The sequence below is a fragment of the Pinus tabuliformis genome, chromosome 5_1 (genome assembly GCF_031772625.1).
Source record: "Pinus tabuliformis cultivar Carrire ecotype Pingquan chromosome 5_1, CPIR1, whole genome shotgun sequence".
Taxonomy (NCBI): Eukaryota; Viridiplantae; Streptophyta; class Pinopsida; order Pinales; family Pinaceae; genus Pinus; species Pinus tabuliformis.
In genome coordinates, this window is record NC_142305.1 from 718,796,351 (window position 1) to 718,868,439 (window position 72,089).

Here is a 72,089-nt window from a genome sequence, read left to right on the forward strand (position 1 = left end):
CTTAAGCCAGGACTAGCTGGAGAAAAAGCAGAGTCAAATATATTCAATAATTCATTCAAATGCCAAAGGAACCACTTAAAAATGGCACCAAATAGGCATCAAATGTGTCCGTTGTTAGTAAATGAACCTTAGTCTACACTGGAGATGTTGTAGTTTGTAACTTTTTGGTTTAGCTAATTCTCGTCTACTACTCAGAAATAAGAAATTTTTGGAAAACATGAAACTCTGAGTGCTTGTAAGTTAAAGGGTCTGTCGTTTCTATTGAGTGCATGGATTTGGGTACCTGAAATCAAATAATATTATTAAACACACACAAAGTTGGACTCAAGAAGTTGCAGGTTGGCACCATGGATTTCTAAAATGGCTTGTTGTAGACCTTGTTAGGCCCAAAGAAATATGTTATGCATGTCACTAGCCATGGTAATTTATTTTTATTACTTGAATATGTTAAATATTGTTCAAGTTTCTCCTATTGACTCTCTAGCTAAAACCTTATCACAGGGATAGTATAATCTAATATATTCTCCACAAGGATGTAATTATCTCGTAGTATATCCTAATCATTATAAGGCCTCAATAGACATTAGTGGCTAAAAATTTCGGACGGGTCTGCACATAAAACTCTAAGTGACAAGCTTGTAGATACTTTAGGAATCCAGTAATTGTCCTAGCTTCAAGGTTTCTTTCGATATATCTTATCCATACTACGAGATTCTTTTCATATTCAAATACAAGTATAAAATAAAGCATTCATCATTACCATGCTCAAGATTCATGGACCTTTCTAATCTGAAACTATCAACCTACTTGGGATACGAAAGTCCTTTTCAAAAAATAGTGTACAGCTTAACAATGTTGATCTCGTGTTTCCTCTAGATTCTAGCAGCATTTAAGACACTAAATGGACCCCTACTCAATATATTTCTAACTGAGGATTGTTTCATCTGAAACAATATATACTGCAAATGTTATTATTGTGTTTCTTGTCGAAGTAGTAGTTATGGAGTACAACCATTTTGCATTTTCCTATCAAACTATCCTGAGGAAGTGGCTGCATCATAAATGGTTGGTTATCCTTCCCTTTTGAAACAAGAGCATCAAAATTAAATCTTCTAATCTTAGACATTCTTCACTCTTTTGCTATGGGTGAAGTATTCCATGTCATCCAAGGGTTTTGTGTACTCTCCTTCCATTTCATATAGAACATCAAACATGTCATATGCATCTTAAGGTATGACTGCAACCGAAGTTATGTTGTACTGTTTTTTAATAGTAAAGTGTGGTTCATTTTGTACTTTTTGCAGTGTACAGTTATAATGAGCATTGTTCAAAATGTTTGTACACTATTATCTTTGTGCTTTCCCAAGGATGGATTCTCATAGTGACAATTGTTTGAGGCATTTCAAGCGAAAACGGTTGGAGAAGGCCATTTTGTTAAGGAGGGTGGATGGTAATATTCAGGGGTGAATCGTATTTTTGAGGGCTTGAAAATAGATTATTTCTCTTAATTCTTTTTGGTCAATTGTGGGGATTGGTGAAGACTAATCATCTTGTTTTGCATTGGTGCTTTATATTTTTGTTGTTATGAATTTATAAATAGTTCATGATATTTGTATACTTTTTGTTTTTGTGTTTTTGTTGTTTTTAATTTTTTCTTGAATTTGTTAACTTTGTAATATCTAGAAACATTTCTTTACTATTTGTTGTCATGATTTTTGGTGACATCATTTTTCCTATCACTCCAACTTGCTTGGAAGTGAGACAAATGAAGTTATTATGTGACCTTATTGTGCACTTCGATTTCCAATTCGATGAGTTTTGGTAAATATTTCAATCTTTATTATCTAATGCATGAAGATATGGATGGAACAAATGTGAATTAACCTGATTGGTTACAACAAAATGTTTATAGTTGTTTATTGCAAGTTTCTGAAGAGATAGCAAATATAAAACCTTGATTACTTAAATTCAACTTTGTGCAAGAATGCAGAAATCTGATATGAGTATCTTAGAAAAAATTGGAGTTTGTTTCCCATAATTATGTTTTAAAATGTATGTTACAATGTTTACTACTCAAAATTGACAAGGATTTATGATTCCTTGAATAATATCATCATTCGTTTTTTGTTATGCCCAAAAAATAAACAAATATGACTAATATGACTCTGGATTTAAAAAATATGCAAGTCTTTGATAACATAGTGATCTTTTGGGTTTCTTCAACAAGCTTAATGACATGTTTTTAAAGCCTCTATCTCTAGTATTGAACTCCTGCTGATTAATTCACATTGCAATCACATTGCTTTGTTTGGATGAATCATGGTTAACTCTAAATGTTGCTTATGGGTAATCCTATAGCGTATTTGATTTAGTGGGTGCAGTGATTTTGCTAGTCTCATCATCCTGCAGAGTAGTATCACTAGTTGAGGTAACATGGCAGTATTGTTCAACCTTTTTTTTGCAGCCTTCTAGCTTTTGCAACTTTTCTATATTTTACATCTTGAAATGTTCGACTATAAAATATGTAAAGAGTAAGATGTTTTTCTACCCATATTTCTAGTAAATACCCAAAAATAAGATAATTGAAAACATCTAGGAAAATCAGGACACTTGACTTTTGTTTTTCCCATAGTTACCCTGAATCTGCTAATTTCAACAAATTTACGTAATTATTCCTTTCTTCCAAATTCTAAAAATGCCTTATTTTGGTAAAAATATTATTGGGCAAATTTATTGACCATATACTAACTCATTGGATAACTAGCCCCAAGCCACCGGCATGGCACTAATTATATTTATGGTTGGAGCCATTGGGGTGTAGCTAAGAAAGTTGCACCAAATAACCAAAAAAGAGGATGATGTGCCCAAAAGAAGAAATGATTCCATGCCTATTAGACAACAATCCAACTAGAATATGAAAAGTAGCAGGAATAACCTCCCCAAATTTAATAGCCATGTATAAAATATGGGCCATGTATGCCAAATCCTATGAACAATAAAGTCTCTTGCCTGTAAAATAGTTGCAATGAATGTCGTTAATACAAGATTTTGTTGTCGGATCCATCCTGAGGCTTGTCTAAACAGAGTAGATGCACATGAAAATTTACTCATTCCCATTCCCTTCTAGCTATTGGAAAATCACATGTATCCCATTCTCCATGATTTCTTGCATCTTAGAGTACTGAGTATTGGTGGCTCAATTAGGGAAATGTGTGTCTTTGTTGTAGCTTTCAACATTCATCAACCTTTCCTCATACTTCCTTGCCTCACTGACATTAGTTCCATATCCATCTCCAACAGTTATTTTCCCTCCATTTTCTTTGGATGTAATTACTTCTTTTTACTTAGAAGAATTTAGATTTGTACTCAATTGTTTTCTGGATCAGGAAGTCCTACCCTTAGAAATGTTGGGTTCTATAGGTGCTGCACCCTATTTACCATCTCATAAACCTATGGGCCTCTGTGATTTGGTCTTATAAACATTACTCTGATTGTCTGGTCAATTAATATTCTAAGCATTCTCACCATTGTTTCTAGATCCCTTATGTATGACTAAAGTTGCAAACCTTGAACCAATTTTTATTGAGGGCATACCAGTTGACTCTAAAGAGGCAACAATGTCAACTAATCCATTATTTTCAAACCCCTTACCATGAAAGTTACCCTTTCTATCCATGAAACCAAAAGCTACAGGCCTTCTGATCAGTACCGTGCTAACTCCAATATGAATGATTCACTAACATAGGTTTCCACAAAGGCAAGAACTACATATTTATGTTTAATATTTTCTTTGGTGCAATGGAACTAGAGTCTCAACATGGGGAGAGTTAAATGGATTTCAAACCTTGTTGGAAATTTTTTTTCCACTACTTGCTTTTGTCAGGACCAACTGGAGAAAACGCAGAGTCTTCAATAAGTCATTCAATAGCCAAAGGAACCACTTAAAAATGGCACCAAATAGGCATCAAATATGTCCATCGCCAGTTAGTAAATGAACGTTAGTACACACTGGAGATGTTTCAGTTTGTGACTTTTTTGTTTAGCTAATGCTCGTCTAGTACTCAGAAATAAGAAATTTTTGGAAAGCATGAAACTTTGAGTGCTTGTAAGCTGAAGGTTCTGTCGTTTCTATTGAGTACCTGAATTTTGGTACCTCTAATCGAATAATATCATTAAACACACACAAAGGTGGACTTGAGATACTGCATTACAACACCATGGATTTTTAAAAATGATGGTTGTATACCTTGTTAGGCCCAAAGAAATATGTTATGCATGTCACCGGCCATGGTAATTTTTATTTGTTACTTGAATATGATAAATATTGTTCGATATTATGCTATTGAATCTCTAGCTGAAACCTTATCACAGGCATAGTATAATCTAATATATTCTCCACAAGGATGTAATTATCCCACAGTCTACCCTAATCATTATAAGACCTCAACATATGCTAGTGGCTAAAATTGTTATTGGGTCTACACATAAAACTATAAGGGACAAACATGTAGATACTTGTGGAATCCAATCATTGTCCTAGCTTCAAGGTTTCTTTCGATATACCTTATCCATACCGCTAGATTATTTTCATCTAAAAATGAAAGTATAAAATAAATCATTCATCATTACCATGCTCAATATTCATTAACATTTCTAATTTGAAACAATCATCCTACTTGGGCTAAGAGAGTCATTTTCCATAAATAGTGTGCAACTTAACAATGTTGATCTCATATTTCCTCTGGATTCTAGCAGCATTTAAGACACTAAACTAACCCCTACTCAACATATTTCTAAACGAGTACTGCTTCATCTGAAACACTTCTATACTACAAATGTTATTATTGTGTTTCTTGTCAAAGTAGTAGTTAAGTACAGGAATTCTACATCTGCCTATCAAATTGTCCTGAGGAAGTGGTTGCATCATAAATGGTTGGTTATCCTTCCCTTGTTAAACAAGAGCATCAACATTGAATCTTCTAATCTTAGACATTCTTCACTCTTTTTGTTTTGGGTAACGTATTCCAAATCATCAAAGGGTTTTGTGTACTCTCCTTCCAATGCATATAGAACATCAAACAGGTCATATGCATCATAAGGTATGATTGCACCTGAAGTTACCTTGTACTGGTTTTTAATGGTAAAGCATGGTTCATTTATATTTTTTGTAGTGTAAAATTATAATGAGAACTATTCAGAATGTTTGTATACTATTATCTCTGTGCCTACCTAATGATGGATTCTCATAGTGACAATTATTTGTGGAATTTCAAGCCAAAAGGGTTGGAGGAGGCCATTTTTTTAAGGATGGTGTATGGTATTATTCAAGGGTGAACGGTATTTTTGAGGGCTTGCAAATAGATGACTTCTCTTAATATTTGTTGGTTTGTAGTGGGGATTGGTGAAGGCTAACCTTCTTGATTTGCATTGGTGATTTATGTTTTTGTTGTTATGAATTTACAAATAGTTCATGATATTTGTATACTTTTTGTTTTTGTGAATTTGTTGTTTTTAATTTTTTCTTCAATTTGTTAACTTTGTAATATCTAGAAACCTTTCCTTACTATTTTTTGTCATGATATTTGGTGACACCTTTTTTCTATCACTCCAACTTGCTAGAAGTGAGACATGTGCTTATTATGTGACCTTATTGTGCACTTCGATTTCCAAATCTATGATATTTGTTAAATCTTTCAATCTTTATTACCTAATGCATCAAGATATGGATGGAACAAATGTGAATTAACTTGCCTGGTCACAAAAAAATGTGTGTAGTTGTTTATTGCAAGTTTCTGAAGAGACAACAAATATAAAATCTTGATTCTTTAAATGAAACTTTGTGCAAGAATGCAGAAATGTGATATGAGTAAATTAGAAAAAAATGGAGTTTGTTTCCCATCATTATGCTTTCTAATGTATTTTACAATGTCTATTACTCAAAATTGACAAGGATTTATGATTTCTTGGATATTATAATCATTCATTTTTTGTTATGCCAAAAAAATGAATAAATCTGAATAATATGACTCTGGATTTAAAAAAATATGTAGGTCTTTGATAACATAGTGATCTTTTTGGTTCCTTCAACAGGCTCATTGACATGTTTTTCAACCCTCTATCTCTGGTAATGAACTCCTACTGGTTAATTCACATTGCAATCACATTGCTTTGTTTGGATGACTCATGGTTAAATCTAAATCTTTCTTATGGGTAATAATATAGCATATTTGATTTAGTGGGTGCAGTGATTCTACTGGTTTCATCATCTAGCATAGCAGTACCACTAGTTGAGGTAACATGTCAATATTGTTCAAATTTTGTTTTTACAGCCTTCTATCTTTTGCAACTTTGCTATATTTTACATCCTGAAATGTTCGACTATAAAATATGTAAAGTGTAAAATTTGTAGTAAAATACTAAAAAATCATATAATTGAAAACATTTAGGAAAATCAAGACACTTGATTTTTCTTTTTCCCACACTTACCCTGAATCTGCTAATTTCAACAAATTTGAGTAATTAATCCTTTTTCCCAAATTCTAAAAATGCCTTATTTTGGTAAAAATATTATTGGGAATATTTATTAACATATACTAACTCATTGGATAACCAGCCTCAAGCCACATGCATTCCACTCATTAACTTTTATGGTTGGAACCATTGCGGTGAAGCTCAGAAAGTTGCACGAAATAACCACAAAAGAGGATGATGTGCGCATACGAAGAATTCAGTCCATGCCTATGAGACAGCGGTCCAACCAGAATATGAAAAGTATCAAGAATAACCTCCCCAAATTCAATAGCCATGTGAAAAATATGGGCTATGTATGCCAAATCCTATAAGCAATAAATTCTCTTTCCTGTAAAATAGTTACAATGAATGTTGTTAATATAGGATTCTACTATTGGATCCATTCTGAGGCTTGTCCAAACAGAGTAGATGCACGTGAAAATTTACTCATTCCCATTCCCTTCTGGTTGTTTGAAAATGACATGCATCCCATTCTCCATTCTTTCTTGCATCTTAGAGTACTGAGTATCGGTGGCTCGATTAGGGAAACGTGTGTCTTTGTTGTAGCTTTCAGCATTCATCAACCTTTCCTCATGCTCCCTTGCATTACCGACATTAGTTCCATCACCATCTCGAGTAGTTATTTTCCCTCCATTTTCTTTGGATGCACTTACTTATTTTTACTTAGAATAATTTAGTTTTGTACTCAATTGTTTTCCGGATAGGGAAGTCCTACCCATAGCAATGTTGGGTTTTGTAGATGCTTCACCCTATTTACCATCTCCTAAACCTATGTACTATGATATTTGGTCCTATAAACATTGCTCTGATTGTCTGGGCAATCAATATTCTTAGCATTCTCACTATTCTTTCTAGATCCCTTGTGTATGACGTAAGTTGCAAGCCTTGAACCCATTTTTCTTGAGGGCATACAAGTTGACTATGAAGAGGAAAAATTGTGCACTAATCCATTCTTTTAAAACTTGTTACCATGAAAGTTACCCTTTCTGTCCATGAAACCAAAAGATATAGGCCTTCTAATCAGTCTCATGCTAACTCCAATATGAATGATTCTCCATAGGTTTCCACAAAGGCAAGAACTACGTATTTATGTTTAATATTTTCTTTGTTACAATGGAACTAGAGTCTCAACATAGGAAGAGTTAAATGGGTTTTAAACCTCGTTGGAATTTTTATTTCCACTACCTGCTTCTTCCAGGACTAGTTGGAGAAAAAGCAGAGTCAAATGTATTTAATAAGTCATTTGATAACCAAAGGAACCACTTAAAAATGGCACCAACTAGGCATCGAATATGTCCATGATCAGTTAGTAAATGATCGTTAGTCTACACTGGAGATGTTGTAGCTTATGAATTTTTGGTTTAGCTAATTCTCGTCTACTACTCAGAAATAAGAACTTTTTGGAAAACATGAAACTCTAAGTGCCTGTAAGGTGATGGGTCTGTTGTTTCTAGTGAGTACATGAATTTGGGTACCTGAAATAGAATAATATCATTAAACACACACAAAGGTGGACTTAAGATACTGCATGCCAGTTGCCATGGATTTCTAAAAAGGATGATTGTAGACGTTGTAAGGCCCAAAGATATATGATATGCATGTCACCAACCATGGTAATTTCTTTTTGTTGCTTGAAGATGTTAAATATTGTTCGAGATTCTGTTTTTGAATCTCTAGCTTAAACCTTATCACAAGGATAGTATATTCTAATATATTATCCACAACGATGTAATTATCCCACAGTATACCCCTAGTGGCTAAAACTTTCCAACAAGTCTTCACATAAAACTCTAAGTGACAAGCTTGTAGATACTTTGGGAATTCAATAACTGTCCTAGATTCAAGGTTTCTATGGATATACCTTATCCATACCACGATATTCTTTTCATCTTCAAATGCAAGTATAAAGTAAAGCATTCATCATTACCATGCTCAAGATTCATGGACATTTCTGATATGAAACTATACTTGGGCTAAGAGAGTCCTTTTCCAGAAATAGTGTGCAACTTAACAATGTTGATCTCGTGTTTCCTCTGGATTCTAGCATCATTTAAGACACTTACTGATCCCTACTCAATATATTTCTAAGCAAGGAATGCCTCATTTGAAACACTTCTATACTGCAAATTTTATTACTATGTTTCTTGTCAAAGTAATAGTTATGGAGTACAAGCATTCTATATCTGCTTATCAAACTGTCCTTAGGAGGTGGTTGCATCATAAATGGTCGGTTATCCTTCCATTTTGAAACAAGAGCATCAACATTGAATGTTTTAATCTTGTACATTTTTCTCTTTTTTGTTGTGGGTGACGTATTCCAACTCATCCAAGGGTTTTTTATACTCTCCTTCTAGTGCATGTAGAACATTAAATGGGTCTATCAATTCTAAAATTAGACCAATAATAATAAAAATTTAGGAGGGTGTGTTACAGGTACAATACAAGATATTCAATAATGGTTGTTGTTGTTATCTTTTGATATCTTTGTGATAGAGCTATGATAATATTCACAAACCATTTTTAAATAGTTGTGTACTCTACAATTATGATATACCCTTTCATATGTGGCATGGTCTAGGATTTATCATGTTGACCTCTTTAATGTAGGTTTTTCCTATTGTGTTGTTGGTGACCTACATTTCCATGGACATATTTTCTTAAATATCCTACAACTTCTCTAGGTGAGATTGTTGTATTGTGTAATCTAGATTCTCTAGGCTGACATTGTTTTATCATGTAATATATTGTATGGTGTAAGCTAGTTGAGATCGATGATAAATTGAATTAGTTACCAATTTATTGTAGAAGTTGAGTTTGGTTGTTTTCCTTTCAAATTATGAATGGTATTATTGTTTTCATCTTGACTCTTAACCTAGTAATGGTATCCTTAAGCATGATGGTGAATTCTTGTTGTGAATCTATTGTGCAGAATGTTCACAATTTGTGAATAAGAAGATTATGCACTTCCGAATTACAATGGTAATTTGAATTAAAGATTATAGTAAATTATAATTTACCAATGGTGCATGAACATCATAAGAAACATTCACAATAGAATATGAAGAACAATTGGGTACCTACTTCATATGCATTAAAAAAAAATTCTTCTACTTAATGTGAATTACAAGCATAATCTTAGCTGGATCTCCAATATATATTAAACCAAATTTTCATTTTATCTTTTAGTACAATTATATGTTATTGTATCGTACCTCATTTTATGGTTATCATTGTAACCAAAATATGCATTGTGCTATGGAATTAATACTAGCATGTGATATTGATTTTTTTCCAAGAATGCTTTAGGTAATGACCCCAGAGATGATGATCCAGACTATGCTAAACATACATTAAATATAGGAGACAATGATGATGAGAATGGTAATAGTGTTGGTGATAATGATGATGGTTATAAAATTGGTAATGATGATGTGGATGACACTGATCATGATGGTCAGGATGTTGATCACGTTAATGACAATGAGGATGATCTTGGTGGTGCTAGCTACTGATATCTTTATGATCTTGGAAATTCCTATTTTTAGATGGATGCTATGAACCTACCTTAGAATAATGGTATATATTAAACATTTTTATTCGGTTATCATACATTGAATTTTAGTTGATTTGATTAAAGATGTTGATGCTATTATCATTATCTTTTTACTTTATGTATTTATTGAAAATTATCAACATTATTTTGATGGAGAATTATTATGTATGATGATATTACTATCTTTGGATGGATGTTGTGAATTTACCTTGGAATAATGATATTTGTGATAGGTATTGATTTGGTAGTCATATATGTGTATTGCAAATTGTTAATGAATTATTTATGTAGAATTATTATATATGATGATATTGTTATTTTTTGGATGGATGTTATCAGTTTCACTTAAATTTATTTACAAACACTATGTTATCAATTTGAATTGTCATATTTTCTTTAATGATATTTAGAAACTATAATATATTTCACTATGTAATTGAAATTACTAAAATGAACCTGTAAGGGGTGTCATAAATAGAAATAAAAGTACACTCTAAACAAGAAGCCAAATGTGGATGTAAATGTGGTGTAACCATGTATGCAAAATTGGATGTTAAACTAGGTGTCAAAACAAGATGAAAACAAGGAAAAAAACAATTTTAAACTAGAAGTAAAAAAGGGTGTAACACTAGACATAAAGAAAGGAACCAAACATGGCATACAAAAGGATACCAAATTGGGCACAAAAAGGGACACAAAAATGGACACCAAACTATATACAAAAGAGGACAAACAACTAGACGTAGAATTGGATGAAAAAGAGGATGCCAAGTTGGGTGCTAAAAATAAGCCAAAAAGGATGCAAATTTAGATGCCAAATGAGTATGCAATGAATGGTGTAAAATTTGGATGAAAATTTGGGCACAAAAATGGATGTAAGAAAAGACACAAAAAAAAGATGCAAAATGGGGATAAAAAAATGGTGAAACCAATGATGCCATATAGGATGCCAAAACTAATGCATAACTATTTGTAAATTTAGACTCAAACCTAGCCACAAAATGAGATGCTAATGTGGACACAAAATGAGGCAAAAAAAAAAAGGATGCAAATTTGGATGTCAAAAAGGATGCAAAATTAGACAACAAAATTTATGAAAAATTGATGTAAAAAATGGTGCAAAATTGGACACATAAGTAGACACAGAAAATGGTGAAAAAATGAGCATAAAATGGCTCAAAATTGGATGCAAATTGAGATGCAATGTTGCATGCAAAATGAGGCGCAAAAAACGATGGAAATCTTGGTACAAAAACAAATGCAAAAGTAGATGTAAACAATGGCTCAAAATTGAACGTAACATTAGACAGAAAATGGGATGCAAAGATGGATGCTACACATGGCTCAACATACGATGCAAATCTAGATGAAAATTTGGATGCTCAAAAGGATGCAAAATTGGATGTGAGAAATGGTGTTAAAAACGATGCAAAAATGGGTGCAAAAAATGATGAAAAATATGGTGCAAAAAAGGGAGACAAATCAAATGCAAAAGTGGATGTAAAAAGTGGTGCAAAACAAGATGCGAAAATGGGCACAAAAATGGATGCAAAATTTGGTGCTAAATCATATTCAATATGTGGTGCAAAATTGGATGCAAAAAATGGTAAAAACTTAGAAGAAAAAATTGGTGTAAGACTAGATGCAAAAAATGGTGCTAAATCGAATGCAAAAGATGGTGTAAAACCAAATGCAAATGATTGCACAAAACTAGAAGCAAAGAATGGCACAAAATTGGAAGCAAAAAATGACGCAAAAACATATGCAAAAATTGGCACAAAACTAGAAGCAAAACTTGTCATAAAACTAGATGTAAATCCTAGTGCAAAATTGGAAGCAAAAGTTGTCGTAAAACAAGGTGCAAAACTAGATGTAGAAAGTGGTGCAAAATTAGACACAAAATCTGATGCAAAAAAGGATGAAAAATTTGATGTAAAAAATGATGCAAAATATGGCACAAAAAAAGACACTTTAAAATTTTTACAATAGAGTCAGATTTAGCACCAGGATGCTCATCCCAATTGGAAAAGAAATGCACTAAAATCTGGTGCAAATTTCCTATTTTGTTGTAGTGTATGGTTCTGGCATTTGTTGGTTACATTTTTTTGATGCTCAAATACTACTTAGAAGTAGTATTGTCTTATGATGATTTATGAGTTGCTGCAATATGATATTGTTTCTTTAGTTATTTTTATGGATTTACTGATTGATGGAGATGGATATGATTAGATCTGGTAGTGAATAGATGGCACAGGTCCAGGGGGAGAATTTACTATGCTTCTAATGGTGCATTGTTGGCATTATGATTTCTTGAGAATTCCTTGTTGCATGATGATGTGTAGATGTTGTTGAAGTCACATATGTTGCTATTATGTAATTAATGATGATGAAGTCTTGGATGTTGGTTATAGTTGCATGAAGAGGATATGCATACTATGGTCCTTATTGACATTAGTTGATGATGATGAGTTTCACTCACTACTTATATGTTGTTGTCATTATGTATTCAATGATGCATAAATTTCATATGGTGCAGTTATGGATGATTCCTATAGTGTTTTTTTGGTTCTCACATATGTTACATGGTGATGATACATGTATATGTTATGCTACATATGGTATGTTGATTGAGGATTGTGGCTCTTCGTATGTAGAGAATGTTGATCTTGATGATATGAGATCAAGGAGATGGGTTACTAACAAAGCTTGATTGCACAGTCTTATGTCTGGTTGATGATGATGAGTTCATATTGTTATCTCTATGTCATAGGTTATCAATGATGGATGGTTACTTGAGTTTCATATTGGTGAATTTGTTTATGGTGTGATAATTCTTCTTGCATGAAGATAATGGGCCAAGAGAATGATATTGCTTCCTATGAATTATAACTCTTCATACATGAGGAAAAAGCAAGGTACATGAAGATAAGAGGATGGTTATTAATATACTGTTGATATAACTAAAGATTGATGCTACGTTGTCCTGTCTTACTTTATGATGATATTCTTGGTTCTCACATATGTTGTTGATGCATGAAGAGATATGTGGTTGTGCTGCAAAATATCTATATATTTGATGTACGTGGATTGTGACTCTTAGGGAAAGAGAAAGTTGACCTTGATGAGGTCAAGGGGATGAGTTGATAACAGATCTCTACGGAACAATCTTATGTTGCTACAATTTGGTAATGTTTCATACTTGGTCACAAGATGATGATATTGAAGCTACATTGTCTTATCTTGCATATTGATAATGAGGATGTGCATGTTGTTGTTCATGTTGTTGCTATGGTCTTGCTACCTCATGGTTGAGGTCCTTATATTTGGTTATAAATGTAATAAATGTGTCTTAATGTAAATTTCATGACCCATGATGTAATCCTTCTAAAACTTAGTCATGTTTGGACTATTGGGATCAAGTCAATTATGTATGTAATCCCATTATTTTGGGCATTTGATGTAATGTTGAGTCAAATATGTAACCCCACTATGTTGGGTGATTAATGTAAGTATGAATCCTTAGTGATAGGAATAGGAATATTTAGTTGATTCATAGAGTCATGTACTTTGTTGAAAACCTTTCATAAGATTTAGCATATGCTCAGAGGGAGAATGGTACATAATCAACATATCAGCCCTATAGTGATCCTCTATATAAAGGGAACAAGAAGTCTTTATTCAGTATTGATGAGCCCTTTTCCCTTGATGTCAAAGGGGTATAGTAGCTTGTTGTTTGGAGAATAATTCTTGGAGAGAAGATTGGTATGCTTACAAATGTTTTTGTAGGTATTTACAGGTGATGGTGACCAAACACCAAAGTGTTTTCCATCAAGTCCAAATGGGGATATTGTTGGCATTATGACTAATGTGTTTCCCTTGATAGAAACCTACTTGATAAATATGTCAACATGATGGTTATGTAGTGTGTCAAAGAGAATGGACAAAGGTTGTCCTTGATAGAAACCTACTTGATAAATATGTCAACATGACAATAACACAATGACTATACATTCCAGTGCATATAGGACAAATAGGTTGGACAAAGGAATATCAATTCAGAGACAGAGGAATGATAAAGGAAAATCATAAGGAAATATGTGCGGGTCATGTGAACAAAAAGCGCGTACATATGTGGGTATGGTGAAGAAAAGTCACGTACAATTTCCTCACCATGGTATTCTCAATACCAAGGGTTTTTACCATGGCATCACTACAATAAAACATGCAATTTGCATCAGATTTAACACCAAATTTTAGTGCATTTTTTTTACAATTGGGATGAGCAACCTGGCGTTAAATCTGGTTCTATTGTACATTTTTTAAAGGTCATTTTTTGCAATTGATTTTGCATCCTTTTCCATGCTAGATTTTTCATCATTTTTTGTGTCAAATTTTGCACCAAGATTTGCATCTGATTTTATGATAGTTTTACTTCCAGTTTTGTGCCATTTGTTGCATCTATTTTTCATCATTTTTTCTTCCTGTTTTGTGCCATTCTTTGCTTACATTTTTGTGCCATCATTTGCATCAAGTTCACACTGCCTTTTGCATCCAATTTAGCACCTTTTCTTGCATCCATTCTATGTCGATTTTTGTGTCTAGTCTTACATCAGGGTTTGCATATTGTCTTACACTAGTTTTTGCTTCTAATTTTGTACCTATTTTTTCATCTAGTTTTGCACCTACATTGGTGCCTATATTTGCACCATATGTTGAATTTGATTTAGCACCAAAATTTGCATCCATTTTTGAGACCATTTTTTCATCTTTTTTTGGACCATTTTTTATGTTCTCTTTTACGTTTGATTTTCCTTTGTTTTTCACATCCCATATTGCACCATATTTTGCATCGTTTTTAACACAATTTTTTGCATCCAATTTTATACCCTTTTGAGCATCCAAATTTGCATCTATATTTTCATCCTATGTTAAGTCATGTGTTGTGTCCACCTTTGCATCCCATTTTGTGTTTAATGTTACATTCAATTTTGAGCCATTTTTTACATTGTTTTTGCACCAAGTTTTGCATCACCTTTTGCATCCAACATTTCATCTCATTTTTCATCCAATTTTGAGCTATTTTTATGCCCATTTTTGCACCATTTTTTTTGTTCCTACTTGTGTGTCCAGTGTTGCACCATTATTTACATCCACTTGTTCATCCTTTTTGGTGTCTAATTTTACATCATTTTCGCCATCCAAATTTGCATCCTTTTTCTACCTCATTTTGTGTCCACATTTGCCTCTCATTTTGTGTCCAAGTTTGAGTCTAAATTTTCATCTGATTATGTATCATTTTTGGCATCCAATATGACATCCTTGGTTTCACCCCTTTTTTAGCCTCATTGTGCATCTTGTTTTATGTCTTTTCTTACATCCATTTTTTTTCCTTTTTTTCACCCAAGTTTGCATCCCAAATTTACACCATTCTTTGCATCATCATTTGTCATCTTAATTCACATCTTTTTTCCTTCTTTTTATCACCCAACTTGACATCCCCTTTTACATCCTATTTTACATCTAGTTGTCTGTCCATTTTTGCATCTAGTTTGGTGTCCATTTTTGAATCCTTGTTATAATTAATTAATAATGTTATAATTAATTTATCACTTCTTATTTCTAACAACATAAATAAAAGAACATATAAAATAATTAAACAAATACATTAATATAAATAATTCTAAAAACAAGATTGTATAAATAACAAGTTTAAATAATAAAATATTACAATTTCACTACACGTCAGTTTTTTGTATCACATCAAACATTTCTTTCTTTTGGTATTAAGGTTATGCCATCCATGTATAACTCTTTAGGATCCTTCTGAGCTATGGTTGCAAGTCAATTATTTTTGCAACAACAATATCTTCTTGTTAGTCATTGGTACACATGGTTGCATGCCAACCTTTTTTATTTCCAGAAAGAAAAAATTGTATCTTTCTATTTCAAAAAGAAATCAAATGTTACATACATATACATCACTGAATAGGTCCAAAAATTAGTTCAAAACTTCACACAGGTCTCATGCCAACCTTATATAATGAGGAAGTGAATATCAAGAAACCAATATTTTCATAATTTTTCAAAGTCATTTCAATTGTAATTTGTCTATTGGTCTTCCATCCTAATATTTAATCACTTCAATCAAGGATATAGATAACATGATGGCATTAGCAGTACTTCATTGGCACATGCGTGGAGCACCATAATATCATATCTCAATAATTGTGGCATGTTGTATAACATATTAGAGATGTTATATTATAATGTAAGTATCATGACATATTAGACATTTTATAATATAGTGTAAGTTGTTATTTTGATTTGCAGTAATGTTTAACATATTTTTTAATTAATGAAGAGATTTTTTAAAAAGAGAAATGGGTTGATAATTGGAGGAAGTGATAAATTAATTATTTTAAATATGATATATTTTAATAACATGGAATATATGTTTACCACTAAATTCAAGATCCATATTTCTCTAATGTGCCATCCAATAGATAAAGACCCATGTGATGCCAAAAGAGTGTAACAATATTGTTTGTTTTCTAATTGGCCAACCATAGAAAATATAATAATGAAAAACATCCACTATGACTTAGAGAGAAAAATTGGCATCAGAAAAAAAATATATGAGTGACATCATTGAGTAGAAGTTGTTGTTTTGCTATTCTAGTTATCTATATAAATAATAAAATATTCTAGATGACATTTTGATTCTCCACAGGGATATTTCCATTCAAAACGTTAAAAGAGAGCTCTAAGAATGCCATACTTAAGCAACAACTGAGTTGATATGGTATCTCTCCTTTTAATTTATTGTCGAACAAACTGAGCTTCATAAAATGAAAGAGATGTCCCAATTGAACTGGGATATGATGGTGGAATGCATTGATAGAAAGATCAAGTGAGTGGAGAAATGAAAAATTGACGAGGGAAGGAGAAATAGAGCCTTCCATATACCTGGAACTGAGGTCAAGAGTGACCACTCTCTGAGCATGGCAATGGTTGCAGGTGATACTAGTCTAGTACTCCAGCGCTCCAATAGGCCATGGAATTATGAGGATCCTCGGTGACGAGATTCTCAAATTCCAAGAGGGACTCGTGATCATGAGTGAAAAGAAAAGTGTGGCCCAAAATTTTGATACAACATTTTCAAAATAATCTAATGTCACTCAATTTTTTTCACAAAAATGGAAAAAATCAGCTAAAAACTTTTGATTGCTGCATTTTCAAAATATTCTAATGTCAACCAACTTCTCTTCAACAATTTAGTCATGGATATGAAAAAGAAAAACCCATTAAAACACAGAGAAATTGTGGCCAAGGAAGGCTTTACCATTGGTTGTGGCCATTATGGCACTGCTTCTCAACATGTGTTGTAAACAAAGGATCTTCGATTGTGGCACTATTGCTCAGTGCTTGTTGTAAACAAAGGATATTTGATTGTGGCACTATTGCTAAGGGATTACTACAAACAAATGATCTTCTCAATTAAATGAAGTAGCCCCTCACTTGTATTTTTCTTCCCAAAAAAATAAAAAGAGGGAAATGAAGAAAGTATTTTGAAAAATATATTTCTTAAAATGAAAAAGTAGCAAATATTTAAAAAAATTATTTATTCACATTTAAAAATAAAAACAAAAATATTTAAAAAATATAAATTTCTAAAACATAAAAAGAAAAAATATCAAAATAAATTTGAAATGGGAGTTTTAAAGTAATATTTAAAAATATTACTAACTTTGGTATCTTGTTTCTAAATATTTGTGCATAGAAATTTTTTCTTAAATGTTAAAAAAATAATATTTAAAAATTTAAAAATATTACTAATTTTTGGTATTTTGTTTCTAAATATTCGTGCACACAAACACATGTTATTAATATTATATGGGTTCAAATTTTTTAGTTTCATTTTCTAATTAATGCTTAACCCATGATTTATGCTTCATTAAAACCACACTCAACCCATGATTTACCATTCATTAAAAATATTCTCGATATTCTAATTTATATAGATTAAGATATTAATTTTATTTTTAATATTTAATATAGTTTTAGGTCACTTGGGTACCATTCACGCATAAGGTAGGTAAATCATATTATTAAAAAAAACACTTATACCCAAATTAAATAAAAAAAAAAAATTCCATGGCATTTTAGGTGCATGGTCATTAAATTTTAAAGGATTTCAATTCGCTTACACATTATAACATGGAAATTCAATATTAACCTTTTAAAATATTTTTTTCTCTAATTGGCAAGAAATCCCTTTTACACAACCTTATGTCAAGAAATTTGTTTTACACAACCTCGTGTCAATTACAAAAGCTATGACATAGTAAATCCATAATTATTATATCCAAGGTATACACAATCACTCGAATACAACAGTTTCATTGTTCCTTACTTACCCTATGGTTAGTATTATATAATATGAAAAAATGGAGATAGTACTTCTCCATATATGCATTGTAACTATAATGCAGAGTAATGTAACAAGGTATGAGCTCATTTAAGCTTTCTCAGTAATGAATACTCAACAACTTAAATAAGTAGAGTTATTATGGATATTATCTTAGTTCTTAGAGCTTATATGACTTATATTAGTACAAGGAAAAGCAAGGATGTATAACGCATCTTGTAGTAAGCTCTTCCTTATCTATCATATATGCTATCACTAGTGATTATCCTAAGATAGCATGTAAATCCAACATATCACGTCATGGAAACTCAGCTACGAACATTAGCTCCCCTCACATTACTAGTTTTTCCCCTTCTTATCTTTTTTACTTAGGTTGTGCAATGAGTGTTTCCACTATCTTCGAGATAATTGGTGGAACATTTATCAATTGCAAATGTATAAACACTAAGTGAGGAGTATGGACCAAGGTCCAAAGGTGAGGTGCGAGTAGGAGGATCCAAATTTACACTTTCACTTGAGGAAATACAAGTAGATCTGTAGTCATATTACCAGATGTTTCTCTTGGATGTATGAGGAAGCCACCTTGAGGAGCCTTGTGTTATCAGCTCAATTGTGATCACAATGATCATTTGTCCAATTTTATTCACCCAATGTTTGATCGATAGACCTTTCAATCTAGAACAAGATTCACCCTATAAATCATTGGAATTGGTACCTATAATCGGAGACTCACTCTATAACCTTAGAACTTATAACTAATTCCCAAAAAATACTCGTACTAGATATTGAATAAGTAGGATATAAGAAACTCAGAATACTCCTTTGACTCCTTAGGAGGTAATAATGACTTCATATAGTACTAGTGATCTAGGTCTTAAGAATAGGAAGCATGAGATAGATTTATTACTCCATTTCTTTGTTTTGACACCCATTTGGCTAACGTTTGACACATTTATATGAGGGATAGATCCTAGTAAGACTCTTTTAACACACCTTTATCTCTATAATTCCCATTTTTGACACACCATGTAGAGGATCAATTCCCTATTGTGGAAATTTACCATTTGATATATATAGTAGCTCCTTAGTTTTTAGCACTAGATATATAAGCATTGAAAAGAATGCAGGGTGTAGTAAAGTAATGTTAGACTATTGTATTAGCGAATTTCGTAGAATTGTAGATTGAAGAAATTTGAGCCAAAATTATTGACATATGTCTTAAAAAGAGTCGAAAGGACACAACCAAGAAAACCGAATGAAAACCCTATTGTTGTGGATCGTTGATTTCCTGAGGAGAAATGAGAGTCGTTCATATAAAAATGCCTCATAAACACCACAAATAATGTCATCATGTGAAGCTCACATGTATCTAGCACACATGGAGGAATGTAAGTTCTCCATGTAAACTTAGCACTTACTTCCATTCATAACATATAGCTGGAATATCATTTCACATGAGGTATTTAATTATCGGTGACATAATAGTTGTTGGAACATCAATTGAAAGGACAAATATTTTAACATAGTAAACTCAATTAAGAACCAACAAAGGTGATAAATCGACCATGAATGTGGATTGTTGATTTCCTACGAAGAAATCAAAATCATTCATGTAAAAATGCCTCGTAAAGACCACAAATTGTGTCATCAAGTGAAGCTCACATGTATCTAGCACACATGGAGGAATGTAAGTGCTCCACGTAAACTTAGCACTTACTTCTATTCATAACATATAGTTGGAATATCATTTCATATGAGGTATTTAATTATCAGTGACATAATAATTGTTGAGGCATCAATTAAAAGGAAAAATCTTTTAACATAGTAAATTCAATTAAGAACCAACAAAGGTGATAAATCTACCATCATAAGTAGCACGAAGGATTAATTAAAAAAAAAGGCAACATATCAAGAATATGGTTTGGAGGTGCAAATAGGATGATAAACTTGATTAGAGACCATAACTGACATTAAGACCAATGTTAAAGTAAGTAAAATATAAGGTATTATAAATGAATGATTTGATTTAGTAGAATAAAATGTTAAGTTATAAACCTGCATATAAGAGTTATATGTTTCACACATATTATATAAATTAAAAATACAAAGAGCGTAGATTAATTTAAAATCTAAGTACTAGACTTTTAAAATAAGTCAAGTCTACTTAAAAATGTAAATTTTGGTGACTTCGAATTTATGAACCTTTCAAGACTACAATTATGGTTCGATGCCAATTTTAGGAAGTCCAATAATCTTGAATGCACTATAAAAGAAGAAAAATTCACATTGATGATAGAGTTCCATAAGACTAAATTAAGAATAATCTTCAATTAGGAATTATTTTTTTGAAGTGTGAAATGGGAGGTATTACACATTAGTAGTAATTTCAACAAGCAATTCACATTCCCCTCAACATGCACAACCCAAGGTTAATAAGGCCTAAAGACCATAAGGGATAGGAAGGATTGCTTGCCCATGAAATCAATCTTTATAGATGCAGTGTTCATTCCTTTTCAATATTGCAATGATTTTAGTTTTTATTCTAATAAACATGAAAAAGATTAGTTAGGATAATTCTACTTCAATTGTTATTTGGGTGGGAATTTTTTGTTTTAAGCATAGTGGGAAAATCAAGAAGGATTTCTACTAGATGAAATCAATATTTAGAGATGTGTAATTCTGTTAGAATTATGAGTGTAGTCTTCATGCATCAACACACTTATATGTATCACTAATGTATTTTTCATCATCTCTAAGACCATCATTTGATCATTTATTATCATTTGTTGTGATAGTAGGGAGAGGATAAGGCCAACCTAGTAAAATTTGTACATGTAGGCTCATTAACCCCTAGGCAAAGCCCTTCTTGTGTTTACAAACACCACAACTCTCATTTTTATTCCATCATCTTGTGATATCCTTTATCTCCCTTATAAAGTGTTTTATGCCTAAGGGCACATATCTTTTTGCATCTCTTGTGTAGCACACTTGTGCTTGGGCCTCTCTAGCACACTATGGTTATCTCTCTCTAGCACACTTGTCCAAGTTCATCAAAATTTGTAAATACTTGAGGACATGGCTAGAAGTTATGGCCAAATTCTTTCCACACACTCTTACTAGGTTAGCCTTTGAATGGTTTGAAAACCTTCCCAAGAACTCTATAGAGACTTTTGATCAAATATGTGATAAGTTTTTGGGAATGTATTCTCTTAAACCAATTGATGTATTTGAAGTGGTTAGTCTTATATAATTAAAGCAAGGAAAGTGGGAAGTTATGACCTATTTCATCCATAGATTATAATTTTCGTTAGCTAGATGTGAGACCAAGTTCTCTCTAGATGAGCTTAGGAAAATCTTGGTAGAAGGTATAAGAGAATATTTGAAATTAGAATGTACTAATAATAAATAGATAACCTATTATGATTTTATAAATAAGATGTTAGACTTATAAACTATAAACATTAGATATCATGTAAGAACTTATTATCCTCCTATTATTCTAGTGAAGTAGCTTATCTTAGGTGACCCACAATCAAGAGTGACTAAGCCAAAAGGAAACAAAAAGGATAGAAATGTTGTAGGTCGATGGTCTTACCGATTTATTGCATGAATTTGTTGCTACCATTTATTCCACTCATGTTAATCCACCCATAAAGGGACTTTTGAAAAATAAGGATCAACCATCTTATTCAAAGCCTCTACCTCTACAACCATCCACGCAACCTCCACCACCTCTAATTGATCCATCTCCACCATAACTAGTGGAACAACATTATGAAAAGCTTATAATTAGTCCATTTATTATTTTTCCTTTCATCCTAGCAAGTATTACAATTATCATAAGAGACCAAGGCATTCTATGGAAGAGTGTGTTACATACCAAAGAGTGAAGCACTTAAAAGAATAATAGACACTTCAAATGAGTCTTATCCCCCCTGTTACACTAAAATTTGTCACCATGACTATTTGCAGTTAGTATGGCTCCATCAACTGTCATACTATCCTCCTTGGCAAGTCTTATACCTCTGCTCTTCGAGGGGTCACATTTCGATCGAGACTCACACAAAGCGTATGAAAGCTCAGTATGATCGAAATGTGACCCCAAGAAAGAGAAAAAGTCTTTAAAAATCTATATATCTATGGGTACGCAGTTTCTCTTAGCCTTACCTGCGTGTACGCACCTCAAGTTCACAATACCTGCGTACTTGTACGCTCTGTCTGTAAAAGGGTGGGTGCGTACTCCTGTAAAGGTCAAAAGGCACAAGTTTCACTTCAAAAAAGTTACTTGTGGTCATTTCTAGAGCATTCTAGAAGCTTGTTTGACGTGTATTGAGCGCCTCCAGATGGTTCATGTATCCCTATGAAAGAGGAACTTATCCCATCAAGAGGGGAGCTATCCCATTCAAAGGGGGGCTTATCCCATTGATGGTGGACCTGTTTAACTTCCTCTAGAGCACTATAAATACAGGCATTGGGCCAAAAGGAGGGGGGTTGAAAGCTGAATATTCCTAAGGGTAGATGTTGCTGGAATTAGGACTCCCTTATAAAGCTTGAGAGGAGAGATTCCCATCCTTTCCTAGCCTTATTTGCAAGTGGGTGAGCTGATCAAAGTAAAGGAAAACTCTTGCTGGACCCTAGGAGGGACCTGCACAACACCAAGGCTCAGGTTGTAATGGTTTCTTTTGTTTCCACTTAATGCAAATAAGCTCATTTTTCTCAACAGATTGTTATTCATGATTTGTTTCATATACTCCTTGGTCTGTATGATGAATATGTGTTATTTTATAAGTTTATCAGGTGCTATGTAATCTTTTGGCTTGTTAGTGAATGCAGGTTTCGAAGAGAAGGAGGAGCTCATCCGGATCAGCGAGGCTGGACTACTACAAAGCGTTGGACTAAAGGTATGTTATAATCACCTGATTACTTGTATTCTAAATGCATGTTTAGAGAAAGGTAGTGTTTATTTGTCTTGTTTGTCACTAGAAAGCCTTAGCTTCTAGGGAGGTCGGTTTTGTCCGCAAACTCGACTCTTTCCGCATGACAAAATGGTGACCATACTGGGGAACTCCATTGATGTGAATGATTTTTCCTTTGTGTGAAACTTTGATTTGAGATAAGTCGTTTTCTTTCTGGTTTTTGGCTGTCTGACTATGTATTTGGGTGGCTTAGCTTAGGGTTAAATTAGATTTTAGTTTTTCTTGGTTTTGCTAGTAGTACGCACCCTCTGAGTTGAGCACAGTGCATACCTGTACGCACTGCAGCTTTGTGCACAGAGCGTACACGCACCTGTGCAAACAGGTTGCCTGCGTACCCTGTCAAAATTGAGAAAATTTCAATTTTCTTCTTTTTTGCCTCTTAGTTTTTGTTTTTAATTTGTTTTCACTGCCCAGATCCACTGGTTACCTGTCATAAATCTTCACCTAAGCTTGTTTCATCAGTGTCGAGAGTTTTAGTGAAATTCATAGAGATTTTGTCCTAGGGTTTGATTTTTGCATTGGTCCTGTAGTGACTTTGGCTTTCGAAGTTGTAAAACCTTCGATCTCCCTGGTTTTGTTCAGTCTTCTTAGGAGTCGGGCCTTTCATAGAATCCACCCTTGTGAGAAACCTACCTTTGTGTTGTCTCTTTGCCGAATCTCGAAAAAGCTTCTTGATTGAACTTTGAATTTTATTCTTGAGAAAAAGAACAAAAGATTTTGATTTTTGTTTTTGACTGGTTTTTTATTCTGCATTAACTAGTCCTTAGTTAAATTTTGACTGAGTAAAACATCCTGGAATCATACTTGCTAGGCTTTTGCCTCATTAGATTTACTTTTAGATAATTTTCTCTTAGATTTGCTTTTGAGTGAAATTGAGTTGATTTGATTGCCATAGATTTTTTAACTTTGATTTCTGTTAAAGTAAGTTTTACATGCTTTATTAATATAGGGAAAAATACAAAAAAAACTCTTTTGAAGAAAAGTTTGCTTTAGTAGCATTTGAGTTTTTGAAAAGAAAAGGAATTTTCGTGAAGTAATTAGTGGTCATGTGTTGTATGCTTTGGAAAAGATAAAGAGTTTGTTTCTTTGATTTTCATTGCCAAGAAAGTTGTCTTTATATCAATTTTGCATTCTCCAACTCTCTTAGCTAGGGAATTCATTGAAAAAGAAAATTAGTATAAATCATCCTAAGTGCATCTTTTTAGTGGATTTCGGTCGAGTCTACATACCATCAGTTTCATCTCCACTACCTTTTTGTCCTAAAGAAAAGCCATAAAAATTAACGCTTAAAGTAAAATCAACTTAGTAACTTTTATTTACTAGGGCTCTGAAACACCAATATAGATCAGGCTAGTGTCTTGGAGTAGGAGAGTAATTAACTCTCCAAGATAGTAAAACCAAACAAGTAGCTCATCTTGTGGTAGGATAAATCCAACTGTTTCATTTGTACTCTGGGAAAGCTCCTCTTAAAGGAGAAGCACGAGACCGTGTCCGAACCAGTGAGGGGATCAATCCTCCTTCATTGGGAAAGACGCCAGATACGCACGTACTACAAACGGTAAACCTCGGATTATTGTCGAGGAGCCTGGGGTCACTTGTCGGTAAACCTTGGATTATTGTCAAGGAGCCGGCAAGGGGATTGAGCTTGTTACTCTGCCCTTACGTGCTATCGGGTCGTAGACTATTCCCCAGGTATATTTTTTGCTGTTGGTAACCTTAGTGACCATTATCTTTAGGATTCTACCGAGGTGACGGTGGAGGGAAGATCCCACTGTACCTGGAGCAAACGTCGGCTAGACTCACTTGGATTTTCCGAGGGGTTCACTTCACTCGAGACGGTTAAAGTGGAGGAACTTGTGCCGGTCTATTCATTAAGCAGGTTGCCGGGGTAATTGTTCCACCCACCACTTCTGTACTGAATTCGGCGATGTTGGGTTTCATCTCCAACTAGTGTTTTCGGTCCGGAAGGCTACTGTTTGTGTATGGTTTGACGCCCTAGATTCTTTAGGCGTGTGATTCAAATTTGTTTGGTTCTTTAGAGACTTTAGGCGGTTTGCTTTGAGATTTTACTTTGTTTGCGTGTGCAGTAGTTAAAAGTTTCTAGCTGTGGCTGAATTACCGAGACAGTCCCGTAGACTTCGGGGCAAGTCTCCTGAGATTGTTACCGTGGCCGATCTGTTGAGGAAGTCCTGTAGACTTCGGGGCGAACCTCCTGAAGACGTCCCGGGCCATTACGAAGGTTTGAAAGTCCTTGTAACTCCTAGTGGCAGTAAAGTAGGTTCACCTGAAGAAGGAGAGTCGTCGTTGGTAGTCCATCCAGATTACCAAGGTCTAGAAACAGGTTATAATCCTGAAGCTGTTGCAGTTTCCGAGCTTGCTGGTAGTTTTTCATCTACTAGTGATATAGGCGAAGAACCTGAAATATCTGAACCTGTTACTCCAACTTCTAGTGTTCCTGATTCACCTAGGGTAGAAAGAGTCATCACCGAAAATCTTCCTTCTGGTTTGATAGCTATTGAAGAACTTGCTCCAGAAGAAGAAATAGGCGTCCCTATCCCTGAAGATCAACCTACTATTGATTTAAGGGAGCGTGAATCTATCTTTTACAGTCCTCCTAGAAGTACTACTTGGTATCTTTCGTTAACTAATTATTTGGACAACTCAGGGTCAAGTTTTTCTCCACCTCGTACTCCTTATCCACCCGGAGGTATTTATACTCCTGTAAATATGTCTGGTCAGTCGTCCGTGTTCACTCAATCTCCTGAATCTTTCTTCTACGGTGGTCCTTCTGTTCCTGCCAGTTATCAGTCACTTTCTGGTACTTTTGCGGGAGCATCTCCTCAACCCATTGAACAAGGGTTATTAACTGGAAACAATGGTAATAAACCGTTGGGTGTAGGAGACATTTACATGATGTCAGGTTCAATTCCCGGTTCTCAACCTCAAGGTGGCCAATTACCGCCTGGGGGGTAGCCTCAATTAACGCCTGGGGGGCAACCTCAAGGTACACAAATTGCGTCTGGGGGGAAACCTCAAGGACAGTATGTACCCATGGTACAGTACATTCCTCAAGGTCAACCCCAGCCTCAATATGTACCCCAAGGTCAACCTCAGTATCAATTTATGCCTCAAGGTCAACCCCAGTATCAGTACTTACCTCAAGGGTATCTACCCCAAGGTCAGTACTCGAGTCAAGGTTATCAACCACCTCAAGGTCAATCTTATGTTCAAGGTACGGGAAATGTACCTTTCAATTATCAATCCTACCCTCATTCCGGTTATGGATCTAAATATCCTCAACCTGTCATGGGTCAATACCCCGGAATGAAAATAGTGTGGGATCCATCGCAAGTTCAACAAGTGTTGCAGCCAAGCGTACAGTTGTCATCCCAAACTGGACAACCTTTAGTTTCTGGTCCACCCCAGCAACCCGTCCAGTCTAATGTTCAAACTTCTGTACCTTCGGTAGTTACTCAGTCGCCCATTGCACCTAGTACTCCATCTCAAACGACTGTTGCAACTACTTCTGGAGTATCGACAGCTTCGGTTTCTACTGTCTCTGCAACTACTCCTCAGACATCTTTACCATTGTCTGGATCTACGATTCAAACTACGGTTCAGATGCCTGTAGGACAGCCTGGTTCAAGTACGGTTGTCACTAGTCAACCACAATTCACTTATCAACCGTACCAGGGACAGTACCAATACGGGCCTGCTGTCCAACAACCAGTTTACCAGTATCAACCGTATCCTGGGTACACTTATCAACAACCTCAGCAACCCCAGTACGGTCCGGTTAATCCTGGTTTTCCGGGAGGATACAATATCCCGAATGCGATTCCTATTCCAAGTTATCCTGGATATCCTCCTCCTGGGACTGGTCTTGTGACCCAGAGTTTTAGGGATCCTAATCGGCAATTACCGTTTATCGCAACTTTGGATTTACCAGACTTGACGCGCCTAACGAATGATCCAATAAATTATCTTCCGTTATGGCCGCCAATGCCAAATAAGTTGCCCAGTGACATTCCCAAGTTCGAGGGTAAGTCTGGAGAGGATCCGTCAAATCATGTGATGACTTACCACCTCTGGTGTGCTTCAAATTCCATCTCGGATGATTTGATCCGCTTACGTCTTTTCCAGCGTACGCTCATTGGTCTCGCGGCCAAGTGGTACATTGAGTTGCCACGGGCCTCTTTTTACAATTTTAGTCAGTTAGCTACCTCGTTCCTAACTCATTTTCAGTTGCCGGTCAGATATGATAATGGCACGGAGCTACTAACTTCATTAAAACAGTCAACGTCCACTTATATTTCCGATCATATACATGAATGGAGACATCGAAGGCAATTAGTGAAAGTTTTTATCCCGGACCAAATCTTAGCTGAATGGTTTGTTAAATCATTATTACCGAAGATTACTGAAGACATAGCTAAGGTCGGCGTAGTTACTGAGGAGCAAGTGATTGCTCAAGCGCAGTACCTTGACTTAGTTTACACTCAGTTAGGTACGTTACACGAAAAGATCCCAGATCTTCCAAAGTCAAATCAAATCGCTGCTGCTCCTTCGGGATCTCATGCTGCTGATGGCATGATTGGTACGGTGAATACTAAAAGCAAGAAGAAGTCTTCAAAGAATTCTTCTCCTATTATAACCCTACCAGACTCCCCGACAGGAGAATCTTCTGCTGAAGTTTCCGCTGACATTCACGCTGTAGAGTCATCTACGGCTAAATCAAAAAACGGTGGGAAGAAGAAAGGAAAGAAGAAGAATAAAGCAGACAAGACTCCAAAGGAGAAAACAGAAAAGTCGGAAACCAATGATGAAAAGTGCAAACCTCGATATCCTTGTCTTATTTGTGAAGAGGATCATTTTACAAGAGATTTCCCTCATCAGGCCGAGGTTGTGAAAATCGTCAAGGGTTCCCCAACTCCTGCTGTTTTGAAAGATCCATTTCCAAAGCAGGAGAGTAAGATGATAGGTTCTTCCTCGAGTGCCAGTGAAGAACCCATATTGATGATGTCTCATGTAAGGATTGCGACTCGATCGCAAGATTATGGTAGTAAAAGTCCTGTTGATGGATCGAAAGAAGCGGAATCTTCTCATTCAACTCATCAACCTCAACTCCCGGTTCCGATCCACTACAGATCGAGAAACCTAACCCTGACTTAGTAATCAAACCGCCCGCCAAGGGTGTACTTCGAAGGTCTGCTTTCAATCCAAATGCGAGAGCGGCCCAGAATTACAACATTGTTGAGGATTTAGCTGTTTCACCCTCAGCAATGTCGGCTTTGGAAGTGCTGCAATCGTGCCCAGCACAGCGAAAATTACTTTTGTCGGCTATAGGAGCTGTTGATGTTCAGGACCCGAACCTGATAATCTTCGATCTAGAAAATAGTACACCGCGTTTACCTCATCAGATGGCTTTCCAGATCCCAGTGATAGTCAAAAACAGGCCTATTCATCGGACTGTAATTGATGAGGGAGCTTCCACGTGTATTATGTTGATACAGTGCTGGAGATCGCTTGGTTCTCCTTCACTAAATCAATCCCCGACAATTCTTAAGGCCTTTGATGGCCGTGGGTTTCATCCGTTTGGCATTCTACAGGATTTTCCTATAGGGGTTGAAGGAAAAACCGTTAGTCTGGATGTGGAGGTGGTTGATGCCCCTTTAGACTACAACCTTCTCTTGGGTCGAAGTTGGTCTTACACTATGACAGCAGTCATTTCATCGGTCTTCAGAGTAATAAAGTTTCCACATAATGGCAAGATCGTAACAATAGACCAGCTGGCCTACTTTTCGTCCGACCCAGCCTCTTCAGAGAGTATCCAGCATGTCGATAAAACGACTATCCCTTATAAGGATGTTGGCGTAGGATTAGTTAAAGATTCCGGTTTACTGGGAACTTTTCCTTTTCCTCCAATCAACGCAGTGTCTTCATTTGCATCCATTCATATGATTACATCAGACACCATTGTTTATGATGATCCTTGGATCGTCCCTTCTGAATCTGAAATAGACTCATTTGGTAATGCTATGCCTTTGAGTCCATATGAAATTGCCTATGAAGCCGTGCAGTCTTTTACCGACCCGCTTTCAACCAAAATCGACCAAATGAATGTGGTCCGTGAGGAATCACTTTTCACGTCAACCTCGGAGTTAATAGCGTTTCCCAAAGTTGTGTCATCTGACGAACAACTTTGTGAAGTCTTGTGCGTAGACGATTTACCATGGGAAGATCTCCATCATAGATCTTCGTTTTTACCTGAGGATGATCGTTTTGAAAATGATTTCTCATCAATCTTTACAGCTGAATATGTCAAAGAAGCTCAGAGTCCAATGAAACATCTTGATTCAGAGCTGGATTTGGGATACATTTCTCGCACTATTCCCATTGACATTTCAGTCAAGTCCGGAATTGTTGAGAACATTCATATAGGTGCCTCGTGTACAGATGACGAAATTCAGACATACAAGACACTATTTCAAGAATTCCGCGACGTGTTTGCCTGGTCTTACGAGGAAATGCCAGGAATTGATCCCTCTATTGTTGTCCATGAGATCAAGACTTACCCGGACGCTAAACCCGTTCGGCAACGTCTGCGTCAGATTCACCCTCGAAAAGCGGCTGCAATTAAAGCAAAAGTTGAGAAGCTGTTGAAAGCAGGTTTCATTTATCCGATCCCGTTAACGGATTGGGTATCGAATATTGTTCCGGTTAACAAAAAACAGGGGACAATAAGAATATGCATCGACTATAGGGATATCAATCGTGCTTGTCCCAAGGACAACTATCCAACACCTTATATCGATCAAATAATTGATGATTGTGCCGGCAGTGAAATATTTTCCTTTATGGACGGTTTTTCCGGTTACAACCAAATCAATATTCTACCTGCCGATCAACCAAAAACAGCTTTCATTTGTCCATGGGGGACATTTGCTTATTGCAAATTACCTTTTGGACTGAAGAATGCCAGAGCCACTTTTCAAAGGGCGATGTCTTATGCATTTCATGACATCAAACACATTGTGCAACCGTATCTCGATGATTTGCCCGCTCACTCCTTACATCGAGCTAATCACCTTGTCCATTTATGAGCAATTTTCATGAGGTGTAGGCATTATCGGATTCGGTTGAACCCACACAAATGTGTCTTCTGTATAGAAGTGGGACGATTGCTGGGATTTGTAGTTTCAAAAGCCGGCATCCGCGTCGATCCCTCGAAGGTAGAAGCTATCATCAAGTTGCCTCCTCCTTCGAGTCTTCGCCAACTCCAAAGTTTGCAGGGGAAAGCAAACTTTTTACGCCGATTCATTCCTAACTACACCGAGATTACAAAGGGTTTTACCCGGTTGTTGAAACAGAACGCTCAATTCTCTTGGGATGAGATAGCCCAGAAATCTTTTGATGCGCTCAAGCACGCGTTGACCCATGCACTGTTGCTGCATCCTCCCAACTACAACCAGGATTACTTTTTGTACCTCGCCGCTGCTCATTCCACCATTAGAATGGTCTTAGTACAGGAAGACGAATTCGGAACGGAACATGTGATATATTATCTTAGTCGGACGTTAAATCCCACTGAGCTCAAATATTCACATGTGGAGAAATTGGCCTTGGCAGCCGTTCAAGCTGTCCAATGTTTTCGTCACTACATTCTTCTCCGTAAAACTACAGTCATTTCAGATTGCAACCCTATGATCTACATTTTGACTAAACAATTGCTAGGGGGCAAGCACTCCAAATGGATTGTTATCCTATAGGAGTTCGACTTAGAATTTGAAAAATCTAAGTCTAAGAAATCTTTAGTTTTTACAGAGTTGATGTGTGATTTCCCGCGTGCTGACACGGAAACTGTGGCAGAGGAACCCATTGCGGACGAATCTTTGTTTCTCATCAGCACTTTAGATCCGTGGTATGGGGATATTATTGTCTATCTCCAAACCCAATCCTTTCGGCCTGAAGTTTCAAAGTTGGAACGTCGGAAAATTCGATTCCAGTCCCAACAGTACAAAATTATTGGAGATACTCTTTATCGCCGTGGGGCAGACTTGGTTTTCTGACGTTGCTTAACTCACGAAGAGGCAGAAAGGGTTCTGAATGACTGTCACTCTGGAGCGTGTGGCGGTCATATGTCTGGGTATGCCACAGCTCAGAAGGTGTTGCGTGCTTGCTACTTCTGGCCGTCCATGTTTAAAGATTGTATCATTGCGGTCCGAAAATGCCACAACTATCAAGTATTTGATCGCAAGATGCGCGCACCACCTGCTCCTCTCCACCCTATAATTTTCGTCGGTCCTTTCGCCAAATGGGGTATCGATTTTATTACATGTAACCCTCACTCGGCCGGGGGGCATGCGTATATCATCCTTGCAGTTGATTATTTTACTAAGTGGGCCGAGGCGATGCCTACATTCGAGGCAGACGGCAAGACAGCTGCAATTTTCGTATTCAATCACATTATTGCTAGGTTTGGTGTCCCACAAGCGATAATCACTGACCATGGGCGCCATTTTCGAAACATTATGATGACAGAACTTACAGGCCAGCTTGGTTTGCGTCATGATAGCTCAACTCCTTATTATCCACAAGCCAACGGTCTGGTTGAGTCCATCAACAAAGTTTTAGTTATCATGATCCGACGAATCATTGGTATTCATCGGTTGAATTGGCACAACATGTTATTTTCCGCGCTTTGGGCGTACCGAACCTCAGTGAAAACATCAACAGGGTTCACTCCTTTCCAACTAGTTTATGGTTTGGAAGCTGTGCTGCCCATTGAATGCGAAATCCCGTCACTTCAAATGGCCATCGAATTACTTCCAGCTACTTCCGAAGAGGAGAAGCGTTTATTATACTTAGCTAAATTAGATGAGACTCGACGTGATGCTGCATTGGCGATCGAGACTCACGCAAAGCGTATGAAAGCTCAGTATGATCAAAATGTGACCCCTCGAAATTTTTCGGAAGGAGACCTAGTGTTATTATATGATCAAGCTAACGATAAATTAGGTGTTGGAAAATTCGTTCCTATGTGGCATGGGCCCTACATTGTCAAGCGAAAGCTAGCAAAAGGGGCCTATGAGCTGGTAGATTTTGACGGGGACTCTTTGGGTAAACCCAGAAATGGACTTTACCTAAAGAGGTATTATGCTTAAGTGATGGGTATGGAGATTTTAGTTAGGTTAGGTTTTTCTTTCTAGCTGGTGTGTTTGTTAGTATAGACGGTGTGCTTAGCTTAGAAAATGTGTTTTTCGTCGTTATTCTGGCTTATCTTGGTTTTACTCTTGATATTGCAGATGTCGACGCCTCTCCAAACATACATTGGATTCGCTGATGGTGCTTGTCGTAGTACATGGAATATCTCTTCTGCAGCTTGGGTTATCTATTCGCCCTCTGACGAGTTAGTTTCTATGCATGGGGTGAGCCTCGGTCAAACAACAAACAACATTGCAGAATACAGTGTAGTGATTGAGTTACTATCTGAATCTATTTCATTTGGGATTCGGAGTTTGATAGTGAGGTTAGATTCTGAACTCGTTGTATTACAGCTTAATAGAGTATATGCCATTAGAAATCCAGTGTTATTAAGGTTATTTTTGAGAGTCCGTCTCTTGGAACGTGAATTTGATTACATTGAATATCAGCATATTCCAAGGTCTTTAAATACATTAGCAGATGCAATTGCTTCTCGAATATTAGACAGACATTTGCAATAATCATACATGTAAATTTAAAAACATTTCATCACACATGTTTAACAAGATAAGCCGGTAATAATGATATATATAGATAAGAGTGTGTCAAAAAATACATCGTCCTCGATCATAGGTCGAAAAACACCTTATGATCGGCAAAAATGATAAGTACAAAAAACCAAAATGTCACATGTGTCTACAAAAGTGACCATCCAATCACTGGTGGTGCTCCCTATATGACACCACTGCACGGGCTACCCTACACAAGAACCTCCTAAAAGGTCCTGGGACTGTGACTACATAGCGCTGAAGCCTGATAGGAATATCGTCTATAGTAGTCTCTGGTATGTCCACCGTAAGACGCTCTAGGTCTTGTTCCAACTTAGCTAAGGTCTCTGCAGCCGCGTCCTGTGGGACCGATGCCGGTGCAACTGGTTGTCTCCTCTCGAAAGGCCGGAGATTGGCTGGACGTCGTGGACCTACATCTGCATTTTGAAAATTTTTACTGTCAGTTTTGAGACGATATATAAAAACTAAAAAAAATAGATAATTTAAAAAACTTGTGAAAAATGAAGTACCTGTGTCGTCCCATTGTTCTCCCTGTGGAAGAACCATGTCCGGATCTCCACGAAAATCCACTCTGGCATAAGGAAAATCCTGGATCGCAAAGACCTGGTCCTCTAACCAGTGAAAGTAACCCGTAGGAAATCAGACAACCCCCGCTCCCTCATCAGGATGACGGGCCATCACCGCAACCCATCGCATCAACTTAGGCTCCCGAGGAGGCCCAACCTCAACAGTGAGATGTTGCGGGATCAGCATCGGAACTCTCTCTAGAGCAAAACTGACAACTAAAGGTCCATAACCAAAAGTCTTTAGTTGCCCATTTTTCGCCCTAGTCAGTTGGCCCTTTAAATTGGCCAACACAGCATCGCACCAGTTGAAAATTGTGCCTCGGTAGCAATCAATCGCCATCCGCATCTGGGATCCAGTGGCAATGTGCAAAGCGGTAGCCCCGCAAAGTCTGGTAACTGTAAAGGCAATTACCATAAGTTCAGGTCGGGATATATACTTGATTTCTATCCCCTTCTCCTGGTTCTGATTATTGCACCACTCTAGACGGAGACTAGCGAGGGACTGGCCACCCGGCCTAGTCCCGTACAGAGACAGTTGTTCGCCCCTTTTGGGCAAACCAGTGAGAAAATATATGTCTGAGGGCTCTATCTCGAGCTGGTGCCCTCCGATGTAAAAGCATTGATCCTGAACGTTCCACCTTTCAACCAGCCACTCTAAGAATCGCACCTGGGCCCTCATGCCAGGTATGGCCCAGTATTTGTAAAGACCGCATGCCTTCAAAGCATCAATGGAAAGTTGATGATTAATCACGGCCAAATCGACATCTTCGTGTTCTCTTTCGCGCCAATCAAGCATGGTGGGCAATCTACACACCAGAAAACATCTATTAGAATTTACTAAATCAAAAATTGATGGTCCAATTTGGAGACTTGGGGGTTTGAATTTGATTTGCGCGGAGTACGCACCCCGCCTTCAGAGACAGAGCGTATGTACGCAGGTTCTCTGAAGGCAGGTTGCGTACACCTGCCATTTTCCCAATTGAGAAAATGTCGGGGTACGCAGGTCACCCTTGGATCACCTGCGTACCCCGAAAGGCGGACCTTGAAACCCCAAAGCCCCCAAAAAATCAAACTAGGGTCTAAAATGAAATTCTAAACGGATGAAAACAAAGAGGAGGATGTTGTGAAATACCTGAAAGAGATGGCGCTCGATTCCGACGGTCGGATTCTCCGCAAAGTCCACGGGAAGTTTCTTTCTAAAAGCCCTTTTCTCTCCCTCAACAGTAAAATGGTAAAAATGACATGATGAAAGTTCTTTTTATTGGTTTTTTGGGTAAATGAATGCTAAGTTTGTTTATTTTTCACCGTGAAAGGATATTTTTCAATGTATTTTTTCCTATCTTAAACAGGTATGAGTAATGTGTTGTTTTTGTGCAGGACAAAAGGATTTTCAGGGAAAATTGTCATTTTTCACGAACCAAAACATCAGAGTCATCTTTAAGCCCTTTTCTGACTCCTAAAACATGAAAAGATTTCCGAGCGTTTCTTTTACACTCGTTAAAACGGAATTAAAAGACGGTCCTCTTACAGCCCTTTTCTGACCGTAAAAACACGAAAAGATTGCCGGATTTTTGTCGTTTCAAATTCGATACTGGAAATAAAACGACGTGCCCTTGATCGCTTTTTACTTTTCAGGTCAGAGGCACTAATTATGAAAGTACTCCTTGGTTGCAAGATCAAGCGGTTCTCTCAAGTATTATTTTATACTTTTTCGGGCTTGGGAGACACAAATTTACGAAAAAGTTCAACCCTGGAGTCTTCTTTAGTTTTTTCAGACTCTCTAAAATTGAAAAACGCCGAGTTTCTCCTATACTGGACTCGTTAAAATTTCACAGTAAAGGACCTGTTCGATTACAAACAGGAATGGACCACTCCTTCTTAGGGTCCGAATCAAAACTAAGTTGGACTCATCCGAAGGATGAGCTTATAATCAAGCATATGTTATCCTCCTCAAGCTTGTAAAAAAATAAAGAGGTACTTGCCAGAAATGGTGGGGGAAAAGAGAGAAAAATGAGCCTATTTGTTATCCTTTGTCTCAAAAGAAGCCTTATCACCACTCTTGAACACGACACTTTCCATTCACCTGGGTTGGGAAATCTTTTGCCTCACAGTTGATCAAACCACATTGAAAGTCTTCAGCCGGGTATTAACTTTAGGTCAAATGTCACCAAGCCATCTGTTGTGTCGTTATGTGTTCAAGAGGTCACTGCAAATAAATCATTCATCTTCAAAATACCTGTCATCCATCTCGACCATCCCTGAGTCAGTCCTTACAGCTACATTTCTTCAACTTGATCTATGATTTCGTGTTGTGGGCTTGCCTGCAACGAGTCGCTTTCTATCGACATCAGCACATTATCTAGAAAGATGACCTAGAAATCATCAGTACCTTGAAATATGCATGCATCAATGGCAGGTTTCTCGCCTTTGACGACGGTTTACATCATTGACTTTCGATCGAAGGATTCCGTGAAATGTTCAACATCAACTCATTCATTCACATTTCATGGATTGTACTGGGTACTTTGAGAACCATTGACATCACTGGTGGTCTCTCTCACACTTGTTAACAGTTTACATCATTGACTGGTAATCAAGTGGTTTCTACCATGCTCGACATCAACTCATTTATTCGCATGGATAGAATCGTACTATTTCGGGAAGTAGAAATGAAGACCCTGGATCTAGTTTCCACCATCCAGGCTGCGAGGAGTTTTGTATTCATTGTATAGTAGACCAACTATAAACAGATGGCTGCATCCATACTGTGTCTACACAAGTCTATGATTATGATGTACTGCAAAATCATTCCTTTATCAGAGCAGTAGTTAGTTTGCTAGTTAAAGTTTTTGATCTGAGTATGGGAATTCCTACCTCAGCGATGATATGATCTTATATATGTATTTTGTGTTGAATACTTGCAGGTTCCGACTGGGCTCTCCACAAGATAATCCTTGAAATGATAAAGTACTTCACCCTTCCTAGATGATATGAAACCCTAATCTACTACAGGCTTCGCACTTTAGGGGGCAATCTGTTACACTAAAATTTGTCACCATGACTATTTGTAGTTAGTATGGCTCCATCAACTGTCATACTATCCTCCTTGGCAAGTCTTATACCTCTGCTCTTCATGTCAAACTCCAAGAAAGAGAGAAAGTCTTTAAAAATCTATATATCTCTGGGTACGCAGTTTCTCTTAGCCTTACCTGCGTGTACGCACCTCAAGTTCACAATACCTGCGTACTTGTACGCTCTGTCTGTAAAAGGGTGGGTGCGTACTCCTATAAAGGTCAAAAGGCGCAAGTTTCACTTCAAAAAAGTTACTTGTGGTCATTTCTAGAGCATTCTAGAAGCTTGTTTGACGTGTATTGAGCGCCTCCAGATGGTTCATGTATCCCTATGAAAGAGGAACTTATCCCATCAAGAGGGGAGCTATCCCATTCAAAGAGGGGCTTATCCCATTGATGGTGGACCTGATTAACTTCCTCTAGAGCACTATAAATACAGGCATTGGGCCAGAAGGAGGGGAGGTTGAAAGCTGAATATTCCTAAGGGTAGATGCTGCTGGAATTAGGACTCCCTTATAAAGCTTGAGAGGAGAGATTCCCATCATTTCCTAGCCTTATTTGGAAGTGGGTGAGCTGATCAAAGTAAAGGAAAACTCTTGTTGGACCCTCGGAGGGACCTGTACAACACCAAGGCTCAGGTTGTAATGGTTTCTTTTGTTTCCACTTAATGCAAATAAGCTCATTTTTCTCAACAGATTGTTATTCATGATTTGTTTCATATACTCCTTGGTCTGTATGATGAATATGTGTTATTTTATAAGTTTATCAGGTGCTATGTAATCTTTTGGCTTGTTAGTGAATGCAAGTTTCGAAGAGAAGGAGGAGCTCATCCGGATCAGCGAGGCTGGACTACTACAAAGCGTTGGACTAAAGGTATGTTATAATCACCTGATTACTTGTATTCTAAATGCATGTTTAGAGAAAGGTAGTGTTTATTTGTCTTGTTTGTCACTAGAAAGCCTTAGCTTCTAGGGAGGTCGGTTTTGTCTGCAAACTCGACTCTTTCTGCATGACACCCCCTTCAAATTCCCCATTGGAAATCTTATGTAATTGATTCCAGCAACATCCATCTCCATCTAGTCAGCCTTCACAACCATCCACTTCTTCCCAAGAGACTTTTTATAGTCATCCACCTACTTCTCCCACTCATTCTAATCAGAAATTTAAGAGTTTTCTTCATTGTTTAATTTATACAAAAGGTAGTATACTTTGATGTCAATGTTACCACAAGAGCTCGAGAATATGATGGAGTTACACACTCTCAATCAAGCTAAGGATACAGTGACCCAATATGATCCCACTTGTATACCAAAAGGAAACAAAGACCACTATCCCTCTAGCTCTTGATAAGAAACTTATTAGATGCCTATGGGAAGACCTCCCATACAAGGTTATTTCCCATATTCTTTTTGTAGCAGCAAATTTTTCTAGCTAACATCTCTACTATGAAGTTGTTGTGAATTTGTCCCACCTTACGTGACTCTTTAGTAGGGGAAATTTACCTAGCCCTAGGATTTTATACACCCATATTCAATACAATTGAGTCCTCTTAGGTCAACCATGTTGTTACTACCCCTTAACCTCCTTTCTAGGCCGAGAAGCTTCGCCCCTCTCCCTGAGAAACCATAGCCATAACCTGTATATTCATTGTCTTATGATCATTTCTTATTTGACCCTCTCAAGGAACCAACTGATGAGGAAATGATCATAGTGGAAGACCATACTTTGTACATAGAGTGTACTATAGAGCCTTGCTATGTTAAGTGTTACTTTGTAAACTGGAATTGTAACCTGAATATGGTGTCATATGATGAGTTATACTAATGTGGACATGAAATTTTTTTCATTGGCATAATGGAGATCATCCTCATTTACATAGTCATCATCATTCATGCTGTTATTGTTGTTGATTATTACCTAGATGGAAATGATGATATTGATGAGAAGATTATGATAACTTGGATGATGATGCAAAAGATAAAGATTTTGATTATGACAGTGACAAAAATTAAGAATTGGTAAGATTTTCCAAGGTCATTAGCATCACCATCATCATAATCATTGTCATCATCATCATCATTTTCATTGTAACCACTATTGTCTTTATCATCATTGCCATTATCATCATAATCACAATTCATGCCATCATCATCATCTTCATTATCGTTATTGACATTGTGGATGCAAAATCATATGCAATAGTCAATGCAAACTTGGATGCAAAATAGGATGCAAACGTGGATGAAAAAATGGAAGCGAACATGGGTTCAATAGAAGGTGTAAAACTTGGCACAAATTGTGGTGAAACAAATGTGGATGCAACAATAGACATAAAAATGGAATTAGATTTGGATGAAAAAAGGAGATAAAGTTGGGTGCAAAATAAGATGCAAAAATGGATGTAAACATGGACACAAACCTGGGTGCAATAGTGGACACAAAATTAGTTGCAAATGTGGATGCAACAGAAGTGGATGCAAAAGTATATTCAAAATGAGATGCAAAACTTGATGTAAAAGTGGATGCAATAGGGGATGCAAAAAAATACACAATATTCGATGCAAACTTGGACATAAAAGAGGATGCAAATATGGATTCAAAAAGTGGAAGAAAATGTGGGTTGCAACGATAGGTGAAATATATGGCACAAATTATGGCACAACAAAAGTGGATATAACAACAGACACAAAAAAATATGCAAACTTGGATGCAAAAGGGGATGTAAAAGTGGTTGCAAACATGGGTGAAACAAGTGAAACAAAATAGGATGAAAAAAATGGATGAAATGGAATTAGATGCCAAAGTAGATACAAAACGAGATACAAAACCCAATACACAAACCTGACACAAAAGTGGATGCAAAAATATATGCAATATTTGATGCAAATATTGGGTGCGAAAGAGAATGTAAACATGGATGCAAAATTGGAAGAAAACATGGGTACAACAATAAGTGCAAAACATGGCACAAAATGTGGCACAACAAAAGTGGATGTAATGATAGATGCAAAAGAAGAAGCAAACTTTGATTCAATTGAAGATGCAAAAAGGGATGCAAAAGTGGACATAATCCTGGGTGCAAAAGTGGATGCAAAATTGGATACAGAAGTGGATGCAACAAAAGTTGATGCAAAAGTAGATGCAAAATGAAACACAAAACCTGATGCAAATATTGACGTAAAAATGGATACAAAAATGGATGCAAAAATATATGTGAAATTCGATGAAAACCTAGATGCAAATGAGGATGAAAACGTGGATGCAAAATTAGAAGAAAAAGTGGGTGCAAAGGGAGGTGCCAAACTAGGCGCAAATTGTGGCACAACAAAATTGGATGTAATAGTGGACACAATAATATATGTAAAAGAGGATGAAATATGGATGCAAAACAAGATGCAAAAGTGGATGTGATAAAAGTACATGCAAAACTAGATACAAACCTTGATGCAAAACTTGGCACAAAGGGGATGCAAAAATGGATGCAAAAACTGATTTAGAAAAGGTTGCAAAAGGGGATGCAAAAGATGATGCATAATTTAAAGGATGGAACAAAACTTGGCATAAAACCTGGTGAAAATGATGGCACAAAACTTGGCATAAAACTTGGTGCAAAATCTATTACAATACCTGGTGCTAAACTTGGTGCCAAACTCAGTGCAAATTTTGCATCAAGTTTTGCACCATATTTGATAAATGGATGAAAATAGCACCTGAAATGGGCTCTAGACATAAAGAGGAAGCAAAAATGGGTGTTAATCATAGGGTTTTATTGAAGTGTTTGGGGGAGTGTTTGCAGGAAGATCAATGTACTAAACTGGGATCCCCAAGGTAATGTTAGGTAAAATCAACATAGCCATGCCACGTGTAAAATAAATTCCAGGGGGTGGAAATAAGAATAGTATCTAACCAGAAGGGTAATGACCTAGGGGAATTTCTCCGAGATGGTTAAGACTTGGGGGAACGATTCCAGTTTGAAATGGATTAGGAGAGATACCAATAGAAGGAAAGGGACCTTGAGGAGTGATATCGAAAGGCTAGGTTGAGTTGGAAACAACAGGTTGCAAAGGTGATGGATGTTATGAAGGCATACTAGACCGCTTGTGGGTAGCATGTGATGTTTGAAGCATGTAAACACTGGATGATCTAGGCTCATAAGGAGTAGATGGTGTACCATAATAAGCACCAAGAAAGGTAGGATCTTTGTAGACTCCAGGAGAGACATTGATGAGGGAAGAGAGATTCTGATTGCTAGTCATCGATGAGATAGTGGACTGAGGTGAAGTCTGAGATTTGGGATCATAGTATGTCCGCTAATCGATAGTGACAATCTTTCCATTATGAGAGAAGCACATCTTACGGTGAACCGCACATGTGACAACTAACATAGCATAGGTATAACTATGACCAAAAATGATGATGTAATATAATGGGGCATCAATGACTTCGATGTCAATAGAGACATTATTGCCAGAAACAGTGATAGGAAAATTGTCATATAAGCCAAGGGGATGTGAGGGATGACCGTCCCAAGCACAAAGAGTGATGGTGGATAGGTACAGATCCAAGGATGCAAGTCACTTCCAAACACTAGAAACCATTACATATGTGGAGGCACCTTCGTCTATGATACAACATTGAACAGTGGTGTTTCTTATGGAGACTAGGATTTAGAATGCAATAGATGAAGGTAGCAGAGGATTTTCTGACTTGTTAATGTAAGAGATAATCATACGATCGTCATGGGGATCCATAGCACCCAAAGTAGAGAGCAGAGCTTTCAGCTAGGATGGGCATGTTTGGAGAACTTCCAACATTGACATGGAAGAAGAAGACTATGCCAAGTCATCTACTATGCTATAGATATGGGCAGCTTTAGCAGAAGTAATGTTTTGACATAATGGACATTTGGGGATTTTTGGGATAACCTCTACCTTAGGAAGAGGGATATGTAAGGTACCATTGGATGATGACAAAGGCTCGATGGAAACTTGGGGCTAGGACTCAGTTGTTGACTTAGCAGGTGGCTTGTCATATTGGTGTGATTGAGTCTGAAAATTGACTTGTATGATATTGACCTCATCAGATTCATCATAAGAATTTAATAATTGTTGTAACCAAATGGTGGATTTGGGGGAGCTACATGACCTTGTGTAGCTTTAGCAGCAAGATATCCTTTGTGAGGAAAAGGATTGGTAAGCATAGCCGGTTGAGATGAAGCGGGAGGAGGAGGAGGAGTTCTGGGTTGCAGTCCTCTAGGAGAAGTTTCTTGAGCTTCCCATACTTGATGCATCTAAGGTAAAAGGGAACACTCATGAGTATAATGGCCATATACGCCACAACAGGCACAAAGTTTGTTTGTACAAAGAACCTTGTTTTTCTTGGGTTGGCCACCCTATTGTTGGGTTGCAGGATTAGGCTAGTTTCCCTAAGGTGCATTAGGTGGTCGAACATGGCTACCTTGATTGCCTTGAGATTGCTAGTTCCAGTTACATTTCCCCTTATTACTTTTCTTAGGTTTGGGGGGTTGGGTTTCACTCTACTAAGCATAAACTTGACCTTATGGAGGAGGTTGTTTTTGTGACTGAGGTGGAGGAGGCATGGGGGGTTGGGATGTTGTTTCCAAAAGGGATGGAGCACTAGGAAGTGTACACGGATAATAAGAAGATGGGAAAATACTAGGATAAACAAGTGGAGCAACAATTGGGCCTAGAATCTGTTGATGCGAATGGGGATATGCATATGACGTGTTGGAATCTGGGTAAGAGTTGCCATGTGGAAGATTGGGGGAGGGATAGATGTAACAGGAACTTGTCCCTCCCTGTGGTTGACCATAACTCATCGGAGGTGGAGCATATGGTTGAAATTGAGGGTGTGGAATGGTTCCAATGATACCATCTGTGACATGAGATGCCCCCAGTACATTGGCAATGCCAGGCTGAGGCAAATCGAGGATGACAGTATAAACATAACCTGACTAGGCATAGATCAGATCGAATTTCAAGGCTACTTGGAGCATATCATCCTCAGATTGAGGGAAGTGAGAAGTGAGATATTTAGCAATAGGGGCCAAAAGAGATCAAAGGAACCAATCCATGTAGATGCAGTCTTCGAATTTAGGAGCTCTACATATGCTCCTCCTTCTGTACCATTCCTTAACATGGTCAAATAGGCGCGTGGAAGAAGTTTGATGAAAATAAGTTAATAGCTCGGTACCAGTGTCATAATGGAAAGGTAACTAGAAATAGGAAATAAAATATTTAGCAAGAGTCATGAAATTGGAATGAGTGGCTCTAGGTTGGTTGAAATACCACTTAGCAATAGCTCCAGTAAGAGTGTGTTGGAACAGACGAAGACGGATGGAGTATTCAGTGATAGAATTGGATGAACACCACATATGGAATGAACAAACATGATTTGTGGGATCTTCTATAGGATTACCTTCAAACTTTGGGATGTCGAAAGGAAGTTTAGTAGGCATAATGAGCCAATTGGGATCATGGAGAAGAGGATCGTTGATAAGCTGGTTGAAATCAAGGAGATTCAAACCAACCATAAAAGGAAGCAATGGAGGAGTGACCATACCGGTGGAGGTTCCACTTTTGGGGTTACCCTAGTTGGTACCTAGGTTACCACCTTGTATTCCCTCACCCATGTTGGTGCCTGACATGGTGATGGTACGGGGTTGAGAAGATGCGGAATCAAAGGAATAGATGGAAGAATCAGTAGAACCATATTCAAAATGATCACTTGATGGAGGACTGTGAGGATGCACTCTAAACTCGACGGGAAGGAGTAATATGTCCTAACGGAAACTGAGGGTGAAGGCCTTGAATTCTCTGTGAGAAATGCCTAAGGGGCACAATCATGTCAAGACAATGATAACTCTAAGGACTAAAGGGTTATGATAGGAATAAAATAGCAACAAACAACAAGAAAACACATAGCGTGATTGTGCCAAGTGTAAACTAACTATATTAATGATGTTATTCTAATACAAGCAAACACGTCATATCAAAAAAAAAAACCTCTATCCTATAGGTGGTCTAAATCCTCGAACAATCCTAAATATATTGTTTCAGACGGCCTTCCAAAGAACTTCTTACTTCACGGAATCTCATCGCTGCAACCAGAGTTGTCCAGAGAAAGATAGGGTAGAGAACCAACTACTTCCCATAGCCTATCCTATAGGGTGTTTTCCTAATATTAGTCACTACGGTTACCTTCGTCCCACGGGGGCGATTGAGTCTTGAGCTTCTTGGTGATTAGCCAATGCACGGGATTCCTTGCCATGGGTTGGGTAGCCCTAAGGAGAACCACTAGCATGATGACCTAGCCCAACCCCTCTGAATCGGGTTTCTAACACACTCTGGCTTTGGACCATGGGATGATGAAGGATTTTAAGCTCCCTAATATGTCAAATTCTATGTCTCAATATAAATGATAGATGGGTGTTATTGGAAGCCTATCCCACCTATCCTACACCTAAAGTACAAAGATTGTTTGTCCATGGTGCCCAAGTGGGCTTAATCTATGTATGTTGAATTCTTAAGGTGTAGTGTTTCAAGTATTTGGAGGTGTTAACCAAGCTCATGTTCGCTTAGGGTGTGAGTGTGTGAAAATAATGTGTCAAGTGGATGAGTTAATTGAGCATGTTTTATGATACCATGTGTTTTTGAAAATAAAGTGTTGAAATATTGTAAATAATGTTGAAAGTTACAGAAAAATAAACAGCCAATCGAGCACACAAAACCCCACCCAAAAGGCTATCAAGCAGCTAAGAAAGAGAAGGAAAACAAGCTACTCAAAAACACACAAAATGCCTAAAGGACTTAATGTCAAAGGGACTGAGATCTAGAGGCACTATTATATTGTAAATGGTGCAGACACACAACAAAAATTAGAGGTGACAAATGTTGCAAAGGATAGGTATAAAGCTCCAAAACCTAGGATTCTCAACGGGATCCAAAGGGGGAATGGAAAAAAAAAAAAAAAAAACTCTAAAGGGAGAAAAGGTGAAATAAACCTATCAAAAAGTGTTTTAAAGTAATAGATCAGACTCTAAAAATCAATGGCTGAAAAATGTTGAAACCCTAGACTCCTCACGCAGCCAATCTTACCTAACAATGTGGAGGTGTGCTCTAAACCCTATGGGGATTTTTCCTTCCTCAAAGAGAAAAGCTAAGAGAATATAGGCCTAGGGGAGAGTGAAACGGAGATAAGAAACCGTTCCTAGTCTACACACAACACTCTCGGCAAATCTGAAAAAATAAAAAAAATAAAATAAAATAAATAATAAATAAAATAAAATTAATTAATTAATTAAAAAATAAAAAATAAAAAATAAAAATAAAAATAAAATAAAATAAACAAATCTCGGAAAAAATTCAAAATGAAGGTACTTACATGGAACATTGGAAAATACGGTTATTGGGCCAAAACATGATCTCTGGAATGCAGATATGGGTATGAAAAGCGTGTTTTTCTCCGAGGACTCTCGGTCAACAAATCTCGCACATCTTTTTTCGTCTCCTATTCAGATGGTACCTGTGACCTACAGGAGAAATAGAAAACCACCAGAATCTGAAAATTTGACAAAAAAGGAAAGAATACTATAAATAGAAATTGATAGACTATAAATAGCTATATAAAAACCTAAAATTTACTAAAACTTTAGTCACTCAAGAACTAAATTACTACACTAGCGAAGTCGCCATTTGTTAGTATGAAATTTCTTGGAAGGTGTAGCAAAATCATCTCACTTAAGTCACTAGGTGACACATGACCCTAACAACAATTTATGGTTGCTTACGTTTCAAATTTGCAATAATAAAACTAGAATAACCTGCAACAAAACAACATATACAATCTAAAACAGCACACAGCAATATCAATATATATATATATATATATATATATATATATATATATATATATATATATATATATATATATATATATATATATAGAGAGAGAGAGAGAGAGAGAGAGAGAGAGAGAGAGAGAGAGATCCTATGTAATAACACAAATGGAAAGAATTTTAAAATGACTTGATGCTTCAGTGATCGATTTTCTCTCTCAATGTGTGAAAAACCTAAAACAATGTGGAGAACTCAAGTGGGAGCTCAGATAAAAAGAGACGATAATGGTGATGATGATAATGATCATGGTCAAGAATGAATGAAAACCCCTCTTATTTATAAAAAAGTATTGGGTTTAACTCAAAAATGGAAAATAATAAAATAATATTGACCAAATCAAGATCTAACCGTTAGGAGTACTTTATTATATTTTTGGAGAGGGAAAAGATATTAAAAATGGTCAATATATTTATTTAGAAATAATTAACAAATAAAATGATTTATTAATTATTTCGTGAGGATTAAGAATGGTGTGAAATTGAAATAATTATTAAATAGTGATTTAACAATTATTCTAATAATAGAATTAAGGAATAATAATCAAATAGTGATTGATTTAATTATTCCTAGGTGATAAGTCAAATGTGATAAGAAACAATTATCAAATAATGATTTAATTATTATTGCCAGAGAAAATTAAATAAATAATAGTTTATTCAATTATTCTCATGGCGATTTTTAATTTTAATCAGAAATAATTTAATAAAAATGGTTTACTAAATTATTTCCCATGGTGTAAGTGATTTACTATGGTAAAATTAATCCTACATGGTGTATTTCGATCCACCTAGTTAGAAATGGCTAGGTGATCATTTTTTGGTGATAGCATTAGCCAAAGTTGTTCATTGAGAAGATAGAACACTTATTCTTTTGTAGGTTGAGCTCAAAGTTGGAGCTAACAATTGTAATGATTTTGTATTCATCTGATTAATACAAAGAGGCTTGAGGGTATTTTCCTAGTTCTGTTCCCCCTATAAATTACTCTATATTTGTGGTTTTGTTTATTGCATGTTTATGCATGTTGTTCTAAGTTATGAATTTCATTTCGCACATCAGTAGAATAGTATTGTATCTCTTGATTTTAGATTAAATTTATTGAGTAGTTGCAATTCTATCAAATTTCTACATGGTATCAACGCCTCTGAATTCACATTAGAACCATTATTTCAACTTGTCTCTCAACAATTTCGAATTTGTAGCCTTCTTGCAGCAGCTTTTCTTCAGGATCTAGAGAATGTCTTTCAACGGACTGAGATTGGAGTATTCCCTAGAGAGTAGCTCTAATCTCATAGCCTGGAAGGATCAAATGGAAGTAGTTCTCGATGACAATGGTGTGTTAGAATATGTTAAAACTGACATTGCAAAACCTCCACAATTGGGTTCACAATAATTAGCCCAATGGAAGAAGGATGTTGCAAAGACCAGGAGAACTCTTCTGGAAGGTGTGCGAAACCATTTGGTCTCAAATCTTCATGAAAATGAGATAGCATTTGCACTATGTGGAAGGAACTTATTAAGGTATTTGAAAATCACAGTGACCATAGAATATTGTCCATGAAATACAAACTTCGAAACATTAAGATGTAGAAGAATAATATTATTCTGCAGTATCTCTCTAGATTTACACAAGTTTGGTATGAGCTTGGAGGGGTTGGTGTGAATGTTGCAAAAGATGACTTGGTGAGCCTAGATCTTCTAAGAATAATATTATTCCACAGTATCTCTCTAGATTTACACAAGTTTGGTATGAGCTTGGAGGGGTTGGTGTGAGTGTTGCAGAAGATGACTTGGTGAGCCTAGATCTTCTAAGCCTTCCAAAATCTTAGCAAAACTACCAGGACTCTATGAATGGAAGGGAAAAATTATTGAATTGGGAAATGTTTTGGTCTCATTTGGTATAAGAAGAATTCAAGAGAAATAATCAGGATGAAACATCATCCAAAGCTAAGGATGAAGAGAATTTTTCATTAGTTTGAAAGCGGAAGAAGGGAAAAGGGAAGAATACCAAGAGAAAATTTGAGTCCATCCTAATAATGGCAAGAAGAAATAAATGAGCAAGATAAAATGCTTTCATTACCATGAGTTCAGGCATTATGCAACAAAATGTCTGCACAAGAATCCTACCAAGAATGCTTCAGGAGGAGATGCAGGTGAAGTGCTGAATTCACAATTCAAGTTAAGCTTCACCCTAATAGCATGCATGGCCACCATTGTCATGGGTAGTGTGTGGTGCCTTGATTATGATGTCCCATTCCATATGACAGGGTGCAAGGATTTTTTCAGTAGCCTGGAGGAGAAAGATCTCCATATGCATATCGAAATGCGGGATGATGGGTGGTATTGATCTGAAATGGATCAAATTATTAATGTTGTGCTGATTCCCCATTCAGAATAAAACCCAAGATGCTTATCATTTTCTTATCAAGTGCTTAAGGATTCAATAATTGTGCTTAATTAACTGATTCCCATGAGAGTTTCTTATGTAAATGTTAGAAATAATTTAACATAAAACATATGCTAAACAACATCAAAATAAAACACACAGCAAGCACATGATAAAGGAGTTCACCCCTCTTGGGATATGTCTCCTTGGTCCAGCTTCCAATGGCTTGGGCCTCTCTATTATGCTCAAATTACAAAAAAAGTGTGTTTACAATGCTCATATGCCTCTGAAACCTATCTCCATGAGTTCAGAATCCTCAAAAATGGCTATCCAGCCTCTTTTTCTACCCAATTTGGATAATAACTGAAGAAGTTATGACTTCTCCTAGTTATCCCACTATTTTTTCCACAAAATGCTCCAAAACTGACATAATCTCACAAATTCGCTCCATATTGAAAATCGCAATCACTGGAGTCCCGCGGTCTTATGGACTGTGAACTAGTTGGGCGATATGTGATTGTGATACAGCGGACCTGTCAGGAGTATTAAAATTAACATATAAATTATTGTACTTGGGAACCCAATTTCAAATCACAATCGACACTTTCCATCAGCTGATACCAAAACCCATACCACTGCGGACCCACCAGGATTATCAAACCTAGTCCATAAAATATCGGGTTCGGAGCCCCATTGCAAATCGCAATCGGCATTTTCCCTCAAAAGATATTAAATTCCATATAAATATGATATCAGTGGACCCATCAGGATATGAAATATAGTGTGTAACATATCGTGTCTGGGGAATTTTCACAATCAACGGAGTACCATGGGTAACATAAATATCAATGGGGTTTTGGTGCAATATGTGATTGCGATTATTGCAAATTGCAACCCAACCTGTCGGGGGTCGATTCTTAACCTGCATCCTCTATTTTTCCCCGAGATGTGACATGCTAAACTTAGTGGCAACCTGCCACTGGGCGCTTTCCCATTCGTTGGGACCTTTTCCATGTCATCCAATCCTGCCACCTGTCCAAGTCAAACCTGACCTTTGAATTACTCTAACTTCTGCATATGAGCTCAGATTTGAGTGGCATTCACACCATTGGATTCATAATGATGAGCTCTTCTATCTGAAACTAAGTTTGACAAAATTCTAACACATTGAGTTTTGAGCATAAAATTGAGCATCTGATCACTCCTCTCCATTGGAGGGCTTTTGGACCCCAAAATATTATATTCATTTATTAAACAGATGAGGGTATTTTTCCCTCACCTTCCCCTCTTCAATCCATTTGGCCTTTGATGGATTTGTACCTTTGAGACCCACTCAATGATAATCAACATTTCCCCTTTTTATGACCTCATTCTTTTGCCAAGTATGGTGTCTTACTGAAGCTCATCAAGAAATTCTAGAGAAAAATATTCAATTGATGGAATCTGTACACTTTCTCCTTGATCTTCAATCAAAGGAGGCTCATACAATCTCAAATTTTCAACATTAACAAAGGAATAAATTTGCATATATGAAGGAAAATCTAGCTTAAAAGCAGTATTACCAATCTTTTCCATAATTTTAAATGGACCATAATGGATTGGTTTCTGCATTTTACCTTCACCATGAAGTCTTTCCTTCCTAATGTAAAGCCAAACTTCATCACCTACTTGAAACTGATGATCCACACGATGCTTATCATGTCTTGCCTTATACTTGTGTTGACTCTTTTCTAGTTGTTCTTGAACTATTTGGTGAATCAACTGAATTTTCTCAATGAATTTCTTTTCTCTGTCTATGTCACTATGTCCATCTACAACTACATCTTTCTCAAAGATGAAATCCAAAGGTGATTTAGGCAAATAACCAAGACATGCCTCAAAGCGCAAAGTTAGAGTAGAAGAGTGTTTTGCTCGGTTGTAAGCATGTTGAATATAATGCAACTCTTCATCCCACAACTTAGGATGTTTGTTGAAATATCCTCTTAGCAAATGAATAATTTTCCTGTTAACCACTTCAGTTTGACCATCTATTTGCAAATGGAATGTTGTACTTTTCTTCAACTGGGTGTCCATAAAGTTCCATAAACTTGACCAAAAATTCCCAACAAATCGAGAATCAAGATCACTTACAATAGAAGTAGGTAATCCAAAATGAACCCATACATTTTGAAACAAAATTTGAGTTGTTTGTTTAGTTGTAATTTGTTTTTTACAAGGTATTAATATGCACATCTTCTTGAACCTATCCACAACTACGTACAAATAATCATGACCTTTTCTTGATAAAGGAAGACCTCCTACAAAATCCATAGAAACACTTTCCCATAGATGTGAAGGTATTGGAAGTGGTGTGTACAATCCTAGTTTCCTATTACTAGGCTTATTGATTTCACACAATGAACAACCTATGATAAAATGTGACACACTTTCAAGCATACGAGGCTAGTAAAAATACCTCTAAAGATTTGCCACTGTTTTACTTACACCGAAATGTCCAACAATAAGAGAAGTGTGTGATTCCCTTGTGACATTTACTCTCTCTCCCTTTGGACCACAAAGTTTTCCCAAATGATACAACAGATTATCATGTACATGGTAGTATAATTCCTCAACTTGGTGGCCTTGACTCAAGTTTGAATATACCTCTTGAAATTCAACATCATTTACGTATTTTTCAACATAAATTTCAAGCAAAATAGAATTATTCTTGAGTAAAATGGATACATTAACAACCGGACTAGAAAGAATATCAACAACTCTGTCATAAATACCTTTCTTGTACCCGATTACCAAGTGGAATTTCTGTAAAAATCCCATCCAATGAAAGTGCCTTGATTGCTATAGTTTTGTTTGAGATTGTAGATATTGCAAAGGTTGATGATCAGTGTGAATAATGGTTTCTTTACCCATCAAGTAATGCTTCCATTTCTTCACACTTTGCACCAATGCGTAAAGCTCTTTATCATATGTAGGATAGTTAATAACAACACCATTAAAAATCTCAAAATGAAATGAAATGGGCTTACCATGATGTAAAAGAACTGCACCCATGGCATAGTCACTTGCATCTGTTTGTATTTCAAATGGTTGTTTCAAATCAGGCAATGTTAAAATTAGGGTTGAACTGATATTTTGTTTTAAGTTTCAAATTATTTTTGTTGTTTTCCTCCCCGCTAGAAGACAACCTTCACATTGGTCAAAGCATGTAGTGGATCTGTTATGGAAGAGAACTTGGCAATTAACTTCCTCCAGTACTGCACTGCTCCTAGAAAACTCCTTACTTCTGTGATTGATTTGGGTATTGGCCAATTCACAATGACTAAAACTTTAGAGGGGTCAATCTTCAGCTCACCTCCTCCAACTATATGGCCCAAATAAACTAAGGAAGTTTTCCCAAAATAACATTTAGACATCTTTAGAAATAATTATTCTTTTCTCAAGACATCCAACACTTTCCTCAGATGCTTGCGTTGGGTGTGGAGCCTGATTATCTTCTATATTCAAAGGTATCGCCACATAGGACCCCAGTTCGAAATGGGGGCGGAAACGCCGCCCGTAAAATATTCGCTGCAGGGGGGTCCAGGGGGGGGCGGCTGCGACCTTTGGCAGCCCCCCCCTTGGCGGGGGGTTTCGGGGGCAGTGCCCCCGAAGCTAAAAACAGCTGTAAATTTGCCTTGTAAAAGTATAGTAATTTCTAGTCAATCTGGGCCATTCATTAGGCGGATGATCTGACGGTAGAACTTATGTTTAGTTTAGGGTTTTTTGCCCTAGAAGTCAACCCCTCTCTTTGTATGAGGGTATTGTATTTGAGGCTGTGTGATAGATGTGTATTCTGTGAGCGAGAAACAGAGAGGTGAGACTGTGAGAGAAAACAGAGGATATTATAGCGGATTTGCTGTAGGTTGTGTCTCTTCATTTTGCTGGGTAATAGAAAGGAAGGACTGGCTGTTCGAGGTGGACGTAGCCCAAACTGGGTGAACCACGTATATCTGTGTCTCTCTTGTTTTGTGCGTTTTCTGTGTTTATATTTCTGCAATATTTTATGTGTTCCATTGCTCCGTAATATATAATTTTATAACAGCTTGACATTCTCTTCTCGTGATTTGTTTAATATAAAAATATCATCTAAATAGACAATTACAAACTCATCAAGAAAGGATCTTAAAACATCATTCATAACTCTCATGAATGTAGCTGAAGCATTGCAAAGGCTGAAAGGCATAACTAGCCACTCAAACAATCCATGTTTGGTTTTAAAAGAAGTCTTCCAAATATCCTCTTCGGCTATTCTAACTTTATGATATGTACTTCTCAAGTATAATTTAGTGAAATATTTTTCATTCTTCAACTGACCTAGAAAATCATCTATTCTGGGCAGTGGGTATCGATTTTTTATGGTATTTTTATTCAAAGCTCGATAATCTACACACATGCGCAAGGTTCCATCTTTCTTGGGTACCAAAAAAATTGGCGAACCACATGTCGAAGTACAGGGATGAATTACACCTTTACCTAACAATTCCTGGACTTTTTTCTTAATTTATAAACTTTCCAAAATTGACATTCAATGCATACCGATGTTTGGGAGTGGACAAGTATTGATGTAGCTGAATTTCATGCTGAATTCCCCTTTTTGGTGGCAATCCCTTTGGTTCTTGAAACATGTCTCCATATTGATTGACCACATCAACCAATTCATCTTTCAACTTCATGTCACAGCTTGCAAAGGATTCATGCTCCGTGTCATTTTTCTGCTTGATCATAAGGAGCACAAGACTCTTGCTGGAATTGACCAATCGTTTTATTTTCCCTGTGCTTGCCAAAGACAGATTAAGCTTCCTATGGTGGGCTCTCATAATATACTCCACTCTATCTTTGAACAAATGATATTTGTTCTCAGATCTATGGAAAACATCTTTCCTGTCATACAAATACGGACTTCCCATCACAATTCCAGAAATGTCCAGCAGCACTACATCTAATTCAACTTCATCAAAGAAATTGGCAGTAATTGCAAACCTGAAAACACATTTCCTTGTGACCTGAAGATTTTCATCCTTGGTTATCCAACCCAATGGATACGGTTTATGATGAGGCACAATTTCCAAATTCACTGAAGTCTATAGAAATTAAATTTGTATGAGATCCATTTTCAAACAGCATATCAATCTCGATGTGTTTAGAAATAACTCGGATATGGAATAGCTCAATTCTGTTTTCCTCATTTGAAGTGTTATTGGTGTTATTTTTTGCGTTGGTACTTGCCACATCTTCCTCTTTACTTTCCTTTGACATGGATTTTTCCTTAGTGACTGTGGCTGCAATCTCTGATTCATCACCTGAGTCAGAACCCAAGTCTTGTTGTACAACAATGTTTGTCTTTTGTTTCTCTTTATTGTTAGATTTCTTTGGTCTTAATTTAGGATGAAGCTTCCAGCAATGCACTTCATCATGTCCCTCTTTGGAACAATTCTTGCACACGAGTTTCTCCCCTTCTTTCTTAACAGAAGCATTTTTCTTTTGCTTTCCTTTAAATTACTTCCCTTTTTCACCATTCTAGAATGGCTTCTTCTTACCTTCTTCTTATACATTTTTCCCTCTTGCTTCTAGGTGTGTAGCTTGAACACAGACCTCATCAAGATTTGTGGGATTAAACATAAGAATTGTATGTCAAAGATAGCTATGAAAACCTCCTATATATTTCAGCGAAGTATCTTGTGACTGTAAGTCTACTCCTAGCATAAGAGTTCTTCTCCTAAAATCTTGAGTATACTCTTGCACATTTTCACCTTTTAACTATCTGAAATTTTTCCAATTCATGATAGCTCTTTTCATATGAGCTAAAGGGTAGAATTGTCTTTTTATAGCAACAATGAAATTAGACCACGTAATAGAGATCTTACCATGTTTTTTTATCTCGTCTTGCATCCTTGATTCCCACCATACAAGTGCTTCACCCTCCATTCTCAAGGAAACCAACTGAATCTTGATATCATCCTCTTGAAGGTTCTGAAATCTAAAATACACCTCCAACTGACGAATCCAGTTATCCAGCTTCTCTGCTTTCACTTCACCACTGTACATAGGAAACTCGAATTTAACATCAAGCTTTAGAAAAGGTGATTTACCCCTTCCTTTTGAAGAATGATGATGAGTATGAGTAAGGGTTGTATTAGTGGAAGAGTTTGAAGATGCTTTTTAAGTAGAATATGAAGAAGATGGTGGAGATGGTGGAGGGTTGTCTCCATTCCCATTACCTCCTTTTCCATCACCTCCTCCTGAAGAGCCTTCTCCTTTGCGAGGTTTGGAAATTTCTCCTTACAATCTTCTATTCCTCTCTTCATAGAGGACCTTCACCATCTCTGTCATATCAAAGAAAGAATTTCTGAAGGTCTTTTCATCCTCTGTCATGGTAGGTTCTCCTTCATGAGACATAATCTCTGAAGACTCAACTACAACTTCTGCAACTTAAGGATGTACTGGTGTATAAGACTTTGGAAACCTTGCTCTTCTTCCACTTGACCCAACTTCAGGGATTCCAACCATCTATCCTTCACCTCTTTTGAGCTTTAACCTTGTAAGCATGACATAAACTTGCAAACAATTAAATCCTTCTCTCACAAAGAAAATCTAGTAAGCAAAAACCAGTGCTCTGATACCAACTTGATCTGAAATGGAAAAGATTAGTAATGTTGTGTTAATTCCCCATTTAGAATAAAACCTAAGATTCTTATCATTTTCTTATCAAGTGCTTAATGATTCAATATCTTTTCTTAATTAAATGATTCCCATGAGATTTTCTTATGTAACTGTTAGAAACAATTTAACATAAAACATATGCTGAACAGCAACAAAATAACAACAAAGAACATCAAAATACAACACACATCGAGCACATGATAAAGGATTTCACCCCTCCTAGGCTACGTCTCCTTGGTCCAGCTTCCAATGGCTTGGTCCTCTCTATTATGCTCAAATAAAACAAAAGTATGTTTACAATGCTCAGATGCCTCTGAAACCTATCTCCATGAGTTCACAATCCTCAAAAATGGTTATCTAGCCTCTTTTTGCATCCAATTTGGATAAGAACTGAATAATTTATGACTTCTCCTAGTTCTCCCACTATTTGTTCCACAAAATGCTCCAAAACCGACATAATCCCACAAATTTTTCCCAAAATCTGCTAACTTAGCAAGAATTTGGCCATGTTGCGGGACATAATCTATTCACAAATCGCAATCGGTGGAGTCCCACAGTCTTATGGACTATGAACTAGGTGGGCGATATGATTTTGCGATACGGCGAAACCGTTGGGAGTATTAAACTTAACATATAAAATATTGCATCCAAGAACCCAATCGCAAATTGCAATCGACACTTTCCATCATCGGATACCAAACCCCATACCACTGCGGACCCACTGGGATTATCAAACCTAGTCCATAAAATATCGTGATGGAGCCCCATCGCAAATTGCAATCGGCATTTTCCCTTGGAAGATATTAAAGTCCATACAACTGCAATATCAGCAGACCCACTAGGCTATGAATATAGTGTATAAAATATTTCATCTGGAGACCTTTCACAATCAGTGGAGTACCAAGGGTAACATAAATATCAGCAAGGTTTTGGTGCAATATGCGATTGCAATTACCACAAATCGCAACCCAACCTACCAGGGGCCGATTATTAACCTGTGTCCTTTGTTTTTCCTCGATATGTGACATGCAGGACCCAGTGGAAACCTGCCACTTGGTCATTCCCCATTCGCTGGGACCTTTGCCATGTCATCCAATCGTGCCACGTGTCTAAGTCAAACCTAAACTTTGACTTGCTCTAACTTCTGCATATGAGTTCAGATTTGAGTTTTTTTCACACTGTTAGATTCAAAATGATGAGCTCTTCAATCTAAAGCTAAGTTTGACAAAAATTGACACTTTGACTTTTGAGCATAAACTTGAGCCCCTGATCAGGTATATTGCTACATGAATTGGTATTGTTACCTGATCTTTGTAGCAGTATTGGAGGATCATGTCTACGATGTTAATTTTAGTAAATGAAAATCCTTTCTAAGACACATATCTACGGGGAAAATGAATCATATCGAGGTTTGAGTGAAGAACCCTTACAAAATTGAGGTGGGAGATTGCTTGCATTGAGAGGTAAGGATGAAAAGTTATCGAGTCACAATGTTGGAGAAATATGGCATAGGCGATTGGGTAATTTACACCATGGTGCCTTAAAGATCATCCAACAAATTACCATCAGTCTTCCTAAAGGCTCCCTTGACCAGCAATATATCTACAAGTGTTTCACATTGGGGAAATATGTCAAATCCACTTTCCATGACTGAGAAAGTAGAGCAGATGCAATCTTGGAGTGATTCCACTCTGATGTTTGTGGACCCTTTTCTATAGCCTCCATAGCAAGACATAAGTACTATGTTATTTTTATTGATGATTTCTCTAGAAAATGTTGGATCTTCTTCATGCGAAAGAAGGATAAAGTTTTCTCAAAATTTGTTGAGTTCAAGGCATTAGTTAAGAAAGATACTAAGAGGAAGGTGAATACTCTCATGAGCGATAATGGAGGTGAATTTGTTTCTTGTGCCTTCAATAATTTCTGTAAGAAAGAAGGTATTCAAAGAGAACTGACAGCACCCCATAACCCACAGCATAATGGGGTAGCTAAGAGGAAGAACAAGAGCATAGTTGGAGTAGCAAGGGCCATGTTACATGATCAGGGGCTGTCATTAAATCTATGGGCAGAAGCATGAAACATTGTAGTCTACTTGCAAAACCAGAGTACTCATAAGATAGTTGGTATGATCTCACTGAAGGAAGCCTTCTCTACGAGAAAGCCTGATGTGTCTCATTTTATAATTTTTGGAGCTTTAGTTTATTACTATCTCTCCAAGGATTCAAGGAAGAAACTTGATCCTACAATAGAGTTGGGATGTTTTGGGGGATACACCGAAACTCCACACAATTACCAGGTGTATTTTCCTTTTACTGAGAATGACAGTTGTGAGAAGATATGTCAAGTTCAATGCAGAAAATTATATGAGATGGTCTCTAGAATGAGAGATGAGTATCCCACCAGAGCAAGAGCTTCTAGCTCCAAATGAGGAGCCTCAGGATGAGCTTCAAAAGGTTTTTGAGCAGCCACATGTATAGGAGAAGACAAGAGGAACCCATTCAACCAGAATATTCCAGAGAGGGAAGAAAGAGAACCATAGAATTTTTTATATTGTTGCAGGATGCGCGAGAGAATGTGGGAGCCCCCACATCACAGCGTAGGTAGAGGAGGTCACCTGATATGTAAACTGGTACATTTCTTTCATGACAGAGCTCATTGAGACAAAGCTTTCTTCATTTGAGGAAGCATTTTCTCAAATAGTTTGGGTTGATTCCATTGTGGAAGAATAAAAATCCTCAACGAAGAACAGTGTATGGGAGGTGGTGTCGAGACCAAAAGGAAAATCAGTGGTTGGTTTGAGATGGATCTACAAAGTGAAGCATGCAATGGATGGGAGCATCGAGAAGTATAAGACCATATTTGTGGCCAAAGTATTTTCTCGGATAAAGGGAGTGGACTATGAAGAAACCTTTGTACCAATTTCAAGGTATTCCTCAATTAGATCCATTCTAGCATTGGTTGTGCATATGGGGTGTAAAATCGACCAGATGGATGTGAAGGTCACCTTTCTCAATGATGTTGTTGAGGAGGAAATTTACATAGAGCATTGAGAAGGATTTGAGACATATCATGATCCAGGTAGATGTTGGTGGCCACCCACCTATCCCACTTGGACCCCCAACGATGTTTTTTGGGAAAACTAGGAGAAAAATGGGTCCATGGACTAATGTTTCCCATCCCAAAGTTGTATTCCTTGGATAGATCTTTCTAACGAGGTATTGTGCACGTCAAACAGAGATCTTATGCCAAAGTTACAACCCCGAGAAGTTGGTGTACCAATTTACCCAAAACGAGTCCCATAGTTTTGCACTTCATCTCCTAGGGTTAGGTTTTTGGATATTTAGGGTTTTCCATTGTTTCTCAACAATAAATAGGCCTTCGAGCCTCATTGTAATACGGTTCAGAGGCATGTAGCTATCACATCTCTTCTCAGGGATAAGCTACCATCGCCCTAGCTAGTTTATTTCCATTTCTGTTTGTAAGCATATTTTAGTATTTTACATTAATGAAATGAATTATTATTTTTGTTGCATCTATGTATTTATGGGTATATATGTAATTTGTTGCGTTCATGTTTAAATCTGGATCAATGGTATGAAAGCAGTCTACTTTTTCTCTGTTTTTCTTTGCATGTCCCCAACGAGGTCAGGATATAAGGAGTTAGGGCTTGAACTGGTCAAACCTTTACAAGACCATCCTCACAAATCCCGATGGCCTCCCATGGAAGATGAAAAGAAAGACAAGGGGACAAGATATCCTATCAAAATATTGCTTGAAGAAACCCTCAAGCGATAAAGGAACGCAATAATGGAAAAATTTGACCAGATCCTTCAGCGGCTACCTAGGGGCAACGCATCTGCTTCCAGCAGCTACGCTAGAAATGCCACACCCTTTAAGGTACAAGTTAACTTTTAAATCCCCATATTCAAGTCTTAGATAGGTGGAGATGCCATAGATAAATGTTTAAATCTGCTGGATGGTTATTTTTTTGTTCATGATTTTTCCAGCCAGAAAATATCACTTTTTCACTTCTCGAAGTAGCCCCCCACGTCAAGGACTAGTGGGAAACCTACTGTGAGCAAAAGGATGAATGTACGAACTCACTATTTTCAATTGCACCCACTTGGAACTCGTTCCGAGATGCCATCAAGGAGCAGTACTACCCTATCAAAAGCTATGTGGATAAATACATAAAGTGGACCACACTGTGGCAGAGAAGGGATCAAGATGTGCTAGAGTTCACAAATATTTTTCATGCCCTTCACACAAAGTTGGGTATCAATGATTTTGAGCTACATTTGGTACTCAAATAGCATGTCTGCCTACATAGATACATCCAGGATGAGATGGAGTTCGTGAACATCTCCTTGCTCGGCATGGCATATCGATACATTGTCAATATCGAGTAGAAGTTTAAACAAAAGAAGCAAGACTTTGGATCTGTGAATCTGAAGAACAAAGGACAAAGCCAAGGCAGGGTGACCCAAGACAACCCGTCGAAGCTGCAAGAAAATAACAGCACCAAGAAGTCAAAGCAGGACATAGGAAAGTGGTGTGAGTTCCATAAGAGCCCCACTCATAACACAAGTGAGTGTCAGACCAAGCAGTCGTTGGTGGCCAAGTTGAAGGTTTCATAATTAGATGCATGTTCTGACCCTGAGTCAGAACCCGAAAAGGGGAATGAAAAAGTGAAGAAAATCATTGATGCGGAGCCCAGCGCCACTGTTGCCACTGCCAAGGTCCATAAGAATGAGCCCAAAGATCTAGAGGAGGGGGAGTGCCTTTTCCACTCACATATGTGGGTGAAGGGTTCGCCGTTGCAACTCATTGTTGACAATGGGATCCAAAAGAACCTCATTTTAGTAGAGGTCGCGAAGCAGCTAGGACTACCAACCATACCACACCCACAACTGTATAGCATCAGGTGGCTTCACCAAGGACGAGATCTCCGAGTCTGCCAGCAGTGCCACCATCCCTATAGTATCAAGCCCTTCACATATGAAGTATTGTGTGATGATGCACCACTTGATGTTTGTGATGTATTATTAGGCCAACCATACTTGTGGAAGTGACATGTTGTGTATGAGTCAAGGCCTTGCACTATTATTATTTTTTTGTGTAATACATTATATAGGATATCGAAGGTGGCCCCACCTATCGCCACTTCTTTGATCTCTGCTAAGAAAGGCAGTAAGATCATCTCCCATACTAGGAAAATTATTTTTTGTCTCGTTCACCCTAAAAGTAAGGTGAAGATCGTAGCCACATCCATGGTCCCCGGGAAGGGTTCCTCCATGTGGTAGAAGTAGGTGAATGTGTTCATGAAAGAAGATAGGGACATCTTCTCCTCACCCACAGGGGTACCATTGCACTGTCAACTCAAGCATTCGTCCGATCTGACTTCCGGAGCACCTCTACCCAACGGGCTGATCTATCGCCACTCCATTCTGGAAAATGCTAAGTACAAGAAGTGACATGATCGCATCATTTACCACACAAGTTTCAAGTGGTTGACAAAGTTTGGTTGCATCTACAGAAACAACACCTTATAAGAGCCCATCAGAAGCTCCAACCACTCTGATATGGTCCTTACACCATTACCAATGTTGTGGGAAACAATGATTTGGAGCACAACATTCACGCATTCCTTCACTTGCATCGAGTGTTCAATGTGGACCACCATCGACCATGCTTCCCACCATTACTAGACACAACAGAGGTTGCAAAACAGCTCATCAGGGACCAAGTTCAACAGAAGTTTCCTCATCTCATGGAGGAACTCAATGCAATGGGGACCATTGCTTCCTAAGGGGGGAGGAATGATCCAGGTGGATGTTGGTGGCCACCCACCTATCCCACTTGGACCACCAAAATTGTCTCTTTTAGTTTTTCAGTTTCCTTAATTGTAGCACAATTTACTATTTTTAGCAGTTTTTCGAGTACTGAACTTCCGAAGCCATTTTGAGGCCCTAAACGATGTTTTTTGGGAAAATTGGGAGCAACATGGGTCCATGGAGATGTTTCTAATCCTAAAGTTGTAGTCCTCGAATAGATATTTCTAATGAGGTATCGTGCGCGTCAAACAGAGATCGTGTTCCAAAATTACAACCCCAGGAAATTGGTGTACCAATTTACCCAAAACGAGACCCATAGTTTGGCGCTTCACCTCCTAGGGTTAGGTTTTTGAATGTTTAGGGTTTTCCATTGTTTCCCAATAATAAATAGGCCTTCGAGCCTCATTTTAAGATGATTCATAGGCATGTAGCTTCCACATCTCTTCTTAGGGATAAGCTACCATTGCCCTAGCTGGTTTATTTCCATTTCTATTTGTAAGCATAATTCAGTATTTTACATTAATGAAATGAAGTATTATTTCTGCTGCATCTCTGTATCTATGGTTATATCTGTAATTTGTTGCGTCCTTGTTTAAATCCAGATCATACGATCGAGAGTCACATGTGTGCAGACTCAAGAGAGAATTATATGGTCTCAAATAGATGCGTTGAGCATGGTACACTCAGATCGACAGTTATCTCATTGGATTGGGATTCACCAAAAGTGAAGCATACGTGAACCTTTATCACATTGTGGTAGATGGTAAGTTTCGTATTATTTTTTTGTAAGTCAATTATTTAATATTAAAAGGTGATGAGAAGTTGATCCACTCTTGCAAAGAAGATCTTGCAAGGGAATTTGAGATGAAATACATGGGCCTCATGCATTACTTCCTCGGGCTATAAGTATGGCAGGGTGATGTTGAATTGTTTGTGTCTCAAGAAAAGTATGCTACCGACATACTTTAGAGCTTTCACATGGAGAATTGTAAGCCCATGCAGACATCTCTAGCTACAAACTGGAGGAAGGAGTATTCTTATTTAGGTGAGGAAGTTGATTCTACCATTTACAGGCATCTTTTGGGTTCACTAATGTATCTTGTGAAGGCACAAATTGACATGTGTTATGTAGTCAACCAGATTAGCCAAGCTATGGAGAGGCCTACCAAATTATATGGGAAGGCAACAAATCATGTGTTATGGTACCTCAAAGGCACTATCCAGTATGGATTATGGTACAGACGGACAAAGGGAGTGAAGTTGCAATGTTTCACCAATGCATATTGGGAAAGAAGTCCAATTGACAGGAAAATTACAATAAGGGTTATCTTCAATGTTGGGCTTGCGGCTACTTCCTGGTACAATAGGGAGTAGAGGTTTGTGGTCCTCATCTCAGCAGAGGTTGAATACATGGTTGCAAGTCAAGTAGCATGTGAAGCAATCTAGCTTAGGAAAATACTTGTGGGACTATTCAGTCAGTCGATGGACCTGACAATGATATATTGTGATAACTAGAGTTGCATTAAGCTCTATGAGAGTCCAATATTTCATCACAGATCCAAGCACATTGATATTCAATATATTCATTTGCAGGATTATATTCAGAGGAGAATTAGGTTGCTACAGTACATTCCAACCGAGGAGCAAGATGTTGACATGTTGACAAAGAAATTTTCACGAGGTAAATTTGAATTCCACAAGTGAAAAATAGGGGTGGTAGAAAAACCATTTCTTGCTAAGAGGGAGCATTGAAAAAATGTATCAAGAAAGGCTCAATTTGACTTTAGCCATAGTAATATTGAGTAAATCAAATTTCCACATCAACAAGACAAATTGGAGGTATTTAACTAGTGTGACATGGATCTTTTCACTCAGTTAGCTCAGTAAATTCGAGTTAGAGGGCTTGGAGTTCAGTTATGCATGTGCGATTGCTAAATTTTAGTAATCCAGTTCAGTTATTTTCACTTGTATCCAGTTAACTAACCTCTAACTAATTTTAGAGTCAGCTGATGGTTAGTTGTTCAGTGGGACAACAGTCTAACTCATACATATGTTAGTTAACTAGTCAATCAGCCTAAAATAGCTAGTGCATGCAAAGAATTTGAGTTCCTCAACTGAGGTGGAGATGACAAGGCACTGTAATAAGAAGTTCTAAACTAGTTCGAGTGTACAGGGGTTGCATGCAATTAGATGATCAACCCTTGGGAATTATTCAATCAATTCAAGGAAAATTCCTAAAAAATAGGGGTCAATTTCCTTGTGAATTACACAAAGAAATAGGAGGCAAGGTGACCTGATATTTGGATAAGTGTTGGCCAGAGTTGTTCATTGAGCAGAGAGAACAATTATTCTTTTGCAAGTTGAGCTCAGAGTTGGATCTAGCACATGTAATATATTCTCTATTCATATAATTAATTCAAAGAGGATTGAGGGGTTTTTCCTAGTTGGGTTCCCCTGGAAATCAATGTGTATTTGTGGTTTTTATTATTGCATGTCTATGAATGTTGCTCTAAATTGTGAATTTCATTCCGCAGATCATTAGAGTAGAATTGTGTCTCTTGATTTTATATTAAATTTCTTGAGCAGAAGAAATTATATCAAATTTCTACATCAATGATGCATACAAAGAGGCATACATAGAAGATGAATACTTTAAAGAGGTGTTTTAATAGCTACAAGGCCAAATTCATGTAGAAGAAAGTGACAATAACATTGACTATCATCTTCAAATTGGGTTGCTCTACAAGTTGGACAAAATATGTGTTAAAAAATATGAACAATTAGAGCTTACCAGATCGGCTTACACCTTTAAAAACTAGGGAATTTTGAAGTTTAAAATGGTCTTCCTAAGAAAAATAATAAAGTAATGGTTAAAATAATAAAATAAGAGTTATGAATTTTAAAGAAAAAGAAAGAAAACTACTTTTAAATTGTATTTTTGACATGTCTCCTTATAAGTTTACTCAAATGTCAAGTGTAGGCAATCATTGGATGTGGAATAAATTCTGCATCCAATGAGTGCCCACACTGCATATTTTTTAGTACACCTACACTAAGAAAAATTCAAAATACATGAAAAAAAAGTGTTTAAGAAACATATTTGTCATATATTTTCAAATTTTATTGGTGTGTTTGTACTCAAAAGTATGCAAAGTGGGTAGTCATTAGATGCATAATTTAATTTTGTATCCAATGAGTGCTTACACTTGACACTTTAGTAAACCTATAAGGAGAAACGTTGAAAATACAATCTTATTTTCCCTCTAAGAATATTTACTCTTTTATATGACATCATCATATAGAATCCTATTGGTTCTTTTAAAATTGATTTTATTGGTACATTTTTGTTTCGAGACTCATTTTTTACCTCAAAATCTCATGAATGGTTGCAAGAAATTTTGGTGTTGGGAAAAAGAATCCAACTCACAAAAGTATATGTATTGGCTGAGAATTAAAGAAGATATGGTGTGGTATATTAGACTATGCATGCTTTATTGTACCAACAATCCTAGTAATAAGACTTAATGTAATACCATCCCTTACTTATACCCACTCGACCATGGGAAATCATTTCCATGGATTTTGTTAGTAGTTTTCCAACATTTAAGAGGGCACATGACTATCTATTTGTGGTAGTTGATAAGTTCAATAGGATGTGCATTTTTATGCCTTGTAAAAATACCATCAAATGATAAGAAGCAATAAACATGTCCTTTGAGGTCTAGGTTCCCTTTGGAATACCAAGGAGAATCATCTTGGATAGGAATAAATATTTCTTGGTGTTATTTAAATTATGATTTGGGAAATGATGAACACTAGGTTGAAGAGATCTACAACATTACATCCACAAACTATGGATAGATTGAAGTATTCAATAGGAGTGTTAGTCCAACTTTTGGGAGGTTGTGATATGAAGAATATGAAGATTTAGGACAAATATATAATCTGCATTCAAGAATATTATAGAAAATCGATCCATACTTTTACCAACAAGTTTTATTTTGAAACTTGTTTTGTATTTGTTGCCTTTGCCCTTTGAAATTGTCTATGGAGGAGTAAGAGGCAACATCACAAGAGAAGTACTAAAAGAAGATAAGTTTTTTGAAAATATTAGGAAAATCCATTTTCAAGCATAGGAGGCATTAAAGAAGCTATAAGACCCAAGATGATCAATATAGAATTGAAAAATTGTGCAGAGTGGGGGATGAAGTTTGGTTTGAATAAAAAAATACTACAAGGTCTTGGTAATAAGATCAAGGCTTTATGGTATGGGCATTTTAAAAGTATTAGAGAAAAAAGGTGATAATATCTACAAACTCAATATACCCCCATATATGTGAATTTATTCAAACTTATAGAGGACTTTGGCACCAAAATATTATATAAAGATGATAGGAGATACAATTTTTCATAATTCTAAAACTACCAAACAGGGGTAGCATGATCTTTTGTATATTGGGTTGAGAGGACAACTTCTAGGTAAGGAAAAATGGTGCTCTAAGGTGAAGGAAGAGAAAAAAATTTCTCACTTCATTTAATAAATTATTTTAGCAACCAAAATCCCCCCTCTGGCCTGTAAACTTCCATGGATATTCCGCTAAACAGTTCGTCGTGATAGCTCTGATAATATTATATTTGAAATTTGAAATTCTACACTATTATAGGTTTCTTATATTTCTAGATTTTTAGATTTTACTGTAAAGAGTGAATGCATGTAAATAAAACTTATGCAGAAAATAGAGAAGGGAAAAAAAAATCTTATAGACACATATGACACAAGATATGCTCTGGGAATCCCTTTCAAGAGAAAATCTAGTTGGAAGGTGAGGTTGCTCTAACTCTTTCTTTGTATGGAAATATGGATGCAAGCACAAAGAAGTATGGCCTATGGCCCATGGGATGCTACAATGCGAAAATCCTCCCTGTGTTCTTTACCTCCTATCCCTCTTGGCTATTTTTGCTCAGTTATGGAATCAGTGCACTCGAAAGTATGGAATGCTTCTTCCTCCTAGTGGCTTGGTTATAACACAACCTGGTAGCCTACTAGTGGTTAAGTTTGACTACCTCAACTATTAACTAGAATTATAATATAGAATATTCTAGAGTATTTTACATAATAATCACATGGAGAGCCCCTTTTCCAGGAATAATGAGGGCTGATGCAGCATCCTCCTGAATTATGGGTGTGAAAACAAGAAGGTCGACTTCTGAGTGGCATAAATTTCACATACAACTTTGATTGATGTATTTCTTGGGCCGTTGGAAATATTTATTTGTTTATAATAGACAAGGAAACAACTTTTTACCCCCTAAAAATGTCTTTTGATGACTCAAAACACTCACGGAAGGTTTCAGACCCTGTATTGCCAAACTTGGTCCCGCCAGTAAAAATGGTCACATGAGCTAATTCCTCAAGTTTTTTCCATGTTGAACGCATTGATATGGATGAAAAACAATATAATGATCCAATATGTATCACCCTAAATGATGATGTATGATCCAAAATTTATCATTAATTAATTTGGCATCTATCTTGATACTTTCGAGGTGGAAAATTTGAAGGAATTGTCTAGTAATGCCCATTTTAGTGGTAAGTACCCATTTCAAACATTGGGGTCTAAAACCTTCCCATCCCTTTTTGAGGCATAATATGGCATTTATAAGGGTCAAAAAATTATGAGCATAGCTCAAGTCCCCTTAATTTGTTTATACACACCTACATCTTTCCAACAGTGTAAACATTACCTCAATCGAAGCACGTATGTCGAAGTTATGCCTCCCGCAAGTTGGCTTACCTTATTGACCACCATGGTGAAATTGGCTTCCATGTGATCCCCATTACTCACATATGTGGAGCTATCCACGTGGACTTTGAAGAAGATTCTAGTAAGGTCCTAAACCTTATCACTAATTGAGGGTTGAGGATGCAAAAACCCTAAGCCTAGATGGCTATCGGGCTATGTTAAATACTACCCTACAATGAAGAGAGGGGGTTCTATTATTTAGCATTGAACTTGTTCCATAGTTGATAAAGGCATCTAGTAGTTGGATTTTATCATAATAAAGGAGGAATAAGATTTTGTAACAACCATTTAGGCCACATTGTTGTACATGGGAAACTCCATAATGAGTGCCCATAGGGGAGGACAGGAATCACCTTATAGCTAGGTTTTTATCCCCTATTGAGTTTCCCAGGATACATCTTATGTTCAGTTGTGTGTATGGTGTGGATATTTTCTCATTTATCATATATTCAAGCTAGTCTAATAATCAATCTAGGATCTAAGGAAATAAATTGCATGATCTAAGGTTTTGAAAACCAAATAAGATTTTTTTTATGATTTGTTCCAATGTAATATCCACATAAGTTTACAAATCAATATAAAACATCTAAATTTGAATGGTTTTTTGTTATTGAGAAGACAATATCCAATTTAAAGAGGTATCTATATTCACCTAGAGTGTAAGAAGATGTATCTTGGTTTATTAGAGGATGCATACCTTGATGTACCAACAAGATAAATAATAGAAAGCAAAGTTTATGTCATCCCTTACATATACCTAGTAGACCATACGAAAGCATCTCCATGGATTCCATGATTAGATTATTGAGAACAAGGAAGGGACATGAATTTGTTTGTGGTAATTAATAGGTTTAACAAGATGTTCATTCTCATGCCTTGTAACAATACCATCAAGGAACAATATGTGGAAAACATGTTCTTTGAAAATTTCTAGGTGCACATGGGGACACTATTGATGAGCACTAGTATTGTAGCAAGAATGTTGCAACTCCTAGGGCTACCAAATTTACTTCATCAACCCAGAGTTCATACAAACTTGGAGGTGACAGTGTTGTATACACAAATAGACGTAATGGGTCCACTCTTTGTCACTTTTGAGCTTGGCAATATACCAAAATGGTTTCTCAAACCACCCTTCTATTGATTTAGAAGAAGTTTGATTACCAATTGAGAAAAGATAATTTTACCCTAAGTGAGATGATTGAAATTCTACCCACTGCAGTAATGAAAGACTAAAATAGATTTATAAAACACACAACTCATTTAGCTATTTGTTAAGATACCTTTCTTCAGTAGAATTCTAATTTAACACATGTGAAATCCTAACTAACCTAAGCATGAAGTTTGATCTAATTAAACACTTAACTGTTGTGCATATGAATAAGCATTTTTTTGTCTTTTTGTGAAAACATGAATGCTAATCCTTCTTGGTTGCATGGTAGGTGGGATAGGTGTGGAGAGAGATGACTGTGATGGGTCAAATGGCTTGGGAGGAAAGAAGGGGTCTTCTCCTAGCTTCCTTGATGCATTTTTCACAAATCAGGCTCAAAAAAAGCCACTACAGGTTTTCCTACAGGATGTCCTAGTTCACCTACAGGATCCCCTTGTTTTCCTACAGGAACAGGCTGAAAGCATAAGGAGTGATTTGGAAAATGGTATGGAGCTTAGGCAAGGTGAGTGATGGATGGAATAAGTCAAGAAAGTGATTGGAACTCACTCAAAACTCAAATTGGAGCTCTATGATGGTTGGGTTTGCTCAACAAGCATGGCAAGTTGTCCTTGAGAAATGATAACTCGGATTGAGAACTTAGTGGCCTTTGGTGATCATGGGTGGGTATGGTTTGGCTGAGGCTGATGAGATGAGGTCTTCCTGTGATATTGAAACTCCTGCATCATACGCATCATTATTGACATTTATCCATAAATCATTTCAAACAAGAAGGATTTACAACAATATAAGGAAACAAAATTTGCATCATTTATTTGCCAAGTTCATGCATGGAAATGCTTGAAACCTATTATGAAAGTAACATGAAATCTAATACAACTTGAGATATCAGAAATCACAACTGCAACCTATCTTCTAATACTAAAAGATGCTAAACTAATTAGCAGAAAAACCCTAAGTTTCATAAGAAACCAGAATTCTGTCTTTTCGAGCTGAATGGGAATTTTTCTTCAAACCATTGTCCCTGAAGGGAGGAATGAGGTAAGATCCACCTCTTATCAACCTTTTTCGATATTTCCTTATCTCTCTAATGCTATTGTTAAATATATGCACAAATGGAAGCAAATTAATCATATTCACCAATACTTGCAATGTAACAATGCCAAAATCAATTTAACAAGTAATATATGAGATAACCTAAGCATACAAGTACAATAAGAGGAACATTTTCTGCTAGGGTTGGTCCCTAACCCAAGAGCTTCAGCCCTCTGAGTGAACTTAGTGTTGGATCAAGGGAATGCTCATTTTCATTAGCATATCAAAAGAATGCATAACAGTGTTTGGTCACAATCCTTCAACTCGAAAGTGCTTAGCTATTTTGCATAAAAAATCTAAATCCTAATGAGGCTCTAGGCCTCTTTATTTATACAACTAATGTTTTCAAAAACTTCCTTAAATATAGGGAGGCTTGGTTCCCAATTTTAAGATTAACTGGTTCTTAACTAACACTGGCTCGATTGCCAATGATCCTCATGACTCGGCTACCTGCAACTCCGAGCTGGTGTGATTTGATTGAGGGATCTTCGAGTGAGTGAGGATTTAATGAGGGGGATCCATCTCCTATAATCTCTCTTTCTTGTCTCATTCAAGTTCCTACACCTTAATTAGCCATAATTTTCTCCCAAAAACCCGCAATCAATTCACATTAGACCACTAGACATAACATCTTACTTTTACTCATCTCATTAAGAAAAATATAATTAAAATATGTCAAGAATTATGAGAAGAGTTGATTTTAGTAAGCTTGGAGGTGTATTTAGCTCCATATATTTTACCCAATGATGAGCCTCATCATCACCATCTACTGAAAGTGTTGCTCATCCTCTAAGCACTCAATCTATGTCCATGTCCTTCATTTCTTTGGTGGCTTCCCTAACATCCCATGCTTCTGTTGTAGTCTCTTCCTCCTGTGAATAAAACCATGCATTCTTCTCTATCTCCCGTTTCTTTCCTTATTCGTTTTCTTCTCTTCCTTCCAACATTCCCAAAAGCAATGGTGGGCTGAGCCTCAAGCCAATCCAATTGACTTTGAGTCTTTGTAGTGCTTTCTTACACATTGGGGTTCTATTTAGTGCCTCTCTCATTCTGTCAAGAGAATGATATTCTCTGATTTTTAGGTTGTAAGGCAAGGCATTCCATCTTCTTTGGTAGGCTTATTGGCTGTCATCTCCTAGAAATATTAGCATCTCTTCAAAGTGTGTGACTTCCTATTCTTGTACAGCAAGGTACCTTGGTGCAAGCTTGGGATCATTTGCAATGAGGTTGTGGGTACTGATGACAGCCATTAGGTTAGATTGTTCTGCTTTGATCATAAGGGGTTCTGCCTCTTCCTTTGCCAATACCTTTTTCATATTTGTAGCTCTTTCCTCCTCATGATTCATCCAAGATGTTAAGGCCATCAATTGCAAGTCCCCTAGCTTTGGATTTGGGTCTCACACATTTAAATCTATCAAGGCCAAATTGTGTATGTAAAACTCAAATATCTTTGCTCTATCTTCCAAGGTGCTTTGATCACAAAGATCAATGAATTGTCTATAGTCTTGGAAGGGAATATTTCCTCTTTGTGCTAGGGTCTTTATCTGGAATTGTAGCCATTGTTCCTTGAGGTACAAGGCATAAGACTTTGCTGGAATCCTGCACTGGATTGCCTCCATGGACAAGCTAGCCATAGTTGCCAATTGGTTTTCCCTTTCTTGTAGTTGCTTCCTTAGCCATGTGTTCTCAGCCTCTAACTAAGATTCCATCCTTGCTTATTTGTCTCTTATGCTGCTCAGTTCTCTTCCCATCTCTTGCAATGTCTCCTCCATGTGACCTACATCCTCTACCCCTTTTGATTTAGCAATTTTCATCCACCTGTGTGTCCTTTCCCTCTCTTTTTCAAGTTCAAAGAATAGGGGAATGGCAAAATTCTATGGTATCACCCTACCTCCTTCAATGAACCTGTAGTAGGAGCTGAGGTTTGGTTGTGGGCTAGGTTCTTTCAGTTCTTGGCCCTCTTCCTTTGTTTCCTGTAGGATGGTCTCTACTTCCTATAGGTCTGATTGTGTCTCCTGTAGGAGACCTTTTCCCTTTGATGAGGCTGACCTTGTGATAGGCCTCCTAACATAGGTGATTGGAGACTTGGGAGAAGCTTGTTTTGATGTTCCTTCTCCTTCATTTTTCTTTAGAGGGACTACCTTCTCTTGTTGTTTTGGTGAATCCTCAATGACAATTGGAGTTTTCGTGGGGGTTTGAGGTCTCCCTTGTCTAATCCTAGGGCTCTTTTGTGTCTTGAGTTATAGTGGGTTTTTCCTTTGCCTCTTTCCTTTTGATTTGATAGTTGTACATAAGGCTGTAAGAGCAGTCATTGCCTCTTTCTTTGTAGGCTCTAGAAACACCCTTGGTGATTCTTCTTCTTCTCTTCCCTGAGCTACAAACTTCTGTTCATCCTTCTGTCCTTTTTCCTCTTTTCGATTTTCTTTCTGTTGACATAGATTGTCATTGATGTCAATATGGCAATATTCGAGGAGCTAGGAGGAGCAAACAGAGCCATCAGAGGAGAAAACAGAGCTATCGGAGAAGAAAAATAGAGAGGAGCAAACAGAGCTATAAAAGGCATATCAGCCATAGTGGGAGTAATATATGCCAAGGAGTCTCATCTGGAGTAATACATGCCAAAGTGCCAAAGAGCGGAATACATACATACACACACACACACACACACACACACACATATATATATATATATATATATATTATATGCGGAAGAGTTAAAGGCAAAGGCGGAGCAGCATATAACATATATATGCAATTTACACTATCGGAGGCAGGAAACATAGTTATATCGGAATACACTATCGGAGTGAAGAAATATGTATATATCGAAGTATAGAGGCAGAATATGCATATATCGACGATATTGTAATCGAGGGGTTCTACTATGAGCCACCACTCGAAACCCCCAACTGCGATATACATGTGCGACATATATATCTATAAAAGTGTTCTGAAGCATGTTTTTTCAGTGTATGGGGTATAAGCCTTGGTGCATTGAAACTTGCGAATCTGCAACATATATATATATATATATATATATATATATATATATATATATATATATATATATATATATATATATATATATATATATATATATATATATATATATATATATATATATATATATATATATATATTATTATATATGTGATACATACGGACCCACTGAAACACTACAATATGATTTAATATCATATCCCATTCGCCCTATCGATAATCGCATATTGCAATACACAAAGGGTTGTCACTCCCGCAAATGCCGATTGCGATGTATGTTGCAGACCCGA